Source organism: Ochotona curzoniae, unplaced genomic scaffold, assembly GCF_017591425.1.
Source record: "Ochotona curzoniae isolate NIBS_2020 unplaced genomic scaffold, NIBS_Ocur_1.0 contig_2754, whole genome shotgun sequence".
Lineage (NCBI taxonomy): Eukaryota > Metazoa > Chordata > Mammalia > Lagomorpha > Ochotonidae > Ochotona > Ochotona curzoniae.
The window spans coordinates 25,823,640-25,895,728 of NW_024465582.1; the positions used below are offsets into that span (position 1 = coordinate 25,823,640).

Consider the following 72,089-nt stretch of genomic DNA (forward strand, 5'->3'; position numbering starts at 1 on the left):
TTTGTCCTGGCCTCATTGTGTTGTTGAATTTCTGTATGTATCACCTGTTTGGTTTCACTACAGATGGTCCCTAGCTTAGGGGATTTTTCAACTTGATGATGATGAGGGAGCAAGATGCAATCAGCATGTGTAGTGGAGTCTGTCCTGCACATTGGCCATGGGGCGTGCTGGGCCCCTCTTACAGTGACAGCCCCTTTAGCTGCTCATCAGCCAGTCAGCCTTGCCATCGCCAGTGGGGGCCAGGCTGCCCTCCTGGGCTCTGTTGCCTACTTGGGGTGTTGGATAAGTGGTCAGCTCTGAGCTTTCCGCTTCAGATTCAGACTCTGCTGGAGTGGGCTTCTCTGACTTTGCCCTTCTATAAGTTTTGGTCATCTGCACCCCCTCTGTGCAGTGGGGGCCCCCAAGGACACCCTGTGACATCACTGTATCACGACCCTTCTGTGTCACTTGTGTACAGCCTCCTTGCTTGGGAATATCACATGATTGAACTGGATGGGATGGGATCTCCAGGCATGTCCCCTTAAGTGTAGGGAAAAGAAGTGGTGGATGACTCTCCTGAACTTCTTCAACTGAGACTAGAGTTCTAGGATTATGCTTTTTTTTTTTTTCTCGTTAGTTTCTTTTAATAATCTTAGTTGATTAGGGTACAAAGAGTCAAGGGCCACAGGGTGAAAGTGGGTAATATCATTATTTCCACACTAATATACTCATTTCCCCCTGTATCTGGGGTCAGGGGAGTAGCAAAGGGAAAAGCCCCACCCAACTTCCCACCCATCCCCTATCCCCAACATGAGGCGCGCTCCAAGGGTCCTGCTCAAACAGTCCTGATAGTTCATCAGTTCTGGATTGCTGCCAGTCTCACCCTCCCAACCGCAATGAAACCCATTCAGAGTCCACTGGCTGACAGTCTCTTGATGGTTGGAGTTCCAAGATCAGCAGTTCAGTTGGAGAGATATCCAAGGAAACTTCATCTGAGTTGATCCCAGATCTGATTCTTGCATGAGTTTGCTAGTACAGACTCCAACACTGTTCGTCACACCAATCAGCTTATGCACATGCTGGTCATTGCGATTGCTGGGTCCATTCGGTTTCCAGCCCCGTCTTCCTTGTGAACCAATGGGTGTTGTAGTCCAGCTCGATCCTACCCACTTCATACTCGGTCCTCATGCAAACCAGTGGGAGCTGCAGCCTAGTTGGGGCAACTCCCCAAAACCCCCACCAGTTCTGCTTCCTACCCTGGTCCCCATGCTTGCCAGTATGTACTGCAGGCTTGTCCAGTCTGTCCCACATCCCATTTAGCTCTCGCACATATCAGTGGGCATTGAAGGCTAGTTCAACTCAGCCAACCTATTATCCAGCCCATACACCTACTGTCAAGTGCCTTTCTGTCTAGCCACCCCTGCCCCATCCTGGTTTTCGTGCTCCCCAGTGGGAGTGGTAACCCACAAGGGAGGTGCCCACTATCGCCCTACTAGGCCACTCCAGTTTCTGCATTGTGCACTCTCCAGGTGGTTCTGGCATTTGACTTGACAGAATTGGCCCCCAGTGCCAGCCTCTGCCATCTGATGCTGCGGCAAAACCCAACCAAGCCTCACTCACTCTAATTTTTGCTTGCACCAGTCGGAACAGTTTACCCAATCTGGCCCCTCCTAATCCAGCTCACATGAGGCCCACAGGTGTTGTAGCCCTGCCTGGTCTGGTCTGCCCCCATCCCAACTCCTGCTCTCCAGTGGGAGTGGTTGTGCAGCAGGGGAGCCCACATTCCCCTGCCGGCTTTGCCTCCTCCCCCCAGTTCTCATGTGTGCCATTTGGGTACTGCAACCACATCTGGTATGGCTCACCTCACCTTGACATTCCTTAATGTGCACTGGTATGTGTTGTGACCGAAACTGGCCTGACCCACACTCTATGCTGGTGCTCGGATTCGCCAGCAGGTGATGTGAACTGGTTCAGCCTGGTCTGCCCCTCACCTATGCCATATGTATGATGGTGGGTATCTTCCTCTGGTCTGGTCTAGGTTGCTCTTTATCATGGTTCTTGTGCTCGCATGTAGGGACTGTGTTCTGACAGAAGAGTTTCACAAGCTCCTCCTTCAGAACCTCTCCCTATGCCAGGTCTTGAGCACTGGTGGTTCCATGGGCCAGCCCTCATTGTTGGCCTTCAATCCATTCCAGTTCTTGATATTGGCTGTTTCACCCCAGCCAAGGCTTGTCCATACCCAGACACAGCACACACATGGCTCAGTAGGGGCAGACCCAGCCTAGTTCATCCTACATCTACCCAGGTTCTCCAGAGCACCAGATGGCGCTGGCGTCTAGCCCAGCTTGGTGCACCAAGCCCCAGTCCACAATTGTGCCTAGGGAGATTGCAGACATATCCAGACCAGAATGCAGCCCCCACCTCTGGCCCCTGCACCTTCCCGTGGAAATCCCAACCCAGCAAGGGTATTCTCTCACAGCTCCCCAACTGAGTCTGTTCCCAACCCTACATTGCACGCGTGCCAGTGGGTGCTCTGACCCAGTTGGCTTAACCCCTCACCTGTCTCAGCCTTTGCCTTCAATACTGGGCTGTAGTATTCCTGCCTCATGCAGACCAGTTGGTGTAAGAGCCTAGGTCAGAATAACATGTGCTCCATCCTGATTTCTGTTCTTTTTTGTGAGTTGAAGTTTGCTTGGCCCTGCCCGGCCCGCCCCCTTCCAGTTGCAGCTCAGCCCACCCCACATTCTATTTTAGGATGCACTGTCGGGTGGTGCTGCCTTGACCTACCCAGATTGCCATCAATTCCTTTACCCGTTAGTGGTGGCAGGTGCCATGGTCATTCCTAGCTTAGCCCTTTGCAAGCTAACCTGCGGGACTTGTATTTCCACAGGGTTGGGCCCACACTTCCCCCACAGAATCTATCCCCGCATCTGGCTCTCTTGTGCTGGTTAGTGTCTTGCCCCTGCCAAAGGTGACCAGTCCACTATTCCACCACCCAGTCAAGTAATGGTACCTAGCCCTGCCAGACAGGCTCCCATCCACAGCTTTGGTGTGGACTGGTGTGTGGCAGTCAGTGATGCTCTATGCTAACAGTCCATCTCAGGATTCCTAATTGGGCTGGTGAATCAGTCTGGCCCAAATAGATCTTATGGACACTCCCCTCCATTCCATCAGGTCTCAGTCCCCATGCTTGCCCGAAAGTTTCATGACACTGTTACTGAGAATCACCCAGAATTAATCTCTCACCTACACTAAAGCTGGCCTTATTCATGGGTGTCCATAGGCAGCAATTACATATTCTAAAAATCCCAGAGTTTGCAGCCGGGTGGCCAGCAGGCAGAGCCTGGCACCATTTGGTGCACTGGCTGCCCAAAGCCAAGGACTCAGTCACTGCCTTTTGGCAGTGGCTTTGGCCTGAGTCCCCAGCATTGGGTCTGGCCGGGCAGGGGCATCCCCCACAGCCGCCACACTGCAGGGAGCGGCAAGCCACCCCAACCCCAAGACCTGAACCGATTATACTTTTTCAAATTGAAAAGCAGGCAGGCAGAGAGATCTCCAGGCTGCCGGTTCACTTCCCGAAGGCCTGCATCAGCCAGTCAGGGCTGGGCGAAGCTGAAGCCAGCAGCACAGAGTCCACGCTGGGTTTCCACACGGAGAGCAGGCACCCAACTACCTGAGCCATGACCTACTGCGTACTGGGGGTGCACTGGCCAGAAGGTGGGTGCAGATGACCATGCCATGGGACTTGAATCCGAGTCTCTGTATGGATGTGGTGTCCCGTGTGGCATCTGGCCCAGGTGTCTGCCCCAAAGGCAACAGTAGATCTCAATTTGGAATTTCTTTTCTCTGCCAGAAAAGTGGAGAAAAGTTTGGGGTTACCTGCCTAGCGACTGCACATGGCAGTGTAACCTGCCTGGTTCCTGCTGAGACTAGAGGACAGGTGACAACTGAGGGGTCCAGGATGAATTAACTTTTTTTTCTTTTAATAAAATTTATTTTGACATTCTTTACATAGTTAATTAGGGTAAGAAGGTTCAAGGGCTACAGGAAAGTGGATAATACTAGTATGTTTTCCATATTGTTACCTTCATGTTTAAAGGGGGGTATTAAGGGAGAAGGCCCACCCAATTTCCCACCCTCCCCAGGTCCCGGATGTAGGGCATGCTCTGAGATTCTTGCTCAAGTGGTTTTGATATTGCCACAGTTATGAATCGCTGTCAGTCTTGCCACTCCAAGCACTATGAGGTCTTTGAAAAATCCACTGATTGACATAGTCCATCATAGCTGAGATGGTTGGTTGACCTGTTCTTTCTTCTCTCTTTTCTTCATTAGGGTTCTGACTCCAGCATTTAGATTAGGAAGATCTCCAAAGAAACTTTTTATATGTGCTAACAAGTACAGGGCCTGGCACCGTCCATCGCTCCAATCAGCTGGTGGTTGCAATTGCTGGGTTGGTTCTGTTTTCACTCCCGACTTCCACTGGAACCAATGGGTGTTACAGTTCAGCCTGGTTCTGCCCAGCACATACTTGGCCCTCAGATAAACCAGTGGGAGCTGCAGCCTAGTTGGAGCGACCCACAATAACCCCCACCAGGCCCGCCCCCTACCCTGGTTTGCCAGTAAGTGTAGCAGTAATCCAGTCTGTCCCACACCCCATTCCACCCCAGCCGCTGTCTTAGTTTTATGTCCTCCTGTGGAAGTGGCAGCCCAAGAGGGATGAGCCCACTGTTTCCCTCCCAGGCCTCTCCCACTCCCAGATTCCAGTTGATGCTGCGTCTAAGCCCAAACAACCCTCGCCCACTTTAATTTTGTTTGCACCAGTAGGAATAATCCACCCAGCCCGGCTTTTCCCTGATCTAGTCCACATGGGGCGCACAGGTGTGGTAGCTCTGCCTAGTCTGGTCTGCCCCCATCCCAGCCTATGCTCTCCTGCGGAAGTAGCTGTCCAGCAAAGGAACCCTCCCTTATTCCCCTGCAGGCTCTGCCCACTTCCTTTCTTGTTCTCAGGCTGGTTGGGCACTGCGGTCCCTTCCGGTACAGGCAACCTCACCTCGGCATTCCATATTGTGCACTAGTCTTTGTTGCGACCGAACCTGGGTCGACCCACACTGGTGCCTGGATTTGCCAGTGGATGATGTGGACAGATTCAGCCTGGTCTTGCCCCCACGTCTGCCAATTGTATGCCAGTGGGTAGCTTTCCATGGCCTTTTCTGGGCTGTTCCCTATCATGTTTCTTGCGCTCACCTTCCGGGTCTGTGTCCTGTCAGAGGAGTTGCCCAGGCTCCTCCATCAGAACCTCTCCCAATGCCAGGTTTCACACTTACCAGTGGGTCCATGAGCCAGTCCTACTCAGTCCACCTCCTGTCATAGCAGGAACTGTGGCTTTTCCTGACTGGCCTTTAACCCAATCTGGTTCTTGCTGTTGGATGTTCCAGCCCAGCCATGGTTTGTCCATACCCATGTATGGCTAACACATGGCTCAGTAGGGGTTTGAGACCTTGCCTAGTCCATCCCACATCTGCCCTGGTCCTCCAGGACACCAGGGGGAGTTGGGGTCCGGCCCAGTTTGGTGCATCCAATCCCAGTCCACACTTGTGCCAAGGGAGACTACAACTGTATCCAGATCAGAACGCAGCCCCCCTTCCAGGCCACGTGCCTCTTGGTGGGAACCTCAGCCCAGCTAGGGTTGTCCCCTTTGCTCCCCAACCGGGTCTGTTCCCAGCCATAGATCACTTGCCTGTCAGTGGATGCTCTGACTCAGCTTGGCACAGCCCCTCCCTTGTCCCGAACTCTGCCTTAGACACTGTGGCTTAGCGTCCCTGGCTCCCACAGACCAGTAGGTTCAAGAGCCTAGCTTGGCAAAACTTTTGCTCCCTCCTGGTTTCTAGTTTTACTTGTGGGCTAAGGTTTGCTCAGTCGGGCCTGATCTACTCTGTCCCCTTACCAGTTGATACATTAGCCAGCTGTTGGAGCTACCTTTGCAGGACAAGCCCCAAGCCATAGCTTCTGCATGGACTGGTATTTGGTGCTCAGCATTATTAGTGAGTACATGTTTTACAAAGGAAGAGTTACTGCCTGTTTCAGGTCCAAGAAGCACAATGGGTTCAACCTAGAGCTAATTAAGCAGCGAATCAAAGAACCAAATCCCCAGAGCTTCCCGGCCGGGCGGCCAGCAGGTGGAGCCTAGCACCAAATGGCGCACTGGCCACCCGGGGAACGGCTCACCCTGTGCACATGGCGGCCGTCCAGGATCCAGGCATGAGACGCCCCATCCTGAGACCCACCCAGGATGAATTAAGACCCCACCTTTGGCAAGGAGCTGGGGGCAGTTACTTGGCGGGGTCAACAGAAGCCTTTGGCTGGTTGTGAAATTTAAGTATCACTTCAAGAAAAATTAAGAGTTGATAATGCTGTGCAAGCTGACCCTGATTGTGACCACAGAAGCATCAGGAGTCTGCTGGCATTGGCACCTGCAGGTCCTGCGGCTCTCCGCCACTGCATGCCCTCCCCTCCCCAGTTCCATAGAAACAGGGTTGCCTTTTCTGGGAAGGCCTGGCTGATGAACAGAGCCTTCTGCCTGGTTAGAAAAGAGACAGGTGTTTCCCCATAATTGGTTGGGCCTCCCTCTGCGATGCCAGCATCCCATAGGCATACATGTTGTAACTGCTCCCTGGCCCCCTTTTTTTAAGATTTATTTTTATTGGAAAGTCAGATACACAGAGAGGAGGGACAGAAAGCTCTTCTGTCCACCTATTACTCCCCAAATGCCTGCCATGGCTGGAGCTGAGCTGACCCGAAGCCAGGAGCTTCTTCCGGGTCTCTAGCATGGGTGCAGGGTCTGCTTTCTCAGGTCACAAGCAGGGAGCTGGATGGAAAGTGGAGCAATCGAGATTAGAACCGGTGCCCATATGGGATCTTGGTGTGTGTATGGCAAGGACTTTAGCCGCTAGGCTACCGCAATGGGCCCTACTCCCCTTCTGATCCAGTTCTCTGCTAATCTGCCTGGGGGAGATCACAGGAGGATGGCCTGTGTGCCTTGGTCCCCTGCATCCAGGTAGGAGACACAAGCTCCTGTTGAAACCTTTCAGGGAGTGGATAGAAGATTTTCTAATTCTTTAAAAAAAAAAAAAAAGTGGGTGGCTGGCCAGGAACCTGAAAAAGGCCACAGTGGGATTGAAAATCCTGGGATTGAAAATGTCCTGCTGGGACCGAAAGCGGCTGTGGGGAACGTGGCTCAATGCTGCCCCCCAGTGGAGCTGCTGGTGAGGAAAGGAATCGCGGTAAGCACTGAACTGGGGAGCGCTCAGGGCTGGACAGGCCTAGGGCAGCCTGGCCAGAGTCCTCCGGGCCCAGCCTACTGTGGTCTCAACCCTCAAGCCTGTCACCACCGGAATGAGCCAGGTTCCACCAATAGAGGGGCCTTTCCTTGGTGGAAATAGGGCACGGTGCTGCCAGCTCGGGTGAGAGAATGTGCCAGGCAGGGAGATGCAGCGCTGTGGTTAGGGTCTCGCTCCAGACAGCGGTGATGGCTCCAGGTGGGCATCTGTCACCCACACGGGAGACCCGCGCTGCCTTCCAGCCCAGCTGCAGCTGTGCCAGGCACTTGGGGCGTTTCCCCGTGCGTGGAGTCTCCTTATTGCTCTCTCTTGCTCTGCCTTTCAAAAAAAAAAAAAAAAAAAACTTGTAAAATAAAATACACAGCCCTGCTTGGGACCCAAGGCCCGGTTAGGGTTCCTTGAGGTGGGTGCTGAGGGCGTGGGATGTTGGCTGGGTTGGTAGGAAGGCAAACCGCACGGAGAAGACCTGGTGACATGTGCGTTCTCCACAAGCTGGCCGGGCGAGCAGGTCCTCGGAAAGCTTACTAAAAGCAGTTGGGTAGCTTGGCCCAAAATGTGCCCAAAAATATGGGCTAGCAGCTTAGATGCCCTGCTCCATAGGGAGCACCTGCTGGCAGGTGACAGGGGTAGCTGAGGGCTGGCTGGGAAGAGGAGCAGCCGGCAGCTTGTAGTGCCAGCTCTGACCGTGGGGCCGAGATGACCTCAGAAGTGTGCCAGGGCGTCACCTCGGTGTACGTCAGCACAGATGAAGGAGCCAGCCAGGTCCACGCAGCAGGCGTGAGGCAGAGCGGTTGCCCAAATCCCTGGGATTTCGAATGCCTTTTCGCTTAAATTAAGAACATGCTCCCTGTGTCCGCCCCTCCCCACAAGGCGTACAGCAGGATCCCGGAGATGTGCATCCACTCTGGAGCTGGCACTGCCCAGCAGGCCTTTCCTGGCACTCGGTGGAACTGCAGGGAAATTCTGTAGGGGCCGGGCTTGGTTGTGCACGGCTATCGCGCACACTGAGGACTGCGCCTAGCACGAGTCTTGGCTTGTTCTGGCTCCTCCACTTGTGAGCACTGTCGGGGTCAGCACGGGGCGTGCAGGGCGTGGCAGAGCCCCACTGTGAAAGTCAAAACCAGAAAGGACAGCTTAGTGCTACTTTCTGACAGACATTATGATCACAAGCAACACAATCAGGGTTGAATATGCATTTCTTTTTTAAAGATTGATTTATTTTTATTGCAAAGTCAGATATACAGAGAGGAGGAGAGACAGAGAGGGGAAGATCTTCCATCTGCTGGTTCACTCCCAAGGTGACACAACGGCTGGAGCTGCACCAATCTGAAGCCAAGAACTTCCTCCAGGTCTCCCACGTGGGTGCAGGGTCCCAAGACTTTGGACAATCCTGAACTGCTTTCCTGGGCCACAAGCAGGGAGCTGGATGGGAAGCGGGGCCACGGGATTAGAACCGGCGCCCATGTGGGATGCCGGTGCGTGTCAGGTAAGGATTTTAGCCACCAGGCTACGGCGCTGGACACACATGTACACACTTTTACAACCCTGCCTCAGCATTTCAAGCCTTTAGCAGTTGGAGGAAATAACCATAATTTATCAAAAAAAAGTTTAATGTGAATTTGAAGGTAGATTTTTTTTCCCTCAATGGCAACAGAATGATTTTTCAAATAAAATATTTTACTTGGATAGTCAAAGTTAGACCTTCCATCTGCTGATTTACTCCCCAAATGATGCAACAGCCAGACCTGGGAGCCAGGAGCTTCCTCCAGGTGTCTCCTGCGGGTGCAGGGGCCCAAGGACTTGGATCATCCTCTTCTGTTTTTCCAGTCCGTAGGTAAGGAACTGGACTGGGAGGTGGAGCATGCAGGACACAAACTGGTACTACCAGGAAGAGGACTGGCTCGTTAAGCTACTGCACCTGCCTTGACAGTAATTTTTAAGTAACTTTTGTTAATTTGAGAGTAAAACAGCGACCTCTGCTGGTTCACCCGCTAAACGCCTGCAACAGTTTGAGCTAATTCAGGTCAAAGCTAGGAATTTACCCTGCTGTCTTAAGTGGGTGGCCCACGGTCTGCTGCCTTGCCAGGTGTATTGGGGGAATGCTGGGTCAGGAGCAGCTGGGATCAGTCCAAGAGCGCGGTGTCACAGGCTCAGCTCTCTGTGCCCCAGTGACACAGAACCACGGTCACTTCTGAGAAACTAGGCGGCCTATCTGGGGTCTCCGGCCCACCTCAGGGAGCGGCAGCAGGAAGCTGAGCTTCTGGATGCTCGGTCCTCCCGACTCCCATCTGCTCTGTGCCTCTCTTCTCCTGTTCTCACACCGGATAGAGCATCGGTCTGAGTCCGTGGATAAGCAGTGTGTGCCGCAGGGAGTGTTTGCAAAGTGGGAGGGATGTTTAATTCTAAAAAATAGGACATGGGGACAAATGAGTCCCGAGGAGAGAGGCGCCTTGCTGCTGAGCTGGGCAAACAGGTAACTCGTGGGAGGCTGGCTGCAGTCTGTCATATGAACCAGAACAAGAGGGCCGTGCTGCGGGGAGGGCAGGTCCAACTGCAGTGCTCGGGGGCTCCAAGGCAAGGACCACATGGCCCCATGCCACGGTGCGCAGGAGCTTCAGGAAACGTAAGGCAGAGGTGTGCTATGAAAAGATGTCCACTGCACGGAAATCGGTGTCCTTCCATGGTGCAGTGTGCTCGTGTCCCGAGGGTTGATGGTCACTGGCCACGTGGACTTAACACGCCCTGTCCTTTCAGGTGAAATCACCCTGTGAGGACACGCCAACGTGAAGGCCGATGACTCCTCCTCCAGGTGGACTTGCCGAAGGCGCATCCAGGGACTCCGAGAGGAGGGCATGGGAGTCCAGCACCCAGCCAGGGTGAGGGTGGCAGCATGCAGGCCGTGTCACGCCACAAGGTGGTGCACCTCCGGCCGTGGTCCCTAGGCCCTTCAACCCAAAAAGAAGGCTGCACTAAGGAGGCAAGACGTGGTGACCCACTCACCGAGTGACTGGCTGAGCAGGTAAGTGTTCCCCATTGTTCAGGCCCAGTGTGTACCGATTTCCTTCTGGGTCTTACTCCACTGCCATAGCTAAGCATCCCAGAAGCCAGAGGACATACTGAGACCCGCATGTCCCAACACCAACCACTTCAAGATGTGTGACTTTTGTCAGATAGTGGTGACCACACACACAAAAAACTGAACAAAAACTTTATTAAACGGATAGACCCGACATATAGTAGAGCATTTATGGTAACAGAGTTTTGTCAACATAACAGTTAATAGCGTGGTTACAATTAGCACATGCTAACAAAGTGCAAAGGACAAGCCTTCCACATGGAGTTAAATGAGGTCGGCGAGGCAGCAAGGGGACAGCAAGGGTGAGTGAGGACAGACGACGCGTATAATGCTTTCTAACTGCATTGTCGTGCTAGCAAATTGCACATTTACTTAGAATATATTCAAAATACATGTTACAATAAGACCAAACCATTTCCAAATATCACCCAACATATCCCTTTGTCTGACACATCGGCTGGGATTCTTGCACCAGCATTTGAATCCGGTAGTTACCGTTCAAAGGTTGTGTTCAAAGTATTAAAAATGTGGAGCCTTTATCCCCGCTTTCCTTAACTGATTTCTCAGTCTGACCCATTAACTGTAATGCATACCTAACTGGTAAAAGCAGCTACCAAGTGGAAGGGAAATGCCGCCGGCAAAAACCCCTGGAATTTAGGGACAAATGAATGTTAGGCACACACCGTGAGCCACGCCCTTTCAATTCGGAATATGACATTGACCAGAGCATCATGCTAATGTATGTAGCAATGGCATTTATGATGAAAAATAACTCCTAAAATATAACCATGTTTGCCTTTGGACAGTTTTATTTGGATTTGCATATTAATCTTGTTTATAACCTCTAAACAGGAACTGGAGGCAAGGCTAATCCTAAGAAATCTGTTAACTGGCATCTTTACTGAAACCTAGCACAATGCCCAATTTTAGGTTAACGCTAAAAACCTTGGCCTCTTATGACTCCGTATTCTGTTTACCAAAAAGTACAATTGTTAGTTCTACCTGGGCACTGTACTAACCTGCACCTACAGTGTAATTATCCCAACAATGTCTCTGAACTCTTACAGTCGCTGATCACGGAGACGCAGCAGGTGCACAGCAGAGAGATCTGCTCTTCCTGCCAATGGAACAGGATCGGGGCAGGAGAACGACGTGGCACTGGGCAATACATGCCAAAGCACATTTTTGGGAATCGTAAGTATTACACATCTGTTTTTGTCAGTTTTAACTAGCTAAATGAATAGAAAAGATCTTTAAAATTCTTGTTTGATTTCTACCTCTAAAAATTACTTTAGGTATTGTACTTTCAATGAGTTTTAATAAATACATTTTTATAAGTGTACTTGAACTCTGCAGTAACGGCTACGGTCACTGGCTGGTTTCCTGGCCGCATCAGGTGAGTGAGCTGGCTAGCAGGGAGCTAGAATGTACATTTTTCTTACTCAAATGTCGGGTCTGATCCTAATGCGGATTCAACTGCAGATCTTGGCGACCAGGAAGCCGGACAATCTAGTTTCCTCGGGACTCGCGGGGGAGCGGACAGGTTCACAGGTGCCGAGTGATTTCTTTGTTTTCAATCCTGAAGGGAAACAGTGACTTGTTCCCGCACAGAGGCCATTTCTTGAAGTATTTAAAAACTAGTTTAAACATTTTTAGGCAATAAGAATTTAAAGAATTCCCTTTCTGCTACTAATGTTTTTCTGCCTATCTAAAATGCAACGCACATGCGTTAACAGAGTATTTCAAGACATGCTCTAGGGAAATTTTGTATTTGAAACAAATTGGACTGCTTTTCTCTTTCGCGCATAAATGCACATCACATATTAGTGCTCAAATTTCCTGAATGGATTTGTCAGTAATTACATCCACTTGTGTGTCTAAAGTGCTCTTGTGGCCGGGGGCATTCTATGGAAGCAATTCTCTACAGGTTTCAACATGCAAATCTGCTTTTTCTCATTCCCTCAGACCATGCGTTCACTTGCAGTGCCCTCCAACGTGTGCAAGCTTCATCCTACAGCCACCTTCCCAGCACTGCTGCTAGTTACAAGGAAGGCTACAGGTAAGCCTGACATTTTTTTCATTTTTTAAAAATAAGCAGTAAGTACAAACTTGCTCGGAGCCACACTTGGCAAGGCCAGTCTTAGAACAGTGTGGTCGCCTGGACTCCGCAGCCTCTAGGCCTGCTGCTACCTGAAGTAGAAACCAGTGGACGCGCCACTGTGTACAGCTGAAGGGGGCCGTGCAGGGGAAGAACCTGGCAAAGCAGGAGCCTTTTTATAAATGCAAGAATACAAAGGATAAAAATATACCCGGAAGCCAAGTATGAACATTCTTAGTATATGTTTATCAATTTCCCTTTAGTCTTAAATAACCTCTACCACACCTTAAGTCTGTTTTTCTGCTGTATGTGAGTTTCAAGAACCAAACCTCTTTCCTCTGAACTCACTTTGCTAACAGCAACTGACACAATGGTGGGTGGCCTTAGTGCTAGGCTTGGGGTGTCAGGGTGACCTCTTCCCTGGAGAACTGTCTGCAAGAAGCGGAAACACCCTCTCGTCCCAGAGCGGGGCCCGTGCACCCCCAGAACTGGCCGACGTGTGCACTCAGCAGAGAGCAAGGCTTCAGGTTCAGTTCTCTTCCGCCTGGTAAGTACTGCCAAAGATCCTGTAACTTAGTTCCTTCAAATCCATGCTAGGAAAAAGATGCAAATGTTGGTACACTTAGAACATAAACGTATACTCAATTAGAACAGTTTCAGCTGAGACACTGTCTGAAGTACTTTATCAAATTCTCTGAAGGATCAGTGATGTTCACGTGTACAGAGAAAGGCCAATAACTTTAAACATTCATTCCTAACTGTGAAATGAACCTTTAAAAAGGTTATCAATAATGCAAAAAATGATTTTTATTATGTAATAGAAAATAGATTAAATATTTAAACTATTTATAATCTTCCATGTTAAGGCTCTGGGATTTTTCCTGTTGCAACAGTGGGCGGCATCATTCCCAATGAAAGCACGACTTTTCCGGCAGTACCAACGGGCGCCCGGCGCTGGTGCTGGACTCCATGGGCCTCTGCTGAGGCTGGCGCCCAGGCCGTGCTGCTCGGGTTTCCGTATCAGCCATGTCTGTGCCACTTTGTCATAACCACTCTCACAAAGTCAGTAAAGCTGATCGCTGCTTACCGTTCAAATACTCTTCATGTAGCAAAAGAAACTTACTTTATAAATTTCAGACGGGCTCTTTTTCTTCAGTGCAACCATCCTGAAAAAGCACAGAATCAGTCAGCTCTGTGGAAGATGAAGTCAGTTCATGTAGTGCTTGACGTTGAATCCCAGATATTCTGGAATGGAAACAGCCCAAGGTAAGACTCGTCTTCAAGGGCAAACGGGCTCCAGGGAGTGAAGAGGATTTCTTCTCGGAAATCACAGCTTAGTTTTGCTTTGCAGGTCTGCGGCCGCCGTCCCAGGGAGGCTCACTGAGGCACGTAGCCGCCTTGCGGGACAGTCTGTGGCAAGTAGCTTTTAGGCATTCCTTCATCAATCACGGCTGCCACCCCAACTGTTTCCCCTTGTCCCTCAGTCCCCAGACCAAACACATCTGCTGAGACTTCCGGAAACATTTTCATGTGGCCTCCAGGGGAGGACTGTGAGAGACTGGAGAACTGCTGCTGTTGAAGTCTAATAAAAGCTTCCTCAGCCATCTCTGAAACAGGCTTTGACCTTTCAAACTGCAAAATCTCTGGACTGGCTTCCTGCTGGCTGCAGTGCTGTTTGAAATACTGCTGCCTGGGCAAAATGGTATCACTGCCTTCCATGTTCTCTATCAGCTGCAGGTCCTCTGGCCGCTCCTCGGAATCCAGCAGGGGCTGCGTGGACTCGGACCTGGAGAAGACCTGGACTGCGGGGACCTGGTGCCGGTAGCCGCTGTGTACCACCGTGGAGTACTGCACGGTGCTGGAGGTGTTCTGCGCAGACTCGTTGTCGTCGCTGCTGGAAATGCTGGGCCTGGATGACGACATGCACGAGGACCCCCCGATGCCGCTGCTGTGGCCCTCGGCGCTCATCTTCTCCTTCTTGAACAGGTCCAACGACTTGAGGTCCTCCGGAAAAGGCTTTTTGTCATTGGGTTCTATTTCCACAACACTTACGTCAGTGAAATTGCCATCCGCATACATCTGCTCTTTTGAACTGAAATTGTGCTAAGGAAAGGAGAATACAGATTGTCACATGAGACATTCCTGAATGTTCTTAACTTCCCGTGGCGCCCACAGCCTGCAGTTAGTGACGCAGCAGGGTGCTACCGAACCACTGCTTGCTAGTCAAACACTGAGTCTGAGATGCTTCGGATCAGGCTATACTTTCTCAGAACTCTAAAAGGCAGTATTTCTGGATTCATAGCTTATAAACCATGTAATCTGACAGTACCAGGCAGCCTTAGGGAAACCAGGTAGAAAAAATAACTGAAAGTTTTGTGGAATATAATTAAATATTGGATGATAAATACAGATGACGTCTCCTTTAGGGTAAAGAGCTTAGCATGATAAACTTGGCCATAAGCATCTGTTAATAGTTATAAAGCAGTTTTAGTATTCCAAGTTTAATCACATAGTCGTGTTTGTCGGAACAAATGTGCAGCTCTATTGACATCTGAGTCAGCCTGTCAATCTTCTGGAAAAACTCTTAAGTCTATCCTAACATGCCTATGTATTTAAAAGCATCTTACCCTTGGAGGTGTGGGAGGTGACCACTGGGCAATATGACTCTTAGAAGGATCTGGAACATTAGGCCAGATGTGTTTTTTAATTCTGAAGAGAAAAAAAAAATTGTATGTAGAGCCAGATGTAAAACAGTTCCTATTTATAAGCATATTCACTGATGCGTTTTAAGAACATTAGTTACATGAATAAAAACATTGTTATTTGACCCCAATTTTTTCCTTACAATATTTATGAACAGTTTTTAAAGAAACTGTTAAGGCTAATGATCAATATTCAATGTAATTAAAAACACACACATGGAAACTTGATCCAGAGCAAATTTGTGGTACACTCTTCCCAACAGCAAAAAAGCAAAAATGTTCATAATGATAAAGAATGCTTCAGATACCCAATTCATTCCACCAGTCTATTTCATTAAAATCCTACTTTATTGTATTTTTCTGAAGTGTATAGGAAGTTGAGCACTCAGAACAGTTAGCACAGACGGGGATCCAGCCGCCCTGCAAGCAGCACCTGTCGGAAAAAGCAGTGAGGCTGACCAAACAACCCACGGCCAAAGTCCTCAGAAGGTAAACTTTAAAAAATACTTATCTTTATTGCAAAGCCGGATATACGGTCAGGAGGAGATACAGAGAGGAAGATCTTTTGTCCAATGGTGCACTCCCCAAGTGGCCGCAACGGCTGGAGCTGAGCCAATCTGAAGCCACGAACCTGGAGTTTCTTCCAGGTCTCCCACGTGGGTGCAGGGTCCCAATGCTCTGGGCCGTCCTTGACTGCTTTCCCAGGCCACAGGCAGGGAGCTGCCAGGATTAGAACCGGTGCCCATATGCGCCGGGCCCAAGGTAAACTTTCATTAAAAACAAATTCTAGGGGCCGGCGCGGTGGCACAGTGGTTAAGGTCCTCGCCTTGCACGCCCGGGATCCCATATGGGTGCCGGTTCTATCCCGGCAGCCCAGCTTCCCTTCCAGCTCCCTGCCTGTGGCCCAGGAAAGCAGTCGAGGACGGCCCAAAGCTTTGGGACCCTGCACCCGCGTGGGAGACCCGGAAGAGGCTCCTGGCTTTGGATCGGCATAGCATCGGCCCGTTGTGCTCACTTGGGGAGTGAATCATCGGACAGAAGATCATCCTCTCTGTCTCCTCTGTATATCCGCCTTTCCAATTAAAAAAACAAACAAACACAAATTCTAATGCTCTTTCAGAAGAGACGATGCAAAACGCATTCCTACACATTTCAAGAGGTCAGCAACAATCTGATTTCATAGCCAAAGTTTTACTGGGAAAAAATACCATCTTCCAAGAGCATTTAAAATGCAAAAATTAAACTGAATCCAACAAAAATGTAGCAAACGTAAATTTACGAAAATCAAATTCATGCAAGAAGCTGGAAAAACTATGATTTCAATAATTCAGAAAAAGCATTTGTCAAAATTAACCCCTGCATTCCTAATACGAAGTTGAAAACAAACAAATGTCCCTGACTTAGATTAGAACTAACATCACACACAGTGATGAAAGACTGAATGCTTGCTTTCCTGATCGTGGGGACGGTGTCCGCTCCTATCGTCTCCAGTCAACGCTCTACTGCAGCTGGAGCCAGTCCGTCACTTCAGGCAGCAAAAGCATGGGGACAGTCTGCGGTAACCATAACTACCGGCAAACACCGTGACTGTACGGAGAACACTGGGACAGAGTCCTAAAAGGCACTAGCAATGAATTATGAATATTTTAGCATTAACAATGTATTTTTTAAAATTGCATTTCTACATCTTAATTAAAATTTTAAAGATTCTACTTAGGATAAGAAATAGGAATAAATTAGAGCAGATTTATTTTAAAAGTAAATCGACAAGTTGTTGTTAAAATTTATATAAAAAGGCAAAGAAGTCAAAATTTTGGAAACACAATGGAGGCAATTCTACCTATTTTCAATACTTACAACGCGTTATTTCAAAAAAGTTATTGAAAAGTGGTATTAAATGCTCAGGGCGGGCACCTAGCCTAGTGGTTAGCTGGCCTAGGCTATCCCCATTCCACATGTAGCACAGGGTTCAACTCCTGGGTCCAGCAGCTCGCATCCTCCCACCGACGTGGGAGTCTGAACTCTGCTCCTGCTTTGGGTCCCGCCCTCCTCTCTGCTACACTACGGGGTGGGAACCAGCAGACAGGAGAGCGCTTTCTCTCTCAAACAAACTTCTAAGAAGCTTCTCTTGGGAGTAACACAATTTTGCAATCCATGTTTTTTTTTTCCTAATACACATTTTCCATGAACTCTCTGGCTTTAAACAGGACCTCACTGGAGGAGAGCAAGTCCAGAAGCAGCTACAGACTAATAAGAAAAGAATTTGGTTTCTGGAAAAGTATCAAGAAATCCAATGGGAAAAAAAAAAAACTTCAAAATGCACGATACTAGAACTGGACATCCATTGGGAAAGAATATTGACTCTGGCCTCATACCATACAACATTCACTGGGAATGGATCCGAAACATGAGAGTTGAAACAACTCAATTTCAAGAAGAAACCAGGAGAAAAGATTTGACAGTTAGGTAGATGTTTTCAGATGAACACCAGATTCGGAACTACAGTGCAGAAAAACTGGTAAGTGGATTAAAGATTAAACTTCAAGATTAAACTTTCCTAAGTCACAGTTATGCTAACAATTGCATAGACTGAAAAATCCATCTACCTGTTAAATTTTGTAAACATAAAAAGAGAACTCTTATAGTTCAATAGTAACAAAACAACCCACTTTGAAAATGAGTAACTGACACATCACAAAAGAAGGTACACAGGAGACATGAATAGTTCCAACATTAGCAATCCAAAAAAAAAACAAACTATTCTTTCACTGGAAAGAATCACTAAAGTGAAGAATAGTATGAAGTGTTGATAATGAGATGGGACCTGTGCTCGTGGGAACACAATACGGCTTTTGAAAAACTGGCAGATTTTCACGAAGCTGAACACGCCAAGTCCTACTTATTCAAGACAAATGAAAATATGTGTCTAAAGTATTATAATGTTCTGAACTTCTACATATAAGCCAAACATGAGAAACAAGGCTCCATTAAAAACACACACACACACACACTAGATTCCGATCCATCTGTACTACAGAATACAGCAGTAAAGAGGACAAAGTTATGGGAAGTGAAAGACTTCACCCGCAAACAAACTCAAATCACGTTTATGGAAAGCAGATCCACCGAGTGCCTGCAGATGGGGGTTATGGGAGAAGACTACAAACAAAACCAGAAAACTTTGAGTTATACAAATTCCCATATTTGAGTGCGTTAATACCTACTTAGAAAAATTTATCACATGATAAAACGGATTTTATTGTATAAGAGTTACGGCTCACTGAAGTAGGGAAACATTCAAGCAGAGAAATGCAGGTACTTACAGATCTCTCTTATTGAAGCAGAACAGCACCCCCAGCAGAGTCGTCAACAGGAACGCCAAGCAAACAGGCACAACTATGGCTTCAATTTCTCCTTGGGCTTAAAGGGGAAAAAGAAGCATGAAGGGAAATATACTAATAAAAATGTAACTTTTCAACCAGATTACTGTGGAAAAGATGAACTATCATACTACTTTCTCCCACTCTCCCCATAAGTCACATCTTGCTTGGCTCTTTACGCCTTACACAGTCACCTGGCCCCCAGTGTGACATATACACTGACTGGTGGGTTTAGATAATTAGTTTGGCATACTGGGTAATCCACCTGGTAAACTAGAGATTTCAAAGCTCACCACTTAGTATTATTTATGATTGGCTCTCAGCAAAAATTTCAGCAAAAGCTAATCTTTGTATTTATTCTAATATTCAAAGAAATTATATCTAAACAAATACAAATGTTGGGCAAAATTGGGAAAGTTGTAAGACCACCTTAAACATAAATTTACCTTCAACAGAAACAAATTTGCAGACACAAATGTTTAATGGCTTTTCCCAAAGCTGATCTGATAGAGGGCTGAGACCTTTAGGAAAGGATCAGCAGGTTCAAGCTTTGGCATGGTAGGTATAAACAAGTAGACAAGGCAGACACAACTCCCCCTCTGCATGTGAAGAGGCCTGATCAATCAAATGCATCACTAGTCGGGACAGCTCAGAGAGGTTTTCAAATGACTGACTTTATGAGTTTTTGGATTACCTCTTCCTACTCCCTTTTACCTTTTGCAGTGAAAGTTATCAGAGGCATTTTACAATTCACTGACTTGTTTTTCTACCACTTCTGTGAGTGAGGACACATCCTACAAAGCCCAGCAGAAATAAAGCAGTCAGGTGAAGGGTGAGCGCATCCCACGGCCGGTGCAGCTGCACCTGGGATGCCTGCATTCCCCATCGCAGTGCTGGGTGCAAGGCTCGGGCTACTCTGCTTCACACCCGGCCTCCTGCCAACGAGGCTCAAGGACTCGAGTCCTGCCTGCCCCAGGAGACCCAGCTCGAGTTCCTGACTGTTGCTGTCATGTGGAAACTAAACCAGTAAGCACAAGATTTTTGTCTCTCCCTCTCTGTCAAGTCAGTCTTAAAACATAAAAGCAGGAAATTAAAATGACAAGTAATTCTGAAAAGCCTATTATGTAGTGATACCAATAAGTATGATAAATTTGGAAGGAAAAAGTCTGTTTAGAAAAGACTAGAAGGATAAGCAATTGTGCTACATTATATTTGGGTGCAGGATTAGAACTGGTTTTTCTTCTTTGGAATTTTATGTATAATACAATTTCCTATAATAAGCTTTCTGTAACAAAAAAATTCAAGGATGATGGTATAGTTCATTTGTTGCCTAGTAACCTGGTCCTTACCCAAACTTCAGGATATTTGGCCTATGTTATGTAGTCATTCACCCATTCATTCTCTCACTCAGTACTTACTCAACAAACAAGGAACATGGATGTTATTCATCAATTACTCTGATGACAACTGGGAATGTGGACTATAACTACAATAAAATAATTCCTATAATTATTCAAAATGTGAGAACAGGAAAGAGTACAGCATTAAGACTGCTGAGAGAATCCAGGAGGGCCAAACCAAGAGCAGGGCCTGAACTGCTGCACTGTACTGGGCTGAGAGAGAAGACGGTGAGGAGCGTGCAGCCCAAGCAGGAAATGATTCTGAAGGAGCAGGCACAAGCAGTGCTGAGGAGGAAGAGGCCCTGGCATTTAGTCTACCTGAGGGAAAAGATCTGAAAAATGTGTTGCGCTCATATCTAAATTCATGGCCTCAGCAGAGGGTGAGAGGGCTACAGAACGTATCAAAGGAAGAGATACATACTTGAGAAGGAAAATGCCAAAGTCATGGTCAAGGAAGTTTGAATACACAGAAAAGTAAGGCCAAGAGCAGAACTCTGAGAATGCAAATTAAAAGTAAAGCAAGAAAAGGGAACAGGAGGGAGGAACTTCAGGAGGGTAGGAGCTGAGCACAAGGCTGAGGCAAGGGAAGGGGCAACGTCAGGGATGGAGTAGCCAACAAGGTTAAACGCCAAAGAGGGTGGCAGAAAGACTACGCACACATGGCGGACCAGACCAGGCGGGCGCAGCAGGTGCCTCGGTGGTGTGGTGGGGCGGGAAGGCAGATTCCGGCAGGCAGGCATGGGGAACCTGTGAGGCCCGCCGACGGTAACTGACCTACAGAAAGACTGACCAGGAGAAGAGAAAAAGGAAAGGCACCACACACAAACCTCTAAAGGCCAGATGCTCTACCTGCGCCTGTACCTACAACGCCGTGCCACACTTGAACAGCAGAATGTTAAACTCCGAACCGTTACTAAAGGACTACGTTATTGGGAAGATGGCAGGAGAGGAAAATAGGGAGGGAAGGGGAGAGATCCCTGTGCCTCTGAACTAGTAGCATGGAATAAAAGAACCCTCTCAGGCAGATGTACGAGTTAAAGGGACAGGTGAATCCAGCCACGAACAGTTAAAAAAAAAGAAAAAGGTGACGAATAGTATTTTCTACAATTCAAAGTCATCAACACCAAGCATTATAAAATTAATTTATGAATACTTAGAGGAGTGCAAAGATATACTTCTAAACAAAATGCAGGCACAAAAATAATTTCTAGTCTGTTTAAAAAAAAAAAAAAAAAAAAAAAAGGCCGAATGTGATGATCTCTTACCGAACTTGGGTGTGGTGAAGGTGAACTCTGGCCCGTCCTTGCCCCCCTCGTCAGTGTAGGCCGCCATGCGCACCATGTACAGGGTGTCGCTCGCCAGGGAGGACAGGGTGTACTCTGTGTGGGAGGAGTCCACGTTCACGGCTGCAAGACACCCAGACGAGACCCAGGCTTCAGCGGGCGCCGGCCGTCAGCCCGCACGGGCCAGCATTGGAGAATAGCACGGCCGTAAACAGCTTTCGTAACCCACACAGTATTTTTCTTTGAGCACGCAACACAGCACAAACCAAAAACAACCAAAACAGAGTCGGGGAAGCAGCCACAAGTCATATCTTAGGGGTCTTTTCTGAGAATATCATGTTATAATACGCTGTCTAGCTTGAGGTGAGAAATTGGCATTTATAGAAATTTAAGAACAATCTTATCTTTAATAAGAAGACAGTTTTATTACCAGTTTCATTTCCAATGGTAGTTTTATAAAATATAGTATAATTTCTGATAAAGCCGTTCTGAACATCAACGGGAAGTTGGTCCCACTCCAGGACAGCTTCGTTTTTCCCCACTTTCTTTGTCCGAACAGTAGGGCCTTTGGACGGTGCTGCAAGAGAAGGCATTTGCTAAATGAAACCTGTTAGAATCTAGAGAATCATTCAAATTTATCACATTTTCTTACAATAAAATTATTTGAACGTAATGAGACACATCCATATTTCGTGTAAAGAAGCATCCGCTGCAGCTGCGCTCTCAACGCTTCCGCAGCCAGTGATGTGGACTTACGCGCTTGTTTGAGGTACGCCTTCACAGACTCGGGGACCCCAGCCCCGTCTGTGTAAACAGGGGTCACCGTGATCAAGTAGCACTTACTCTCTTCAAGGTTCCCTGAAGGAAGAAAGCAGAGGAAGCATTTTTTTCAAACTCTTATTATGTAGTCTGAATCATTATTTCAGGACCACTAGACTCTCTTCAAACTGTACTTTTCTAAGCAAGCAATATCTTCTGTGTAATCAAATCAACTTAATAGAGTAAAACTACTCATAAAAATTAAAGGCTACTTTTATTGCCACGGAGTAAAAAGTTTTCAATTTTTTTTAAAGATTTATTTATTTTTATTGGAAAGGCAGATAATATAGAGAGGAGCAGAGACAGAGAGGAAGATCTTCTGTCCGATGATTCACTCCCCAAGTGACAGTAACGCCCTAGCTGAGCCAATCTTAAGCCAGGAGCCAGGAGCCTCTTCCAAGTCTCCCACATGGGTGCAGGGTCCCAATGCTTTGAGTCGTCCTCGACTGCTTTCCCAGGCCACAAGCAGGGAGCTGGATGGGAAACGGGGCTGCCAGGATTAGAACCGGGGCCATATAAGATCCTGGCACGTCCAGGTGAGGACTTTAACCACTACACTATCGCAGCGGGCCCTTCAATATGTTAATTACAAGAGTAATGGCAACATGTATATTAATGATTCACAAAATACTAATCTCAAATCATTTTAGATCTTCCTTTAAGTTTGATGATTTTTGGTATCTCACCGAATTGTCAGAGATTTGCCGGCTGAGCAAAATAGAAAGGAAAGGTTGAAAAAATTGAAGTATTAGTCTTAACTCCTACCCAATTGTAAAAGAAAAGAATATTTAATATCCTCCTTCTATTTAGAATTACTCGAGTTTTCACAGTAATCCATTTTATAGCATGCAACTGTAAAATTTCTTTAGATAGCATAATATCCGTAACAGGATATTAATGTTTATACTGAATACAGCCCTTCAATAAGAATTTGTATTTTCCATAACTCTTATTCAGAAAGTTACATATCTATTTGCCTTCTTTAGTAATTTTTTCTGTTGTTGATGTGACATTATCAAAGAATAAACCATTTTTATATTCTGCTAACAGTGATATTTTCAGGGCTGTCCACCAAACTCTAGCAGGCTTCCTGCCCAACCTTCGTTTCTAAAGACTCTTGCCATGCTATTGTTTAACAAGTTCCTATCACTGGGCCCAGCATGGTAGCTTAGCAGCTAAAGTCCTCGCCTTGAAAGTGCCGGGATCCCATATGGGTGCTGGTTCTAATCCCAGAAGCGCCACTTCCCATCCAGCTCCCTGCTTGTGGCCTGGGAAAGCAGTCGAGGACGGCCCAGAACATTGGGACGCTGCACCCATGTGGAAGACCCGGAAGAAGCTCCTGGCTCCCGGCTTTCAATCAGCTCAGCTCCAGCCATTGCAGCCATTTGGGGAATGAATCAGAATACAGAAGATTTTCCTGTCTCTCCTCCTCTCTGTATGTTTGACTTTACAATAAAAATAAATAAATCTTAAACAAGTTCCTATCATCAAATTATTTCCAATCTGTTTTTTTTTTCCTAGTCCATCATGTTTTTTAATTTGATAAGGTTAACATGTTGGGCTAACAGGCTTATTAAAACTGTTTATTAGGGGTTGGTGTGGTGTAGTGGTTAAGTTGGCACCTGTCGCTTCCACATTCCATATGGTCCCTGGTTCAAGTCCTGGATGCTGCACTTCCAATCTGGCTTCCTGCTAAATGCATCTGGGGAAGCAACGGAGGATGGCTTGGGCCTCTGCGCCCACGGGGGAGGCTGCTGCCCTGGCCCGCGCATCCCTGGTGGATGCAGCCATTTGGGCAGTAAACCAGCAGATGAAGATTCTCCTCCTCTCTAACGCAGTCTTTCAAATAAATGAAACTTACAAAAAGCAAAAACACTTAAAACAAAAACCTGTATATTACCTAACAGGTTAGTTAATGAGAGCCAGTCTATTTTATGAACAAAGCCTCAAAACTTTATAGCTGGTATTCCTGTCATGGCTTTTCTTTTATTAGTTAATTATTCACAGCTAACTTCTAAAAATTCTTTCTGTACTAAAATCCTGAGTGGTTTGTCTCTGCTGAAAGCTGTTACATCACTTTACAGCCGCTTACTAAATGACACCTTCACAGAACAGTCCTCCCTGGAAATCTACCTCACCACCTCCTGTCCTCTGCTAGCACCAGCTGAGAGCACTAAGCTGAGCCCTTCAGACGCTCTAGGAGACTGCAGTGTCTCAGCAGGCGCAGATGGCACCGCACAGAGAACACGTCGCCTCGGCAGCCCCGGCAGGACCCTCCCCGCCGCCTCACAGATGTGTAAAGCAATGTTAGGACACAGAGAGACAGCACTGACTTCACTGCTGAAAAGGAACCCTTGTAGTTCCGAGGGGTCAGGTGAAATGTGCTTACAGTCACAACTGCTGTAACCAGAAGTCTTCTCAATGGGCTACAGAAACAAATACGCAAACACAAAACCGGAACCACTGTCTACTGTGACTGGCAAGGTTGTCACTTTCAATGCTTCCGGTCAGGCCTACCCCTTAAGTAGGTGCGATGCACGGTTCCGTCCTCTTGCTGCCAGTCCGGGACACAGGGCGATTTGGCCGACAGCACGCACCACTCCAGGATGTACTTCTTCACAGGCTCACCTGGAGCGGTCCATTCCACCCAGAGCCGGTTATCTTTGGGGTACGCCTTAAGATCCACCACGGGGCGAGTAGCTTTAAGACAAAGTTTGAATGCGGTTACAAAAATTTACATTAGAACATGACTCATTTATTTATAAACATATTTCCATAATTGGGTTTTTGAGATGAACATGAATAAAAGCACTCATATTATGGCTTACATGTAAGGCAGGCAGTTTTTTCTAAAATAATTTATTTTTATTGCAAAGTCAGATATACAGAGAGAAGGAGAGAGGAAGATCTTCCACTTGATGATTCACTCCCCAAGTGACTGCAACAGCTGGAGCTGAGCCTCTTCTGGGTCTCCCACACGGGTCGCAGGGTCCCGAGACCTTGGCTGTCCCCAGCTGCCTTCGTAGGCCACAAGCAGGGAGCTGGATGCGCAGCAGGGCCGCCAGGATTAGAACTGGCGCCCATATGGGATCCTGGCAAGTGCCAAGTGAGGACTTCAGCTGCTAGGCTACCATGCCAGGCCCAATAACGCATTTTTAAATTTGAATTCCCTTTACCATAATTCTTCAAGTGTTTTATATGTTTGTAATTACAATTTTTTCTTTGAAAGCATGAATAAACAATACAAAGGTACTTCAAAAAAAAAACATAACGAAATGTAATCAAAAGATATTTGTTTTGGTGCAAAATTTTTTAAAACATGTATTTTTTTCCTAATATGCATTTCCCTTGAACTTTTTGAAGACCTTTGCGCAGAGCAGCCTCGGCTCTTGTTTACAGGCTATGTCCCAAGACCCCCAGGGAATACCTCAGGCAGCAGAAGACCAAACTGCACATCAACTATAACTTTCCTACAAACCTAAAGTGCTCTACAGCCTCCCCGGCCCACGCGAGCTGCCAGCTCTGCTTTCGTGCACCGTGGCCACTATCAGCCCTGCACTGAAGGGTAGGAGCCGCGTGCACGCACTAGATGAGGGCGATTCACACCCCGGCTGGAACTGGTTAGGGGCAGGTAATGAGATGTAACTGCATTACTCAGAACGGTACACAATTTAAAATTTACGAACTTGGGCCTGGCACGGTGACCGAGCGGCTCAAGTCCTCGCCTTGAATGCACCGGGATCCCATATGGGCACTGGTTCTAATCCTGGCAGTCCCACTTCCCATCCAGCTCCCTGCTTGTGGCCTGGGAAAGCAGTTGAGGACAGCCTAAGGCCTTGGGATCCTGTATCCATGTGGGAGATCTGGAGGAAGTTCCTGGATCCTGGCATCGGATTGGCACAGCACCGGCCATTGTGGTCACTTGGGGAGTGAATCATCAAATGGAAGATCTTCCTCTCTCTCTCTTCCTCTGTCTATATCTGACTTTGTAATAGAAATGAATAAATCTTAAAAAAAACCAACCTTACAAACTTTTATTTCTGGAATTTTCCATTTACTTCCTTCAGATTACAGCTCACTATGGGTCGTTGAAACCATAGGTTTGCAATTAACTACTGTGTTTATGACGTATGCAAATAAGATCGTAAATGCTTCAAGAATCTCAAAGTAATTCGAAAGCGCTCAAATGAGCTCAATCTTAAGGTAAGGTTTAAGTGAGCCATGTGGTGAGAGCAGTATTCCATCCATTCTGATGAAATCTGCCCGTTGGCCAATTTCTAAAACCATGATCCATCCTGATACCACATGCCAGCTGATTTCTGAAAATCCTGTTGTCCCTGACACTGACGACCTAGCCCCGGACTACTTCTGTGTTTCCAGAGTCCTGGCCACACCCAAACACCCACGAGCCATTCTCCACCCCACAGACACAAACCTTTAAAGTCACAGGAGGGGATAATCAAAACAGACGGGTCTGACTTGCCAACCAGATTTCTTGCTGTCAGAGTTGCTTTGTAACGATCATTCGTAAGATTTACTGTCAGTTTTGTGTCATTAACTGTGTAACTTTGTAAATGTGATTTCCATCTTGTAAGGGTCACTTCATAATCCAAGATCTTCCCATTGGCTTCAAAAGGAAGCAATGTCTATAACAAAATTCAAAAAGAAAAATTTCATAAAAATGATCAGTTGAATTCATCAGTTTCTTCAGATTCACAATTTATGTAAAACCTCTAAATATTGCATTGGGAAGGACTAGCAACCTCATTTGACTTGGTACTAAAGTAACATTACTATATTCCAAAGGAAAAGTAAAAGTATTAACAGCAAGAGGGGAAAGTGGTTGTGTTCTATTAGTTTTTAGTTCTGTATACAATTCCCTACTATCTGGACCTAAACTATTTGTTATGTTTTAATTTTCTTTTAGTTATTTTTTGAACCTGTCATTGATACTGTCTCAACCCAGATGTTTCGAAGAAGGGAACTTGCATTATTTTTAACATATTGTTTACCCAATACTATGTCAATTAATTCCATAATGTTGTATATTGATACTGAGGCCTTGTTGGGGCTTTTAACTGACCGGATCTTTACTCTGTTAGACCTATCTTCAGACCATAGAAGGTCTCCCCAAGAGGCCACTGAACTTATCTGGACAATAAGACGCTGAACTTTATGCTAGGCATGTGTTTGCAAGCAATAAATCTCAACTGAACTTGAACTATGGTTATGCAACAAGGTGGAGGAATCCACCATGGGGGGAGGGGTATGGGAGGGGTGGGGGGAGTCCCCAGCGCCTATAAAACTGTACTACATAATACAATGTAAGCAACAATAAAAAAAAAAAATAAGACACACACACACACACAAAAAATTTTCTTTTAATACATGATATACTCATTATCAATTTATCAACATTTTTGATTATTCCAATTTCTATTAATTATATTAATTTTCTCTGGCAAATTCAATCAAGTGCAAAACAAGTCCCTTTCCTTAGAGAATTTATAATGTACAGAGCTGTGCTGAATTACCTGAGGTGCTTACTAGCTTCAGTTTTTGAAGCTGGCTCCTACACAGTATATATAAAGCTTTGTGTTTCTATTAAAAATGTTTTTCGAATGCTTTGCTGCTAAGATGATGAATACAAAGTGTTTAGGAGCTGCTTTCTCACCACAGAAAATGCATCTACACAAGAAAAAAGCTTCTTTTACCTTCCATATGAGTTGTACAGATCGATAGCCGTGATTATGAGATGTATGGGATGGATCCATCTTATACCAGAAACTTGGTGATTTGGATGGCCCTAAAGAAAACACACAAACATTCTAAAATAAAAAGCTTTAAAAATCAAATAAAATCCTGCCAATTCTTCTACCTTGTTCTTAAAATCCCAACCCTTCAGCTCCAGTCCTACTCCTTAGGCCAGTGTTCTCCCAGCCTAGCACAAGCCAGCTGTCTTCCTTGAGTCGCAGTGACGACTGCTGACTTACCTCATGCTGGGACTCTTTCTTCACTCTTACAATTTCAGGTAAATGTGGAAAGGCGTCCTCAGCGCTGAAGCCCTGAGCACTAGCCAAAGCAGCCTCACTTTGCTCTTTTCCAAATGCCCTGAGATTTCACATCCTCTACTGCTGGGGTCCTGACCTGCACCTGTCTGTGTATTTTAGTTTCCTCCTATATGGACAGTCTTCCCCAGCCCTTCCTCTGCTCTTAGGTGTTCTGACACCTGCAACTGGGTCTTCATGGTCAACAAATCACTTCTTAGATTTTATTCTTTTTACCTCTGTTGAGTTGATACTACTTGTTCTTCAAAGAAAATTTTTATCTGTGAAAAAAATTGTTACTGCTTTTTGCAAAGAATATTGAAAAATCACATTAAAATACATGCTTAGAACCTCTACACACACGCGAGAACACACGGGGTTGGCACTGCGGCACACCGAGGCAAAGTTGCCGCCTCTGATGCTGACATCACATGTCACAGCAACAGCACAAGTCCTGGCTGCTTTGCCCCTCACTGGGCTCCTTGCCCGCATGCTGGGAAAGCAGCAGATGGTGACAGACGGTGACCCTGGCTCCTGGCACTGACGTGGTCCAGGGGCCATTGCAGGCACTTAGAAAGTGAACCAGTGCATGGAATACCTTTCTCTTGCTCTTTTGAATAAATTATTTAAAAACGCTATGCAAATTTTGGTAAACAGATTAAATTTACATTGGGATGATTCAGAGTGATAAGGTTTAGTAAATGTCAAATACCAGTAAATATGTTTTTTTAAATGCCTCTATTGACTGATTAAAAAAAAAAAGTGTTTAAGGTAATTATAAGCATGGCATGGTAATCAACAGAATGAAAATCTGAATAAAATCCCCAGAGTGGTGTGTTGGTTGTGGAAAGGCAACCACAGGTGACAAAGCTGAGGACGGGGGTGGGCAGCCCAGGAAGGCTGCGGAAGAGGCGAAGATACACGCAGGAGTACTGTGCAGCACAAACACAGAATCGTGACCAACTTACAGGACAGAAATATTTCCCACCACAGATACAACCTAGAGGCTCCAGTCACTACAATGAAGAGATGCTCGGTACACTAGGTCTGAACCTTATGGGTGCCACACATCTCTTTGATTTGACGATGTTTAAGTACTTTCTCCCCAGAAAAGTACACACAAAAATTAACCACAACATTTTGCCTACATTTTAAATGTGTTATGATCTTTCCCAAACAAAATAGGAATCTGATACAGGACCCCCAAACCAGCCACAGCAGGACTGCTTTTCTTCCTGGCCTTTCTGAAAGTGATAGAATTCAGAGAAGAAAGGTACATCTCTTTTATACTTAATTCACAGGACTGAAACCTACAGTAGAGACAGAAGAGAAGAGAGAGGCAGAGGAGACTAAGCCATAGCTGCTACCCTGACATGGAAAGGGTAAGATTTCACCAGGTAACATTAGTTACTTTGGAAAGAGAATGTTACTTTAAACCATCTTACACCCTCTAGTGTCTTATCTTCCACACTATATGCAATAGATTACCTCTGAGAGGAAAAAGAACAAAAAGAAATCAACTAACCACAACTCCATTGTCAAAGCCTATTGCAGGATCTTATCAAGGACTATTAGAAAAAAAAGTAAAAGGTATAATACAATCCTTTTGATAATGAGGAGCTAAGGTGTATCTGCTAGGTAGTATGACTTCTAATGGTTTAGGAGAGGATTCTCTAGTTAGGGTTAGCATTGGATTACTCCCCTTGAGTAAAATATCCTAGACTTATTAACAGTTACAACAATGTATTTCTCATGGTATTTAATACACCTTTCCATAGGAATTTAGTTAGATACCAAACAGACTTCTCCTATATATAATACATATCAAAGTTTACATCTTCTCCATTTGTTTTAACTTTATTTGGAGATCTTAAGTCTGCTTGGACTACTCTCCAGAAGTCCAGTAGAGTAGACTGGGCCAGGCAAAGCAAGGAGCTAACAACTCAACCAGGAATCCAGCATGATGGCAGGGATTCTAAGAATGTGAGACACTACCTGCTGCCTCCCAGTGCACGGATCAGCAGGAAGCTGGAATCAGAAGCAGAGCTTGGACTCAAACCTAATTGTAATGCTGACATCCCAAGCAGCGCCTTAACAGCTATGTCCAATGACCACCCAAATTTTATAACCTGGCAACCTTAAAAATCAAGTTTAAATGATTTTGAATAAAATAATCACCAAACAACAAGCAATGAGGTCTATATATGTATTTTTAAAAGATTTGTTTATTTACTTGCAATCCATTTTTACAGAGATGGAGGGAATGGGGAGAGGGACAGAGATCTTCCATCTTCCATCCACTAGTTCACTCCCCATATGGCCGCAACAGCAACCAACAGCCAGGTTTGAGCCAGGCTGAAGCCAGGAGCCAGGAGCTTCTTCTGGGCCATCTTGTACTGCTTTGCCCAGGCCATTAGCAAGGAAGGGGATCAGAAGTAAAGCCACGTATGGGATGCTGACATCAATGGAATAGCTTCACCTGCTATGCCATAGTGCTGGACCAAGGTCTATTGTTAATATCAGAAATAAATCATGGGAAGAATTCCAAAATTATTTCTTCAAATTTATTTACTTACTATCTTCATATGTGATACCATTTGCTTCTTCACTCCAGTCACTCCAAAATCCCTTACCATCTTCCTTCATACAGCGCATCCTAAACACATACTCAGTATAAGGCTGAAGGTCCTGGACAGTGAATGAAGATCGGGTGGTCGATGTATCTTCAGGAGGAATCTGAAAACAAAGTAAATCAAGTAGCCAAAAAGGCCAATAAACATCTGTATTATGCAAGATTTTAATAACCAACTTAATGAGAAAAGACTATCAAAATAGACTCAATCTCTGAAGAATAAATATAACTGAAAAGCAGTTAAAAACACTGAAGTTGTAAAGTTTGAGAAGTACAGAAACATCTATTGCTGTTTTTCAATTTTATTTTTTGATTCCATGGGGCCTATTACACTCATTATCTTAGCAGGAAACACATGGCAAACTGCATGTAGAATTCGGAAGAATGTAAGCAAGGGATGAGGACAAGAAACGGAGCCCCTAGATGGGGCAGTTGGCACTTGGGGGCTCGTGGTTGTCATCACTCCTGAAGCCCAGTGAGGTAAGAGGCAGCACCGGGAGCCGAAGGAGGAGGGTCTCACAGGAGCCCTGGCCTTCCTAATCTTCCCATTAGATGCACACAGCCAGCCCCCGGAAGGAAGCCGGGGAAGTAAACAGAGAACTCACTTCTCTTTCCCTTCTCTGTTCTGCCAGTTAACCAAACTCAACTAGAGAGCTGAACAAGTAGGAACCCACACATAACTGCTACGATATTAGTGGAGCAGTTGAGGCTAGAGTGTAGATCCTGATAGTTGAAACAGGAAAGTCAAGGGAAAAAAAGCTATCATAGTACATTAACCTGGTTTCTTTCTTTCTTAACTATTTCATTCATAAAAACCTGGGCATCCAGAAGATAGAAGAGATTAAACACAGATTAAAAACACTCTGGCTCAATCTAGAACTGTGAGGTTTCAATGGAATACAAAGAGATGCCAAGTTTTGGCAACTCAATTCATATATTAATAAAACATTTGAAAGAATTTATGTATGTCTCTGTACAACCATTTTTTTTTCTAATTGTATTCTGAGCCCTTTAGGTAAATGTGGGTGGAGAACAGGAGCACGAAAGGTCACAGACTCAATTCACCTAGAAACTCATATGGCTAAAAGCGCAGCAACAATAAGGTTGAAGCCAACTGTTGGTGACAGAGAAGCACGGCAAAGGACAGCACAGCCAGCTCAGTGCTATCCCAAAGCTCCAGGTACCTCGGACAGCTTCACCTCTGACTACACTACGCTTTTTTCTTTCCAACCTTAGAAATCCCCTAGCAATCTCCTCTATCCCAAGGGTTGGAAAGCTTTTTATGAAGGGCAGATGGAAAATATTTTAGGCTTGTAAGCCATCCAGTTTTAGCTACTTAACTTCTCCACTGTAGCACAAAAATAGAGGTAAAATGTAAGCAAATGATTGTGGCTGTCTTCCAATAAAATAAATTACAAAAATAGGTGATATGTTGAACTTGGCCTGTGGACTATAGTATGCTAAAAATGTTTTGTCTTACTCTTTATTTTCATTCAAGTTAATTCTATTATGACTTGTGTTTCTTTCACTAAAGGACCATCCAAATGCTGTTCTATAAAGCTGCATCTCTAGCATGGTTTACTTCAAGGCTACATACACAGTAAAGTTATATATTCCAACTGGATGTCCGCCTGTCTCCCCTTGCTTTATGCAAGGAATGCAAAGAGATGTTAATACACATAACCAAAACGTAGTTAGTGGCTGCAAGAAAAATCTGAATAAATGGTAACTTTCAATTTACCTGGTTCCAAGTTGAGGCATTTTTGGTCCTATACTGAATGTTATACTTCAGTCTTATCACGTTCTTAATGCTTGGATTGACCCAGGATAACTTTAAGATACTGGACAGTTCCTCAGAATTGCTCACTGATAAATTGTGAGGTGGGTTGGGCTTCACTGAGGAATAAAAATAAATCTGAATGTTTATCATGTTTTGTAACTTTGTAAATAAATACTGTATATTTTTTTTTAGCTATCCTTACCAAATGAACCACATTCTCTGAAAGTGATATTATGCTACACCATGCAACAGAAAGAAAAGGCGTCTGAAGAAGCTAGTTTTGAAAACAGCTTAACTTTGCTAATCTTTTCAAGTTCAGGCACTAAATACTTAGGATATATCAAAAACTACAAAAAAACATGGAACAGATATACTGTGATTGTAAACAATATAAAATATTTGAGAACTGGGCAAACACAAGATCATATTCAAAGGAAAAACAGCTGTGAATGTTGGGATTAGGGATGGTTTTCTTTTTCCAAGTTATATTTAACACTGATGACAAAATGGCTTTATAAGAAAAATCAATTAAGTAAATGTTCATTTCTAAATTAAAATCTGAAAGCTTGTAAACCCTGTTTAAGCTAATAAACTCCCAAATTTAGAGTTATAATTACCTTTATCCACAGGATCAAAATTGATATGATCTGATGCAACAGTCCCAAAGGCATTCTGTGCTTCTACCCAGACTTCAATGTTCACAAAATACACAGGATTATAAACAACACACACAGTAGGGGCCTCACGTTTTGCTTTGCAATCAGCAAACTTCTCTGTTGCCCTACATATAAAATTGGAAAAGTTATTAAAAACAGATGCAAAAAATTAATTATTTGAAATGTGAGAATGTTGTAGTAAAGTTTGCAATACATTGTTGACTAAAAAAATTTTTTTCATGAATTAACCAGCCATTCTTTTTTTTTTAAAAGATTTATTTTTATTATTTTTTTATTGGAAAGGCAGATATACAGAGAGGAGAGACAGAGAGGAAGATCTCCCGTCCCATGATTCATTCCCCAAGTGAACGCAACGGCCGATGCTATGCCGATCCAAAGCCAGGAGCCTCTTCCTGTCTCCCACGCGGGTGCAGGGTCCCAAAGCTTTGGGCCGTCCTCGACTGCTTTCCCGGGCCACAGGCAGGGAGCTGGAAGGGAAGCGGGGCTGCCGGGATAGAACCGGCGCCCATATGGGATCCCGGGCGTGCAAGGCAAGGACCCTAACCACTGCGCCACCGCGCCGGGCCCAACAAGCCATTCCTTAAACTCAGTTTGATACAGTTGAAATCACAAAATTAGGTTCAAATTTTAAGTTTAATACTACTGTACTCCAGAATTTTAAGCTCCACTCTCACTGAATCATCTATCAAAACTACCTACTTCCTTGTGACACCTCTTACCTGCATTACTATGTTCCAAGACTCCCAATGGGAAGCTTGAACCCTACATGTACTGTGGTTTGGTCTATAGATGTAGTTAGGAGATACCATTAGGCCACCATGGACTTTTTGATGAGGTTACAGCAAGATCATCTACTTTGGGCTATCCAGGAACATTCAGTCATGATTGAGGTCTTTCACTATCGAAGTGCCTTGCTTAAATCTAGGAGAAATGTTATGAGGCTACTTCAAAAATGTCATGAATATTGAGTAATGTAGAAAAAAAAATAGCATGATTTCAATAAAGCTATCCTTTAACTTCATTTTTCCATAATTTTCAAAAAGTACTTGGTATAATCAATCAAAGGTTTTCATCTTTAACTCATGAAAGCACTGCTTGGAGGCAGTCGTTTTGCAATCATCTGAGTAATGTTAATGCTATGTTTCATCCCAGGATTATAATGCATATTTTGGTTGTTTGCTGTCTGTGAAACTTGAAACACTGACAGATTTTCGTAATAATCACATTACTAGTTTGGCGTCATTTTCTTCTCTTCACCTTCCTTTTCCTTATATAGATGATTTAACTGTCAATTCAGTTCCTTATTTGTGATCTTCTCAATGGCCTTCAACAGATTCTTTAAGTCTATTGGCAAATCCTTCTTGAGCTTGTCTTGCCACAGAGATTTTCCTAACTTCCCCTGGAATCTTTTAAGATCATTTGACACTTTACTCTCAGTCCCTCCAGTAGGCATTGATAGCTTGCTTTAATTCAAATGTGATGAATGTCACCCTGTGCTGACACACTGGAGGATTCCCAGCACTGTATCAGTATGTGCAAACCAGGTTATGCATCAACTGGTGATTGACAGTGATCAAACACCAGGCAGGTGTGTCACACCCTTAGTAGCCAAATGATGCCTCAAAATTTTAGTATTGGCATAGCACAGAGTCAGGACGGCCAGGTGTATTGTCTATTACTATCAGGACCTTACATTCCAACCCTTCCTCTCTGAAGTACTTGTTCTCCTCTTAGAAGCAGCACTGCTGGAGCCGCCCCATAAAAATACAACTCTCACCCATGCTTCCTGGTTATGCTGCCTGAGAACTGGCAGATCACTGTTTGAGACTGTGGGGGTCCTTCCTGCTGTGTGCTACCCCTGACTTTATTGTAGCTCCTACAGTGATGTCACATATTACTATAGCTTTTATCACAAGTTCATATATTTGTTCCTTTTTTTCTCATTTCTCCACCTTTTTATTTTTTATTTTATTTTTTAAAATTAATTACATTGCATTATGTGACACAGTAACCATGTCATTTTCTTTCCTATTAATTTAAGACCTTTTATTTTTTCACAAAAAGGTTTTTCTTCAAAGGGCCATTTGGTTTTTAGCATCATGTGTAGGCCAAACAAAATTACCTACTTAAAAAATTAGCTTGCTATTGGTTCACAGAGTTTTGAGCCCTGCCTACAGCTGTGTTGGCAGGGTCAGACCAAACGATTTCTCAGCCTCTGTAAGAGCCTGCAGGCCGGACATCCCCTGCCCCTGAAAAGGAAGCATTGCACAGCTTCTTTTCAGCATTTCAGAATCACCAGTCTTGTGTTTTAGTTACTTTATTAGGTAAATAACACAGAGAATATAAACCCGCGGGCAGTCGACCTGGCAACTGAGAAGGCCAATGATGCCCAATGTGCCCCCTGGTGGGCGAGGTAAGCAGCATCAACACTCCGGGCAAAGGGATGAGTCACATCAGGAAGGAGCTGAGCAGCACATGATGGCACCAGAGTGGCATGGGATTGAAAGCTTACAGATTGCTTATGTCAGGAATTTTCCACTTAATATTTTCAGATTGAAGTTGACAGCAGGCAACTAAAACGGAGGTAAAGGGGGACTACTTTGTTTTTCGCCATCACTGAAACAGCATCCTTATTTTACCAGCAGTCTACATCACTAAGCAGAAGACTAGAGAGTAGGGTCTCTTACTAGTTAACCCCAATTATAACTGTGATTTCTATCATATAAAGCTTTGTATTACTTTTTCATGTATATAATTTATAGACTATCTATCTATGGCAAACAATGTGTTCCCATCTGCTGGCTAATTCCCCAAATGCCTGTGACAGCCAGGACTGTAACATGCCAAAGCCAGGAGCCAGGAACACGCTCACATATCCCACATGGATGGGAGAGATTCAATCAGGTGAGCCATCACCTGCTACCTTCCAGAACCTACACCAGCAGGAAGCAGCAACTGACAGCCAGAATCAGGAACTGAATCCAGGCACTCCTAAATAAGGCCCAAACATCCCACTTTTTTTTTTTTTTTTAAGATTTGCATTGTTTTTATTGGAAAGGTATTTCAACAGAGAGAAGGACATACAGAGAAAAGGGTCTTCCACCTGCGGGTTCACTCCCCAAGTGGCTGCAATGGCTGGAGCTGAGCTGATCCAAACCCAGGAGGCAGGAGCTTCCAGATCACACGTGTGGATGCAGGGTCCCACTGCTTTCCAAGACTGTTCTCTACTGCTTTCCCAGGCCACAAGCCGGGGGCTGGATGGAAAATGGAGCAGCCAAGACATGAACCAGTGCCCATATGGGATCCTGGCGCATGCAAGATGAGGATCTGGCCACTAGGCCATCATGCCGGGTCCAAGCACCTCACATTTATGTGATGACTTTTATCTCAAACTAAACATTTCTTAGCTCTTTCTTCAAGTCTCAATGAATTCCCTCAGCATCCAGCTTATAGGTCCTAAATATTTTTTTCCACACAAAAAATGGAACCAATACTCCTTGGGAAATGACTAAGATGACGGTCAGGTGAGGAAAAACATGAGGAAATATATAACATGGACCTAGAAAATGACACACCAAAAATCATGTAACTATCAAGAACTAAGCAAGATTCACCAAAAGGATTCATGAGCCAACCTGAATAAACTTCCACTGACCAGAGATCGACAATTTAAGCAATGTTAAAGAAGAACAATAACCATAACTGGGTTAATACATACATTTTTTTTTTAAGATTTATTTACCTTTATTGGAAAGGCAGATCAGATTTATGGAGAGGAGAGACAAGGAAAAAGATCTTCCATCCACTGGCTCACTCCCTAAAATGCCACAACAACTGGAGTTGAACTGATCTGAAGCCAGGAGCCTCTTCTGGGTCTCTTACGTGGATGCAGGGTCCCAAGGCTTTGGGCCTTGGACCACATGACAGACCCAGCAAGAAATTCCAAGCTCCTGGTTTCACAGCAGCTCAGCAACGAGTAATGGCCAAAGAAACTGTAAGGACAAACAAGGAGGGAAGGAGCAGAACCTGCAGTCTGAGAAGCTTACAGACCCAGATCTGCAACATACAGAGCTCATCCAGACACTGGCGCAACTAACATGTGACACTGACAGGGACAGTGACACCAACCAAAAAGCAGATGATAGCAAAATATCAGAAATTACTTATGGCCGAAGTAGGTATGTGCGGCTATAGCATCTTTAACAAAAGAAAACAGTATCCTGGGTCCAGTGGCAGTGTGGCCTAGCAGCTAAGGTCTTCGCCTTGAATGCGCTGGGATCCCATATGGACACCAGTTCTAGCCCTGGCAGCTCCACTTCCCATCCAGCTCCCTGGTTGTGGCCTGGGAAAGCAGTTGAGAATAGCCCAAGGCCTTGGGACCCTGCACCCATGTGGGAGACCCGGAAGGAGGTTCCGGGCTCCTGGCTTTGGATCGGCACAGCACTGACCATTGTGCTCACTTGGGGAGTGAGTGAATCATGGGATGGAAGATCTTCCTCTCTATCTCTCCTCCTCTCTGTATATCTTTGTAATAAAAATAAATCTAAAAAAAAAAAAAAAGAAAACAGTATCCTTACCTTCTGATTACATATACTAAAATATTTATGGATGAGATAATATGAAATTTTCTTGAATATGGGGTGGATGTTAAGTATATTTAAAGGCAGACTATGAGCTGATCACTGCTGAAACTCAGTGTTGGGTGCCTGGGGATTTTTCTTTAACATTGTTTATTTTTGCATTTTTTATCATGTGACAAAATAAAAATCCCAATAAAAATGACCAACCAAATAAACCCAACAAAGAACATAGAAGTAACTTACCATTCAGACTTTAAAGTGAAGTTTGTGTCTAGGAATGTCTCCCTGCCAGGATTCCACTGACACACCATCACTTTCTTATCCTCATACACAATGCAGTTCAAGCCTGTTGGTTTTTCTGGAGGCACTAAAAGGAAAATCAACATTTAAAAACATTTTATATTCCCAAAATATGCAACCATCTAAAAAAATACCTAAATTAGAAAAACACAAATCCAGACTAGAAGTATGAACATAATGCTACAAACTAAACTTTTTATTCCAATCCTTGAATTCTATTTTAAGTAGTAACATACAGGTACTAATGAAATTGTCATTTGTTTTAAATTAATTTTCTATATAAAATCAACCTTACTTATAACTAGATTAAAATATCCTTTGATTTCTCCAGTAAGCATGTTTTTTATAAAGTAGTGCTTACATATACTGAGGAAATTAGCAGAATAATAACCCATTTATATTTCTCTTATTACTTTTCCAAACTCTACTAAAATAAAAGCAAATGCTGAAATAAAGTTTGGGTGGAGGTTGACGCAGTGGCTCAGTGAGCTAGCTACTCCTCCGTCTATAGTGCCAGCATCCCATATGGCCACCAGTTTCCAGTCCCAGCTGCCCTACTTTCCATCCAGCTCCCTGGCTTGTGGCCTGGGAAAGTAGTGGAGGACAGCCCAAAGCCTTGGGACCCTGCATCCACGTGGGGGACCTGGAAGAAGTTCCTGACTTTGGATCAGCTCAGTTCACCTGTTCTGGCCATTTGGGGAATGAGCCAGTGCACGGAAGATTTCTTTCTCTGTCTCTCCTCTCTGTAACTCTAAAAAAAAAACGAAGGAAAGGCCTAGGCGGCAGTGTACGTATTCAGTAACACACTTTTGGACTGCAGTAAATTCACTTTCTCTACTCTGGCCTTTCAGGACTTTCTCCATGATTTATTTTCTATCATCAGATAGATGCTTGGCCTGTGCATTTTATCAGTAATTAAAGGATATTAAAAGTCTGTATGGATATATTCAAAGATTTTTAATTCAAGACTACTTTTTTGAGGGGGTACCGTGTCGATATATTTTGCTAGAAAACTGTCTAGTGGTTTAGCTTCAGGAAATGAGTTTATTCTCTGGATTTTTTTTTTTATATGAACAATGCAAATACAGTTACTATTTCTAAGCTGCTTTTTTTTGTAATACATCCAAAAGTCCACAAATTACTGTTTTTCATAGAGATCAACAAACATTTAAAAATAAGTCATGACAAAGCTTGAAATAAGACAAAAACAAAACTTACATCCTGAAATCAGTGTAACTCCATAAACATTCTGTTCAATTTGTCCAAAGGTAAGAATGTTGCAAGTGAGCTGAGCATTTAATGCCGTTATATTTGTAAAGGTGACACTGCATGCTGTTCTGCTGATGACAGTATACTGTTCCTTGGGAATGGTGAAATGGTTTATTTTCCAGACAATATAACTAGCATTTACATGAAATTTTTTCATGCATTCTTCCTTTATTATACAAACTGCTGTGAAATTAGAACCAATTTGTACAAGCGGAGATTCTGGGGTGATGTGGCCACATGTATTTACAAGTACATCTGAAAAGAAACAACAGAAAACATAAAAATGGAATAAATTTTTCTGGTACAGCTCTCAACACAGAATCCTCAATCTGCAGTAGAGCACATCTAAAAACAGAAAAAATATATACAAACGAAAAGAGTTCAAATTTAATACGGTCAGAACTTATAAGGAAATGAACAAATAAGGCAAATATGAGCTAGCTTAAGCAGAACCTATTCCAATTTCAGCCCACGGGATAACATTCCACATAGGCTTCAACAGGATTCCTATTTGTCTATCAGCCATCCTGGCTCTTGATTCAGACAGAGGGTCTAGACTGAACTCTCCAGCAAAGGGGAGGTGCCAGGCTCCCCTCCTCTGCAGCCTGCAGCACTGCTGAGGCCTGGGGCGAGATGGGAGCACACACAGAAGGCACATCAGTCTAAGGACTAAAATGTCTGCTTTCCGCATCAAAGCTCCTGGCTCTGTCTCCTGGCTCCAGGTTCCCAACAACTGCAGTCCTGGGAGGCAGCAGAGATGGCCCGGGTTGTTCGCAAGGCGCCCACACGGAAGACCTAGACTGCATTCCTGCCTTCTGCTTCTGCTCTTGTCCTAGCCCTGTCCATTGTGGGTAGCAGTACTATCACTCTGTTTCTCAAATAAAAAATTCCGACAGCAAATGCAATTCCAAGGAAGTAGTAACAAAAAGTAAAACAGAAAAGGTTAGAATAATTCTCACAATAAACATATAGAACAAAATTCTGTGACAAAAACAAAGAATTGGGGCAGGAATGGTGGCTCAGAAGGCCAATCCGCTGTAAGTCCTGGCAGCCCATATGGACACCAGTGTAGTGTCTCAGCTGCTCCACTTTGGATCAAGCTCTCTCTCTCTCTGGGCCTGGAAAAGCAGCAGAGCATGCCGCAAGACCTTGGACCTGAACCCACGTGGGAGGCTGGGAAGAAGCTCCTGGCTCCCAGCTCTGAATCAGCTCAGCCCTGGCCAATTTGGCCACTTTGGGAGTGAACCAACAGATGGAAAATTTCTCTGTCTTTCCTTCTCTGTAAATCTTTTTTTTTTTAAGATTTATTTTTTATTATTTTTTTTTATCGGAAAGGCGGATATACAGAGAGGAGAGACAGAGAGGAAGATCTTCCGTCCGATGATTCACTCCCCAAGTGAGCGCAACGGCCCGATGCTATGCCGGTCCGAAGCCAGGAGCCTCTTCCGGGTCTCCCACGCGGGTGCAGGGTCCCAAAGCTTTTGGGCCGTCCTCGACTGCTTTCCCAGGCCACAGGCAGGGAGCTGGAAGGGAAGCGGGGCTGCCGGGATTAGAACCGGCGCCCATATGGGATCCCGGGCGTGCTAGGCGAGGACTTAGCCACTTGCGCCACCGCGCCGGGCCCTGTAAATCTTTCAAATGTAACACTGTGTGTCACTTGAAGCTAATTCCCGAATACAGAGAGTGTCTGATTTAAAGATGTGCTGCTCAAACTACCAGCAACGATAACTATTTCTTCCCCCAGAACTCTCTCATCAACTGCTTTCTTTCTATGTCATATTCACATGTCCACTAATCATGTGCTTAAATGTCAATGGGAAATAAAACTGCTGAGGGTTTTAACATTTATTCTTAGCTTCTGTTTCTATCCCATTACAACTAGATCTCACAGGACTACGAGGCTATGGACTAGAGATGAACGATACTGCCCAAGACACCTGTCCATTCTAGTATCATAATCACACTGAGGGAACACTTTTGTTACTTAAGGAGTAAAATACTAAGAGTTAACAGACTCTCTTATTAAAAAACAAAACTTTACTTTTCCTTCCTTACCTTAAAGTTATTGTTAGTATAGCTAAACATCATTTAGGATTACTGAATGACTGCTGTAACTCAAATTACACAAAACAGATTATCAAAAGTATGTTTACCTATTACAAGTATTTTAAGACAACATAATGATCCTAAAAACAATAATAACAATTACATAATTTATTAAAAATAAGCTTAATTGTATGAACATATATAAACTCAATTTATGCAGTGGGGAAACAGATGTCATAAACTTTACTTGTGGCCTCAGTGGTGAGAAAGATGAAGAAGGCTTGCATCAGACATGTCTGCCACCCCAGCATCTTGCATAGATATTTCTGTAAGACACATACAATATTAGCTTTAAAATTTTTATATGCAAATATGTAATCTTTTATTGCTATTTTCTAGAAGATGATAAAATCCTTATGAAAATGCAGGAAACAAGTTTAAGTTCTCAGGATGCTTTTTCTGTGTTGCCACCAAAAGTATGAATATGTAAATTATCTATTTTAAGGTTAATTAAAAGATTGATCCTGAATTTTTATATATGTAATATCTTACTATTAGTAAATAACTGACACTGAACTTCAGAGATAAATCATTGCATGGCAAAACCCAACGCAATTTATTGAAAGATACTTGACAAGGGAATATAAAGGTCTGTAACGCACAGCATGATCACAGCTTCTCCTGATAGAGGGAAAATATCTATAATTAACTCATAGGCAGTTTACATGAAAAGGTCATGTCAGTCTCAGAATGAGATGTAAATCAAAAGCTTCAAAATTATGCACTTAAAGTTGAATTTACTGTTTATACAACAGAAAAACCCCACACAGAAGAGGTGACTGAGCTGGTTCTGCAACATCAGTCAAAATTAAAACAGATTTGAATCTGATGATTCTACTTTTCATTTTTGAATCTGATTATTCTACTTGATTTTATTTCATTTTATCTTAGCAAAGCAAAACACATAAAGTCATTTATTGTAACACTTTTTAACAAAAAGGCTGAAGCAATCTAAATGACAGTATACTCAACATAATATATATGTAGTTAATTAACAAAAAAGGAGGAAGCGCTATGCATATAACTATCTAAAACACATTAAGGTACTGTACAGGGTATCTGCTAGCAGTTGAGAATTATATATATATATATAATATCTAATATATAATATGTATTAGATATATATATGCCTGGCATGAAGGCTCAGTGGCTAAATCCTTGATTTGCATGCACTGGGACCCCATAACGGCGCTGGTTTGTGTCCCAGCTGCTCCACTTCCCATCCAGCTCCTTGCTTGGGGAAACAGTTGAGGATGGCCCAAAGCCTTGGGAGCCTGCACCTGCATGGCAGACCAGGAAGAAGCTCCTGACTCCAGGCTTCAGATCAATTCAGCTCCAGCCATTGCAGCTGCTTGGGGAGTGAACCAGTGGATGAAAGATCTTTCAGTTTGTCTCTCCTCTCTGTAAACTTGCCTTTCCAATAAAAATAATTTTTTAAAAAGCATATGCATAAAACACCTCCAGAAGAATAAAATGTTCAAATACTAGGCCACCAGTCTGTTTGAGACAACACGGAGGGAGGGAGACTCTGCACCATTAAAAACTTTGTTTTATTCCAATGCTGTACCACTGTCCATAGCATTTACAGAAAAAGTAAATGTAATTTAAGTCTAAAGTATTTTATGCAAGCCACAGTTAGTTAAGGCACTGACTGCAATGCTGGCATCCCATGTGCCCAACAATTTGTGTTCTGGGCCTGGCGCAGTAGCCTAGTGGCTAAAGTCCTCACCTTGGGTGCCAGGATCCCATAAGGGCACCAGTTCTAAACCTGGTGACCCCACTTCCCATCCAGCTCCCTGCTTGTGGCCTGGGAAAGCAGTCGAGGACGGCCCAAAGCCTTGGGACTCTGTACCTGCATGGGAGACCCGGAAGAGGATCTGGGCTCCTGGCTTCAGATCGACTCAGCTCTAGCCGCTGCAGCTGCTTGGGGAGTGATTCAACAGAGGAAAGATCTTCCTCTCTGTTTATATGACTTTCAAATTAAAAAAATAAATCTTAAAAATAAAATTGTGTTCCAGCTATGCCACCATCCAGCTCCTTTGCTAACAGCTCCTGGCCTTGGCCTGGCCCACCTCTGGCTATTGTGCCATGGTGGACAGTGAAATGAGCCGAGAGAGGATTTCCAGCTCTTTCAGAAAACAGTGTTTTTTTTTTTTTTATCAAACATGCAAATCAAATTTGACTCTACATACTCACAAATCAAGCAATGGTCACTCTGCAATAAAATTACTTCATAAATGGACAATATCAGAAAAAAATATATAACATTGTACCTGCTTTTTGCATAAATACTAAAAGTCACTTGGTTTCATAGTCTAATCCCAAGAGATGAAAATAACAGCAGCACTAACTACCGTATTCTGTGCAATATCGTCAACTTCATTTTGAGGCTTGTCTTGCTTTAAAATGAACAGAACTGACACCACACTGCGTATTTCCCCCACTCCTTTCATTCACTGCTACCAACAGCCAGTTTAAAATTTTATTAAAAGTATCCTCTTCATATGACACATGTGATGGTTTTATAATGCATGTATTGATTTTGAAATATATTATCTGGAAAGCTCTATGAAATCAAAATAAGCCTAGTAAGCACAGACACAGGGCAGGCTGAGCCCAGAGCTCAGAGGCTCTCCCGCGACAGGAACTCTCCAACTGCAGTGCTCCACCAGGCAGGGCAAGCAGAGGGGCGCCGGTACACGCCAGAGGGGATCTGCTCTGCTCCCTGAGCAACAAAATGCATGAGCCACTTTCTTAGAACAAATTCAATATTATCTCTCTAGTTCTTCATTCTGATTTACTTAGATCTCCATAACTTTTCTCAAGTGGGGGAAAAGCTATGGAGTTATAATTAATATTTAATAGCTGTGCTCTCCAACTACAGACTTTTTGTAGGTTTAAAAATTCTTTTCTTTAAAATCTAACCCAAGGACAGAATGAAAATGCATAAATAATATATTCGGATATACACTGCATGTATAAAATTATTACTATAGTAATATTACTACTGTCATTGGAGAGCAGTACAGGAACTACAATTGTCAAATTAAAGGAAAGCAACAATTGTTAAACAATTATGCAGAGCAGCATCAGGATGAGGGAAATTTCTATGGCACCTTTATAGTACTGAACTATTGTTTTTTAATGCAGGACTACTTTTAATAAATCTTCAAAATGTCTGCCATACCTGTATTAAACTAATTATTAATCACTTTAAGAAGCATCCAGATTCAGCTCTTCCATTAGTAAAAGTTAGAGTTCATATTAACATGTATGTTACACAGAATGATTTCATGTAAATTACAGCAGTCCCCCCCCCCGATATACTAGAGAAGCTATAATTTTACAAAAGCACAAAGCTAAGATTCAGAAATGATAACTTACCCAAATCACACAATCCGTAAGTGAAGGAGCAGGGCCTTGATGCCAACTCGTCTGCCTCCAAATGTCATTCTCTCTCACACCGGTCCCCTGGAAGGCGAGGGGAAGCCTGCTCAAAGCCGGCTGCGATGCTGTTCGTTACATGCACACTTCGAAAATCCCTGCGACAGACTATCAGGTTTACACTAAGTCAATCTATTTTCAGATACCTTCTGAGCTTCAGAATACAGTAATTCCATAAACACTTAATGAGAGTATTAAACTACTCTAGTGTCATGCTCTGAAATGCATCTGCAAACATCATTGGCTCACCAATGTCTAACACCAACTTAGTGTGAATGTAACGTCTTAGAAATACGAAAGGTGCATTTTGCAGGTTTTGACAAAAGCAGTTAAAGCAGTTATTTAAAACAACATACCTTTATCTTGTACCAGTGCTAAATTAAGTTTGTTGACTACACAAAATAGTTTGTTACTTTTTTCAAACGATTATTATTATTAATTTTTACTACTTCTCATGATACAGTTCCATAGGCTCAGGGATTTCCCCTTCTACTCTTCCCATAACCCCCTCCCCAAGACTGTATATTTGAAGGGCAGAGTTAGAGACACAGAGCCACACCGCTTCATCTTCCACTGACTGCTTCATTCCCCAAACAGCTTCAACAGACGGAGCTGGGCTAGTGTGAAGCCAGGAGCTTCTTCCTAGTCTCCCAGGTGGGTACAGGGACCCGAGCGCTTGGACCACCTCCAGCTGCTTTCTTAGACACTTTAACTGGGACCTGGATTGGTACTTGGGCATCCAGGACTTGAATCAGCACTCATAAGGGCTGCCAGCACTGCAGACAGCAGCTTTACAAGCTATGCTACAGCATCAGCCCCAACATTTGTTCAGTACTACACTAACATCTAGCATCAGTGGCTCTGTTGTGACGTAAGGTAACTCCAGACACACAAGGAGATGAAGCCTCCACTGTTTCACACACATTAAACGCTGCATGGTTTTATAAGAAATTACATTTATAATAAATAATTTTGAAATTTCAAAAAAAAAAACCTGCTGAAAACAAAGTGAGAATCTCCCATAAGCCCACTAAGAGGTAATGATTTTGAGCATTTTGGTACTCTTGCAGACACACTTCCTAAAGACGCTCAACACTATGCAGCAGACCTCTTTTTAAATTAATACACAGAAAGTATATACTCCTTGCAAACTTTGCTCAAATCTACCTTCTCAGATATCTTACAACTAGCCCTCTTTGCTTATCCCACTCCCCTCCCCCCTTATTAGCTTCTAAAATATGCTGGCAAAATTCTCTATAAACAACAAACAATAAATAGTTTAGTGTCTGTGGTTGTCTGTCACAACCAACCATTTCTGCTTTTAAGCACAGAAGCAGCCACAGATAAACAAAAGCATACGGTTGTGCTCTAATGAAACTTTACTCACAAAAAGTTGTAGCGGCACTGGTTTTGTGGGGTCTGCAGTTTGTCAACTCTCTTCTAAAACACAACATTATTTTGTTTATTGCTGATTACGGGCTGAATCATGTCCCCACCCTGTCCCAATACATACAGACATCCTAACACTCACTACTGAAAACGTGGCCCTGTTGGGCCTGGTGCAATGGCCCTACTGGCTAAATCCTCCCCCTTCAAGTGCTGGGATCCCATACAGGCACTGGTTCATGTCCTGGCTGCTCCACTTCCCATCCAGCTCCCTGCTTTGGCCTGAAAAAGCAGTGGAGGACGGCCCAAAGCCTTGGGAACTGACACCCGTGTCAGAGACCTGAAAGAAGCTCCTGGCTCCCGGCTCTGGACTGGCCCAGTTCTGGCCATTGTAGCCATTTGAGGAATTAACCAGTTGATGGAAGACCTCTCCGTGTCTCCTTCACATGAATCAATCAATCTTTGTCTAATCTAAAAATCACAGGGGTTTGCTTCTAGGAGCTTTGTAGTTCCAGTGTTTACATTTCAGTTTCAGAATTATTTCAATTTATATATACTGTGAAGAATTAAAATTAATTTTGTCTATATGGGTAGCTAAATGTTCCTGAACCATTTGTTGGGAAAAAACTACCCTTTCTCCAGTGAACTACCTTTGCATTTTGACCAAAAATAATAAGTAAATAAATTAGTTATTCACAACAAACAATCTTCCTTATCTGCAGAGAATGCATTCCAAGACCCACAGAAGATCTTATAAATACTACCCTTTTCCAGGAATTCAAATTGGAAATGAGGAAGACAAATGATCCCTGTTTGCAGACTTGAGTCTACACAAAGGAGAACCAAAAGACTCACTAAAGAAACTACTGGAACTCCTGAGAGTTTGGCAAGGCAGCAGAGTACAAAAACCAATGAAAATAAATCGATGGCCATAGCACACATAAACCACTCCATGGCTGAGAAAGAACTTAAGAATATTCCTTTTCAAAATAATGCAAACCTTAAACACCTCGGAATAAACTTAACCAATGACATGGACAACCTCTATGATGAAAATTACAAAACACCAGAACCAGAACATGAAATACAAGACATGCAAATATGGAGAAATTATTGTTTCTGGGCTGGCATGATCAATATCACCAAAACGTCCATATTACTGAAATTCATATGCAGATGCAGTGTGATTCCAGGAAAACCCTAACAGCATTCTCAGAGTTGGAAAAGACACAAAAATTCATCTAGAAACACAAGAGACCACAAACAGCCAAAGTTATCTTGAAGGGTAACAATAAAGCAGGAGGAATCATGGTTCTAGATTAGGATATACTGAGGGGCAGTGATAACTCTAGAAACAAAATACTGATGGAACAGAGCAGAAGCTACAGGAGGAAGCCCACGCATGTACAGCCAATTAATCTTTGCCAAGAGAAATGAAAACAACCCAGGGAACAAAGGCTGGTCTCTTCAACAAATGCTGTTGGGACAACTGGATATCCATTTGCAGAAGTAACAAACAAGACCCCCATCTTCACCTCATAAAAAAAAAAATCAGCTCTAAATGGACCAACGACCTAAATCTGCACCCAGAAACCATCAAATGATTAGAGGAAAACATTAGAAAGCATTCTACAAGATATAGGTATAGGTAAAGACATCTTAGAAAGCCACCAAAAGCACAGGCAGTCAAAGGCAAAACAAAAAGTAGGACTACATCAAATCACTAATTGTCTTGCTGACTGCAGCTTTATATGTCTAGAAATGAGTATCTGTGCACTTTAAGTGTTGGTCCTCGTAGTTAAGGGCACTGGGTGGGATGCTTGGTTTTGACTGTAAGCTGTCTTTCCGAGTCCAACTTGCTGCTGCTGCACACCCTGGCAGGCTCCTGTGATGGCTCAAACACTTGGATCCCTGAGGTCCACCTGAGAGACTGGACTGCACTCTGGGCGCCTGGGTCCAGCCTGGCCTGCCTTGGCTGTTGTAGGTATTTAGAGAGTGAACCAGCAGATGGAATGTCCCTTCTGTACTTCTACCTCTGTCTTTAAGTAAACAACTGAGTGCTATTCTTGTTAAATGGAATGTTAGATAAATGTCCATCATGCCAGTTTAGTTGACAGTGTTGTTCCAATTTTCTATACCGTGATTTTTGTTTGTTCTACCAATTACTACTGAAATATCCTAATACAACTGTGATATATTTATTTATCTGTATAGTTATATCAGTTATTTCCCCATATATTTTGAAACTAATTTGGCAGGTAAGTATTAAGTCCTCTTGACAATCTCAACTATTATCATCATGAAATGATATTTTTTACTCTTGGCAATATTTGCTCTGAACTCCATTTCAATTTCTCTAGTTATCTACCCTTTTTTTTTTTAATTAGGGTTATCATAGTATGCATTTTCCTGTAACAAGTTCAATACTTTGTATCTAAAGGACTTCCCTTTTTAGACAGCATGTAATTGTATCTGACAATTTCTGCTTTTTAAAATAGTGTTTTAGAACACATACATTTAATCTGATTTCTGATATGGTTAACTTTAAAGTCATTTTTGTATTTTCTTCTTAGTTTTGCTTTTAATCTGTTGTTCATAATTAAATACAACATTTTAGGTCTTATTTTCCCCTGATTAACTTAGTAGTCCTTTTGTTGTTGTTGTTATTATTTTAGAGGCTGTCTCAAGGTTTAGGATATACAAGTCTGTAGTCTATCTTCAAGTGACATTATGCCGGCTAATGCATTTCTTCCTTCCCAACTTTTGTGATATTTATATATATATTAAAACTCAACAGCAAGCATTTATTATAAGCTGGGGCCAGGAGCAGGACTAACCATGTCTCTGATCTTCCAGTAACTGGTACATACTGCAGAATCAAGCTCAGGACTTCCTAGCAAGATTTCCTGGGAGACTCCACAGCTAGCTAGATCAATGGGCTCAAACCCTGGCCTCAGGGAAAATCATAAGGACAGGCGGTCCAACCTTGGAGCACATGTGGCAGGAATGGGCCACTTCAGTAGCTGACACCTGTGCAACAGATGCACACACAACACAAGCCAGCCAGCAGGTCCAAGCCAACAAGAGAGGTCAAGTACCTCAAAGACGGAAACCAGAACAGGCTGAACATCTCTCTAGGCAGTTTTGCAGCAAGTACCTAGGTCTGTGGATATGCTGAGTAGACATGGTCAGCCAACAGACCTGAGATTTTCTCACATCTGGTGCAGTGAAGCTGACAAGTTCTTGAACTATCAAGGCCAAGTAACACCCTTGGGAACATTCTTCCCCATATCAGGGTCTCTAAGAAGACATAAAAGCACCATCTCTACCCCTGGCCGTTGATGCAATTTGAGAGCAAGGAATGGGACTCCCGCTCCCCTACAGACACAGTAGAAAGGAAAAAAAAATCTTTTTGGAGACAGTTATCTCACCCACCTTTTCCCACACCTCAGTCCTCCCACCCTCAGAGGCTCACACGTGTATGAAACCTCTCACCTATATAATGAATGTTAAAATTATAAAGAGCTATAAGAAAAAGCCTTACCTAGTTATCTGTGTGGTTTCTATTTCCAGAGCTTTTAACTCCTCTACAGATTAAAGTGTGGCTCCAATATTTTCTTGCTTGCATTGTTTTGAAAAGTAGATTTATTCTTTGACTACTGCTCCTTTATATGAGAGTCCTCCTTATTGACGCTCTTGGAGTGTGTTGAACTCCTTTTCATCAATACTTTTGAGTAATTTGACTATGGTGCACCTTAATGCAATTCTCACTACATTCCTTGTGTCTAAAGTCTGCTGAGTTTCTTGCACATATCGATTTATAGCTTTTACCAAAAGCTATACTGTGTCTAAGATGAATAATTTTCCCTAGTATTGAGGCAGGACCCTTCTTAATGTCCTGTGAAACAAGATGCTTTGCTTCTGACTTATGAGAACAGGCTCTATTCTCCATTCTGTGGGAAGGCCAGGGATGGGAAATGGTACACTATGCTAACACAAACCCTTTCAGGAGGCTCTTCCCTTGCCTTTCCATAGTTTCTTTATATGCATGAGTACTTTGCTGAATAATTCAGAAGTCTTCTGAGACATTCCAGAGTTCTCTCTGTAGAGTCCCCTCTAGACTTCCCTTGTAATTCTATCCATGTAGCTCTTCCCAGCCATCTTGTCAACTCAAGAATGTCCACTGGACTCAATCTGAGCTTTTCCTGTCAAAGCCAAACCCTGAAAATTCAAGGCAGTGGGCTAATGCAAACATGCAGTGCACTTCATTTGTTTCTCATCTCTCCAGACAATCATCTGTTAACCCAGTATCTTGATTATTATTTCATACACTTTTTCTGGTTTCTGGTTACAGACCAGAAAGTAAATCTGGCCCTCATTACTCTGTCTTGGCCAAAATTACAATATGCACAGACGTCTGGATAGGAATTAAAGAAGGAATACATAATATACCTATTATTAACAGTGTCATAAAAAAGGCCAAGGAAGGGCAGGTGTTAGGGCTCGTCAATTAAGCTGGCACTTAGGCCACCTGCCCCTTCCATCAGAACACTGCTTCAAGTCCCGGCTGTTCGGCACTTCAGATCCAACGTTTGCTAAAGTATCTGGGAGGCAGTGCATAATGCCTCAAGTGCTTTGGCCCCTGGCAGAACCAGATCAAATTCCCAGCTCTCTGTTCAGAACCTACATGCTTCACAGTAACTGCTGAATAAAAGGCAAAAGCAGCTGCTATCAGGGTCATTCTTGTTGTTTATGTCTTGCTAATTCTATCCTAAGTAATACTACCAGGAATCTATAGTAAGTGCCTACAAAACCAAAGCAAAATTCAGAAGCATTCCTATTAAAGTGAGGATTCAAATAAGACACTTAAAGACATCACTTACTAAAAACTGTGAGGGAGTTTAACTCAGAATTTAATAAAAGTTTTAAAAGTAGAGGTAATGATCACCCAGCAGGGGATGGAAACACGATGACAGGCTATCCGGACTACCTAGATTGAAGCACAGGATTTCAACAGCTCTTCTGCACACCAGTCATAGCCAATCTGAAAATGGATCAGCAAAAATTCCACTCGCAAGAGGACCAAAAACCATAAAATGAGAAATTTTTTGAAATCTAAGCACAGTTCTTCCATGAACTTTGGGAAGATCCCCTTATATATACCAGCTCAAAATGCTTTATACAAAAAACACCTTTTAATTTCATTTTTCCATTAAGTATTTGAAAGACTATCATATCTGAGAAAAAAATCTAATCAGTACTATTAAAGAACTTTATGGAAAAAATTCATAAAATATAACTAAAAGTTGTATCAATAAAATCTAAGTATCATGGGAGAAAAATGTCAATATATCCTCACAAGTTAACATATAAATGATACAAATTTTAATCAAAACAGTTTATTATGAAACTTTGAAATCACTTAAAATTTAACTCATTAAGGAAGAAAAGCCAAAGGAAGCCCATTTTCCAAGATGAGGAATAAAGAAAGAGCAATTGCTATAGCATCTGCTAAGATACACTATAAGTGTTATTTGTACAGCATTTTAGGTCAGTGCAGAAATTAATTAATAACACCGGGAAAACTGATCCCACAAGCAGAAAACTGAAGCAGTAAACTATTTCATCACAGACACAATCTGTCTTCCAAGACTGATTAAGGAACTATATGGCAAAAGTAAACTCTGACGCATAAATTTGAAGAAAATACAGGAAAACTTGAGAGACCTTGTTACAAATTACTACTATTTCAGCCAAATGAAAAGGTTTGAAGAATACTTTCATGAGCATTCATACTCTGATCACTTAAGGAATAAAATAGTATAAGTAAGACTGAAATCCACTTTAGCCCTCACAAATTCAAAGCTTCGAGAGGCAGAATATGCACCAAATGCTGCAGAAGAGCACAGAGCACACCCAAGTCAGAGGGCCCAGAAACGCCTAGTGTAAAATAAGGGCATGGGTTTTCTGAACAAAGCTGCCAGCAGACTCACAAGCTACACCTTTTCTTGACTTTGCCAGTGGCAATCACAGATCACGCCAGTGTACCAACCAGAGCTATGTCATCTGATACAGTTCTTGGTGAGTTTATTTTGCATCAGGGAATGTGGGACCAGTCCAGAACATATGAAACAGAACATCTGAACAAAGACTGTGCAGGTATGAATCACACCAATAAAAACAAATGTTTAGGGGCCTGGTACAGTGGCTTAGCAGCTAAGGTCCTTGTCTTGAATGCTCCAGGATCTCATATGGGCACTGGTTCTAATCCCAGTGGCCCCACTTCCCATCCAGCTCCCTGCTTGTGGCCTGGGAAGGCAGTCGAGGACGGCCCAAAGCCTTGGGACTCTGCACCCATGTGAGGGACCTGAAAGAAGAAGCTCTTGGCTCTTGGTTTCAGACTGGCTCAGCTCTAGCCACAGTGGTCACTTGGAGAGTGAGCCATCAGATGGAAGATCATCCTGTGTCTCCTCCTCTCTGTATATCTGACTTTGCAATAAAAATAAATAAAGCTTCCAAAGAAATGAATGTTTAAAACCAATGTATAACATTAATCTATACTTTGGCCATATTTAAACAGATGAAGCTCTTATTCATAATTAGTTGACATTTCTTACTTAATCTCACTGTTAGACACATGACAAGAAATGGAGCCTAGTCACTGTGACAATTTCACAAGGTATCTAAGGCCTCTTACATGTTAATCAGTTTGCTTCCTGATTTTTTCATATCACATGGCTTTGGTGTAACCATATTATGCACTTCCCTGTCTCCTTTATTTCATTCTCTGATAGTATTCTTTCTCCAGGTTTTCTTTTTTTTTTTTTCTTTTTTTTAAGATTTATTTTATTTTCATTGGAAAGTCAGATATACAGAGAGGAGCAGAGACAGAGAGGAAGATCTTCCGCTCAATGGTTCACTCCAAGTGGCCACAATGGTTGGAGCTGAGCCAATCCGAAGTCATAAGCCAGGAGCCTCCTCCAGGTCACAGAGTCCCAAGGCCTTGGGCTGTCCTTTTGGCTTTCCCAGGCCACAAGCAGGGAGCTGGATGGGAAGCAAAGCCACCAGGATAGAACCAGCGACCATACGGGATCCTGGTGCGTGCAATGTGAGGACTTTAGCCACTAGACCACTGTGCCAGGCCCTCTCTTGGTTCTCAATGTAGCTAAATAAAAGCTACTTGGCATCTACCAACTTCTCTAAAGACCTATGTCTTCAAGTACCAGCTTCATGCAAAATAATTTCATGAATTCTGACTTGGATCTTAAATACAAGATACATATTTTCTTAGATCTTCTGTCACTTAAATCAATTTAAGATGTCTGAAAACAGATATGCACACATTTATGTGAACATAAATACATAAATGCATATTTTAACAAACCACAGGGATTATCTTTTTCTCCATCTGTAATCAACCCATCCTTTTCAATTTTCCAAGTCAGCTTGGACTCCACAGATCACCTATCAATCACACGTTAGCTTTTCTTAGTTATAAACCGTAACCAATCTTCTAAAATGTTTTTTTCCACTGTCTTTTCTTAGTATCCTTTACCATGACAACTTAATTTGGGCACTGGCCATCCATTTCATCACTTAAAATAACCTTTCAGCTTCTAGTCTTTTTCCTTCTTTCCAAGAATTCTGAACACTACTGGTGGATGAAGCTCTAAAACGCTGCTTTAACCCATCACTCCTCCTCTCACAAGTCTGTTTAATAATGACAAATATTTTAGTTACTTAAGATTCTAAAACTGTGGCTTCAGAATGCTGTCCAATCTGTCTTTTTCCAATAACAAAGGCTCTCTAGTCAAAAAACAATTCTTTCCTTGGACTTCTCCCGGAAGCCAACCTACCACTACACTTCCAGAGTATTGCCTGCAATCCAGCTTTTACTCCAATCATGCTAAAATTATTTCTGCAGTTTCCCAATTGCAAAGCAAATATTTAAAGTCCTTCCTTTGCCTGACTTCATCATTCCATTCACAAGTTGTTCTTACCTTTCACAATTTCTTATCCCAATTGCACCTGCCCTCTGAAGCCACAGCCATGACCACACTTCCCTAACATCTTGGGTTTTTTTTTTTTGTTTTTTTCAGTCTGTGTTCCAGACTGAACACTGATCTCTGGTAAATATACTTTTACAATACCTTTACTAACACTGCTTTGCAGCACTGTTTACACACCAGATGAAACATTTTTTCTTCTGTGGAATTTTCCCCTGCTGTAACAAGCACTTATTCCTAGTGTACTCTCTCCCAGTTCCCAAACAAGAATCACAGCTCTGTGCCGTAACTATTTACCATGTTTTAACACTGTCAGCTAATTCTGTGAGGCACCTACCTACTGGACAATCAGAAGCAGGTTTTAAAAGACCTTCTAGTATGGTCTGATTTTATTCACTGTTACATATACATACTATACAAAGAGACATATACATACTACACATACCATTATTAGTAGTTCATATTCTGAAGCCAGGCTATCTACGTACAGTTTTTGGATATATCAAATCAATCTTTGAATGGGTTCCCTACAAATAAAATGAGGATGGAGGTGTGCATTTGGCAAGCTGTTAAGAAGTTCACATATTGGGATTTGGATCCTTGCTTGGGTTCTCGGTTGCAATTTCCTAATACAGACCCTGGGAGGCACAAAAAATTGGATCCCTGCGGACTTTGGGAGACCTGGCTTGTGTTCATGGTCTTGGCTTAAGTCTGGGCCAGGCCTGGCCTTCATAGTCATTTGGGGACTGAACCAGCAGATGGGGGCTCTATGACAATACTAACTTTAAAAATTTATACACCGGGGCCCAGTCTGGCACCTTAGCAAGTCAATCCTTCACTTGTGGTGCCGGCATCCTCTATGAGCATTTCTGATTTGAGCACAGTCTGGACTGGGAGAGTGGCAGAGAATGGCCCAAGTCCTTGAGCTCCTGGACCCATGTGAGAGACTTGGAAGAAGCTCCCGGCTTCTGATCAACTCAGTTCTGGCTGTTGTAGCCATATGGGGAGTGAACCAATGGATAAAGATCTCTCCCGCCCTTGCTCCTTCCCTTTAAGTTAACAATTTAATAAGTTAAATATATATATATTAAAATGTATTTAAAAAACAGTAGAAGCCAATTCTCAAGACTGTAAGGATTAAATGCATTAACATGTGCAAAGTGCTCAAAATAGTCACTGGCAGGAAATAAACATTAAATAGGTGTTAACTTTAATAATTAATATACCTTGCTTATTCCTGAACCTTTCCCACAGGCTGGTTTTCGGCCATACTGTGTCCTTAACTCCTTATCATGAATGGGCTCTTCGCATTTTTCCCTTTATGCAAATCTCAGCCATGTTTCAAAGCTGATCTCTGGTAAACCCATGAACAAACCTTCTCTTACTTAAACACTCAGAGTGTGGTTGGTATCATCATCTAATTAAAACTGCCTTGAGTGCTTATAACTTTTCACCTCTATCGGCCAATTTCCCTGCACATTTTGTGAAGAGCTGAAGACATTTCCTGTGTCCCGGGGAGTTCCTGAAGTGCGCAGTACGCGTTCAGAGTTCACTGTGAACAATAAAACCAGCAGAAAGGCCAACTTCGATCCTGCTGCTTGGCAATCACAGAAATGCAGAAGCCCACGACAGCATTCCAGACTTGTCCAGCAGCCAAGCCGCAAGGTAGTAAGGCCAGGGAACTCTAACCCCTTAAAGTGAGCAGCTCTGGAACAGCTGGGGGGATTGGGGAGGCCCCCCAAGCTGAGGGAGAGGAATTAAGGGGAGCTGCCTGGAACCCCCAAGAGAAATCTGTCAGCCTAACAAAGGGACTGAAAATATGAGCTAGCCATTTGTTTCAGAGGCATCCTGAACCTGCTGTGACACAAACTTCAGAGTTGTACAACACTCAACGTTCACCCTAAGATTAAACTGGGATGCAGATTCTATTGGGGGGTGGGGAGAAGTAAGTAATTCCTGACTGACAACACTAGTCACTGTGTACAAATACGGCGCAATAAATGAGCTGGCAGCAGTTATCAAATCCCAAATTACCTGTAAGAAAATTAAACTAGTACTGTCAACAACAGACGTCAAAGAAAACTCGGGTTACAGCATCTGACATTCCTCCTCACCTTTCCCGGTGATTAAAACCAAATGCTCAAGCTTATCACCAAAGAGCAACACCTGAACGTACAATTGACCTTAGTATCAACTTGGTTCCGTAAATGAGCATTTCGGCTCGCACCTCCCCCCTCGGTATTCACAGAAGTTTAAGAAGACGCGGCTGAACAGCTCAGAGGGATTACCTGAGCCAACAATTTCGAATTAAAAGTTATCCCACCTCGAAGCTGGCCATCCCACACAGTCTAAAGGGCTTGTTTACAGCGCGCGGACTAAACCAAATACCCCCCCAAATCCTTCTAGAAGCTTCACACTGGCACGCTAATAACTTATCTTAAAGCGCTAGAACTGATGAATTGCCCAATACCACAACCATCGATTTCTTTCTTTTTGGGGGGGGGGGGAAAGGTGGTCGATCTCATTTTTTATCTGTGACTTTTGGGGAGGGGAGGCAGGGGATTTTAAGCAAATGCAGTTCACCCACCGACGAGCAGAGCTCTTTACTTCTAAGGGATCAGGAGAAACGCTAAGATGACCGACCGGCGGGTCTATGGTCCTTGCGATCGAGCGCTACGTGGGGTTTGTAAGGAATGGCTGGATGTAAGAGATTCAAGCAGGAGAGAACGTTCGCTAACGTGTTTACAGGCTGTGTGAACTTGCAAACAGCGTGCAAACCTACTACAGCTGTAGCGTGGAAAGCGCGGCTCCGAGGAAGAGGAATCAACCCCCGGCTGGAGAATCGGCGTCAAGTGCGGGGGCTGACGGAATTTAAAGGACGCCGGAGACAACGTGGGCTCTGGGGTCGCCAAAAATAATACCAAAGGGGGCGGGGGTACCACTCATGACAGGGAGCTCGGGGTGGGGGGGCGGCAAGGGATGTGCGTGTGCCAGAAGGAGGCGGAGGGTTTGAACTCGGGGTGCGGGGAATCGAGGGGATGAAAGTTGTCCAAGTCGAAATCAGAGGTGGAAGCCGCACAGAGAGGAAGGAATGTGGGGATTTCCAGGGTCGGGACCGACACAAGTCAAGGTGCGCGCGCGGGGCCCGGCGCCGCTCGCTCGGCCAGGGCACAGGCCCGCTCCCAGGCCCGCCCGCACCCAGCCCGCTCCTCGGCCGGCCCCGGCCCCTCCTCACCTCAGGCCGCGGCGCCTCGCTCCTCCGCGACTCCACCAGCGGACGCCTGCCTCGGCGTCAGCCCGGGTCGGGTCCGAAGCCGTCAGCGGGGGAGACGACTCGGAAGCCCCTGCCCTCAGCGCTGGGCGCTGGGCAAACTTGCCCGGCCGCTGGCCGCTTCCCCGACCCGGCGCCGGGTCGCTCGCAGCTCCGTCCACTCTGGATGCGACGCGCGGACCTTCTACCGCGACGGGGTGCTGCGTCCATCTAGCCCCGCCCCCGCGGCGCTCCCTGGATGCAACCTGAGTGCTGATTGGTTTTAGCGAGTCCTGGGGCCTCCGGGCATTGGCCCAGCGGCTTGCTCCACGACGAGGGGGCGGGACTTGAGGCGGCTACGATTCCCGTAACGCAGCTCCCGGCGTCCCGGATTCTGGCGGCTGCGCCCGCGTCGTCTCTCCCAGAGATCGAAGGGTTCCCCCCACCTCCCCTTTGCGGGCGGAAGGAGCGGAATGTTCCATTTTTCCGTGGAATAACGGGTCATGAACCGAAGCCCGGGTGCTTGCCTGCGCCTGCCGTCCTCATTTCTCACCCAGGCGCTTTCGGCCTCCGTTTGCGGCGCTCCTTTGGGGCCTTCCCCGAGGGACTCAAAGCCGCGAGGGACCTGCAAGGCTCCCCTTAGGGACTTGGGGAGACCTCAGAGAGGCCCGTGGGGAGAAAGGGAAGGACTCGGTGGCCGAGAGTGTGGTGGTGGCTTCCTTCCAAGTTTTATATAAATCAATCTTGCCAAAGGATTTTAAGTTAGTGAATTTGGGTGTGCCTGATAAGTGAACCCCAAGAGGATACCTGCCAAGAAACTAGTCTGTTCTCCCCAATCGAATTTTTTAAGAAAGTGAAAATCAATGTAGCTATAATTCAGCTTCATACTGTGTGTGTTGTGTGTGTGTGTGTAAAACACTATAGTCTCCTTGAAGGCAATGATGGTTTCATGAATAAGTGATACCTATGAATTAACAAAGTATGAGGGTCATTACATTGAGGATTCAGCTGGAATAGAAGAGATCAACTTGACATCTCTTAGCTGTTGCTCAGGTAGTTTAAAGCCAGAGCGAAGCAGCCCTGAGCAAAGGGGTCAGCCCTTGTGGGTGTTGCCGCACCTGCCGTCGCATTCCGGGCTTGCTGCTGCCTAGGTTTAACCTACACCATGTGACCGGATTGCTTTGCCCTTCACGGAAGCTCTTATTTTTTTTTTTTTAAAGAAACTTTTAGGAGACTTCATTAAATTAAAAAAATAATAAACCTAACACGTTTATTTAGGGGCAACATCATGTAGTTAAATGAGCCCTGATCCCAAATACCTGGGTTTGGATGCAGGTGCGGCTACTTCTATCTCTGCTCTTGCGCAAAACTTAAGTGTTAACAACTGCAAAATGAGAATAATTGTAGCCCCCTCATACGGCTGTTGCTGATATGGACTGAATTCGATACACAGTAGGTGTTCAATAAATAGCAGCCATCATCATCATCATCATCGATTGTCTACTTGGTCAGTGTTTCCCCCAGCTTCTTTATACTACAGAATATATTGAAAATGATGAGACTTCCTCGGGCGTGGGGAGGAAAGGAAATCAGTATCTCTCAACACGCTAGTCAGCTTTGGCACACTGCTCAGGAAAGCCAAGATCTGAGTTTGCCCTCTTATGTTTTTGTATTGACTCAGCTCAGGTCCTGCCCCCAAGAAACCCGCACCAGGGCTGAAAAGGTGAATTCGTTTTGGATAAAGATTTTTCAGAAGAGCCTAACGCGAGGAGATCTGTGTTCTGTTGGAATGACATGACTCTGCAGACACATCTCTGGAGGACTGGCCCTGAAATAGTCACTTCCCTGTTAAGGATTTGTCACCAGAGAGCCCTGTCAAAATGCAAAGGTGGACAGAGGAAAGTGGCATAGCTGTGCGGCAGTCTCCACTGGGCACCTGGGATCCTTTGGAATTTTCAATCATGAAAAGCAGGGCGAGAGAGAGAGAAAGGCCGATGTAGAGCAAGAGGGTGGATTAACAGCACTGCAGTCACCCAGGAGCTGGTGAATAAAGTTAGGGGAAAAGGGTACAGAACAAAGGTGAAGGCTGCTCGCAGTGTGGCACAGTGGGTTAAATCTCTGCCTGTAGCATCAGCATATGATATAGGCGTTGATTTCAGCCCTGTTTACCCCACTTCTTATCCAGCTCCCTGCTAATGGCCTGGGCAAAGCAGCCAAAGCTGGCCTCTGACAGCAAACATAGGAGAAGTAGCCTGGATGTAGCTTCTGACTTCTGTCTTGAGCTTGACCCAGCCATAGCGGCTGTGGTCCAGCAAAAGGAAGTGCTGGGGAGTGGAGCAGCAAAAAGAAGATCTTAAAGGAAGCTCTTTCCCTTTCGCTCCTCCTCTAACTCTATCAAATGAATGAACTACTTAAAAGAGAGAAGCACAAAGGTAAAGAAGATGTCTCTGTGTCTGTATTTGCCTAAATCTGGCCCTGATCGTGCTTCCCATTGATTTCCTGGTCTCTGCTGTTTCTGAAATCCGGTGTTAACCTTAGCACTACGTCACAGCCTGCAGCAGTGGGATGGTTCCAGCACCCATATTCACTCAACACTCCAGCTCCATGATTTCTCGTCCTCCTCTCCCAGTGATTGTCCACTGTACTCAATCCTTGGAAGCCACAGTGGAGCCACTCCTTTACCTAGTCATCAGGTGAGACAACTCCATTTCCAAAACTGCGGATTGGGAGTCTTCCTTTCTGTACCCACTGTGACCTATCTTCCTCCTTCCGTTTCAGGCTCACTCTGTTGGGCTCTGCAGTTTGTCCTCAGTGTGACCTCCATTCTTTGTTCCCAAAAGCTTATCTGTTATTTCCTGCTCTTATCTTCCTAAGGAATAAGGACCTTTTCAGCAACCATTTTAAATGCCAGCTCACTAGCATCCTCAATTCCTTTGACCTTCAGCCCTGTTTATGTTGTCAGTCTTATTTCCTATTTTCCTTTTCTTGGAACTACCAGCTCCCCTTCCACGTGTATTCTTAATATAGAACCCTATTTTGCTACTTCCCAGAAAAATCAGTACTATCATTTGTCAGTATCCTTTTCTCCAATTTAGGATTCAACATCCCACCCTGCTCTCCTCAGAGGAGGAAAAGTTTTCTGCTCTTTTGAAAGGTTAACTCTTCTTCCTTGATCTTGGTGCTACTTCTATTAAGTTAACTCTTAGGGTTTGTTTTTCACTATTAGCATTACACATCTTTGACATTTAAAAAAAAATTCAGTGTTGGGGTGGCTCTTTGGTGTCATGTGGTAAGCCCCTGCAACATAGTCATCCATATGAGCTCCACTTCTGAGCCAGCTCTCTGCTAGTGCACCTGGGAAAGCAGCACAAGATGGCCCAAGTGCTTGGGCCCCTGCCACCCGTGTGGGAGACTGGGATTAGTTCCTGGCTTCTGCCTGACTCCACCCTGGCCATTCTAACCATTCAGAAAGTAAATCAGCAGAAGGTAGATCAAGCTTTCTCTCCTTTCTTCCCTCCATAACTCTATATTTTGAATAAATAAAATACATTTTTGAAAAAAGTTAAATGTTAATTCAGTGTTATATTGGGGATAGCCTTTCTGCAAATTAAAGGCTTTGTAATCTAACGGCCTTGAATTCACAACCAACTTTAAAATCATGAATTGAATACAAGTATCAGAATGAAGTAGGTCAAGTTACATTACAATCCATTTAACAAAATGAGTTCGAGATGAAATGTGAGTATAAATCATGTAGTAACTTAATTTCCAAGCTACAAAAAAAAAAGCAATTTCATAGCTACAAAACTCAGCAACGTAACTTCCATTTCAAAAATCTTACCAAGAATCTTAAAACAAAGCAACAAATATACCATAGGAGTACAACGTGAAAAAAAAATTTCCACAAACGAAACACACTTACATAACTCAAATCTTGATCCAGAGCAAAACTTGGGTCTCAAAAGGACCCCCCTTCTTCCCCAATTACTGGGAGATTGTGGATGACCAACTTCTGACTTCATAGTTGCCTATTATTCTAAAATGCAGAAGTTAGCAGAAATTTCTTAATACTAATAGTTGCTGATTTTACTTCACTTAATGAGTATCAAGAACAGAGCAAGAGGGTTTGGAAGGAAACAAGTACCCTTTTGCATAAAGGCTAAACACAGATGCGGCCTGGAAAGGAAGAGGTCTAGTTAGAGCCTCTCCAAATGGCCGTGAGTTGCTCACTGCTTTTGTGTTACCTGGTTCGTAAAGCTCAGCAAAGGAAAGGCCTGTGTAACCGTGCTAGTAGCAGTTAGGTGCATCCTATTTCCAGAAACTCACTCGAGATAAAGACATTAAGGATTTGGGAGTGTAGCTTTAGAACAGCCAAGGTTTGCTCCAAAATACCATGCCAGGGGGACTGAGAAGCAAAGACTTTTCTTTGTTGATTCTTGTTTTATCAGTCTTCCTCAGAGAAAAATATTCTGAGTTACCAAAGGGGTGCCTTGGCTCTAAGCCTGACCATATGCTAATTATCAGATAGGTGAAAAAGTACGAGCGTACATCTTTTAAAAAGTCATTTGGGGGGCCAGCTTATGGCACTGTGGGGTAAGTCTCCCCTTGTGTTGACAGCATCCTAATAGGAGTGTTATTTCAAGTCCCAGCTGTTCCACTTCTGACCCAGCTTGCAACCTCCAGCCTTGCATTTAGAATTTAGACAGAATACTAACTGCAAAATAATGGCTTAGGTGAATGTTCGTCTGTCCTCTTTAGGGAAAATGGCAGTGCCTATTGGAAAAGTGAGAACAAGATTAGCACACTTTCTGAGAGGGAATTTTCTGAATATTATACTGGCCGATTTTATTAGGATTTTAAGGAGGATGACCCACTTTCCATGATCAACAAATGAAGAATGAAGTTTAGTCAGAGTCAAATGGGACTGGAGATAAAGCAAAGCTAACTCATGTCCAGTTACAAGAATCATTATTTTGCTGTGAGGGTTCATGAGAGACAGGTCCTCAGGGTCAACACCATGCCCTCTTGCCTTCTGGTCGTGCTCATGTGATTTCTTCCCCTTGACTGTGAGGAGACTTACATGATCAGGTGACAACAGGATTACGGTGGTCCTCTTGGCATTTCCTCTCACTCCCTGAGACTAAAAAGTCAAATGGCAATGTTGTAGGCTCTGTTGTTATGTTAGATTGCAACGTCTAGCTCATCCACGCAGGACTGGATGAAATAACCTACCAGGTTGTGAACTTGCATAGACACTCTTGTATTAAAGACCTGAGAGCAGGGGTGGGTGCCCTGAGGCAGCGGGTTAAGATGCTGCCTGGGAGGTAGTGTCAGCACCTATCTCTGCTTCCTATGCTAATATGAACCTGGGAGGCAGAAGATGGTGGCTTAAGTGCATTGGGCCCTTGCCAACCTATGTGGGATGTCTGTGTACAGTTCTGAGCTCATGGCTTCAACCTGGCCTGGCCGGCTGTTAAGGGCATTGGGAGAGTAAACTAGCAGACGTAAGATTTCTCTCCTACCCTGCAACTTGCCTTTCAGGTAGATGAAAAATAAATACGTTAAAAGATAGATAGATAAGGAAACCGAGGGCCACCTCAACAAGAGCTAGCACGTTCTTAGTTCTTTATTAAGATTTACTTACTTATTTTTATTTGAAAGGCAAATTTATAGAGAGAATGAGGTAGAGGGAGATCTTTCATCTGCTGGCTCACCTCCTAAATGGAGCTGACCTAATCTGGAGATTAGAGCCAGAAGCTTCTTCTGGATCTCCTAAGTGAATACAGGGGCCCAAGGACAAGGACTTGAGCCATCCTCTGCCATAAGCAGGGAGTTGGATTGAAAGTGGAACAGCTGGGTCTAGAACTAACACCCATATGGGATGCCAGCACTGTAGGCAGTAGATTAGCTTATTGAGCCACTGCATCAGCTCTATAACTTCTTACTTCTACAAACTCAAGGAACCAAATTCTGCCACCAAAAATAGATCCTTCCCCAGTCAAGCCTCAGGAGATACAGCATCCTCTATTGATTGTAGCCATGTGAGAGACTGAGAGCAGGGAGCCTAGCTGAGCTACTGATCTTATGCCAACTTGGGTTCTGGTCTTTAAGAGGATCATTTTTCTTGGTCTCTTGGTGTCTTGAGCCACTATGTAAAATGTCCAACTCACTTGTTAGATCACCTGGAGAGGCTGACTACGGTGGTCTGGTTGATCACAGCCCTCCTTGTTGTCCCTGCATGTGCCCAGGCATGTGGGTAGAGCCACGTTAAAGCTTCCAGGCAAGACCAACCACTTGGAGAAGCTCTTGGTGTCTGAGCTAAGCAACCTCACCATAACACAACAGAAGAATCACCTAGCAGAACTCTGTTCAATTGTTGACTTGAAATGCTCATTATACTAAAATGTGAAATCATTGTTTTGTTTGGAGCAATAAATAAACCACAACAGAACCATCAAAATATTCATTCACAATGCTGAAAATGTGACTGTTGCTCTCTCTTTGAAGCTAAGCCCTCTTTGTGTGTCTTAAAAGTCCTCCGTTGTCTGACCTTTACCTACTTCTCCAATTCTATCTCCTAACATGACCTCCAACTCTAGGCTCTCATATTACCTATTTGCTAATGGTTCCTGGGCCAGCATCCAACACACTGCTTCTTACTTCCGTGCCAAGAAGAAACAGCTTATGCTGTTGTTCTCTTAGCCCATCATTGACTCCTTCATCGTTTTACCCAACTTGCTTACTTTCTCCAATGCTCATCTGAATAGTTATTTCCTCCCAGAATTCTGCTCAAGACCTTGAGAAGTCCATGAAAGAGGTGGTGGTGGGGGGGAAAGATTATTACAGATGACTTTTTATCCTTTCACTTTGGAATTTGGAGATCTTTGGAGCTTGGAGGAAAAAGGGAATAGAGAAGACCAGGAGTTCTGGTTTGGATATGGCTTGAGTGTGTGCCTTAGCGCTCCATGCACTGGAAACTTGGTTGCTAGTGTGGCAATGTTGAGAGCTAGTGGAAGCTTGAAGAGGCAGAGAATGGTAGAAGGTACATATGCCATGGTGGCACTACCTTTGCAGGAATTAATGTTGGTCTCACAGGGTGTTAGTTCTCATGAGAGCAGGTTGTTAACAAGTAAGGCTGTGTCTTTGTGTGTTCTGTATAAGGCTGCTTCGCTTTCCACTTCTCCACTGAGTCATATAGAGGCAGAGCAGATGGGGCCAACCAATCTTGGCCTTTTGAGCTTCCAAAAACTATAAGCTAAATAAGCCAGGTTTCTCCACGAAGCACCCAACATCAGGTATTGTTATAACAACACAGAATGGAAAACATTCTTTGCTCTTTAAATGGGTCTTTCACAGCCTATACAATGTCCTGAGTGCTGTAATCACTGTGTGAGCAAAGTGCCCTGGTCTCTCAGAAGACAGAGCAGTTACTTTCTGCTGGAGACATTAGAAGAACCTTTCTGTGGGGAATGTGCATTGAAGTTGGTTCTTGAAAGATGAGTGTGAGCTCACATATTGACAAAGAGGTGGCAGAGGCACCAGAGGGATTAGGAAAGGACAAAGTGGGATGCAGAGGTCTGGTGAGAATAGTGCAAGGGTGTGAAATGAAACAGAACAGAAAGGTGGAGCTCTTTCTCAGAAGCCACACTGCATGGGGAGTATGGGCTTTCTTTTGTGGGGGAGGAATTGAAGGTTTTAAGCAGCAAACAGTTGCAAACAGATTGAAAGCAAATCTGCTGACACCGTGGAGGATAACTGAAGGAACAAGAGTCTGGAAGTGCTGAGTCGAGCTCATAGAGTATTTTAGAAATCTACATTTGGGGCATGGCATTGTAGTATAGCCTACTAAGGTGCTCTCTTCAGCACTGGCATCAAGTCCTGGCTGCTCTACTCCCAATCTAGCTTCTTGCTAATGCACCTGGGCAAACAGCCTAGGTGCTTGGGTGCCTGTACCCACATAGGACACCCAGAAGAAACTCCCGATTCCTGGCTTCATCACAGCCCAGCCCACTCTGGCCATTGTGGTCATTTGAGGAGCAAACCAGCAGATGAAAGAAGTCTCCTCTCCCCCATAACTCTTGCCTTATAAATAAAATAAACCTTTTGAAAAAATGTAAAACAATAAGAAACAAAACCCAAGAACTCTATGTTAAAGCCAATGAAGATTTGAACTGGAGCAATTGCTGCTTTTGGCATGGAAGCAAGAGGCTACTTTGAGTGACGTTGGGGAGATAGAATGGGCAGAATGTGACAGATTGATAGAATGGGCAATCAGTGAACAGAACTGTGACCCGCTTGAGTGTCATCACCTCACATGAGGCACCTGCAGACATGTCCTTGGCCCTGGCTCTGGATGTACATTCCATACCACTTGCCACTTGTGTGTCTCATGGTCATGACAATAACATCTCCTATGCCTTTGTCTGTTGAATGCTGTACCCTTCATTGGAGCCTTGGGAGATTTATGTCTATTTCTGAGCCTCTACAAGGCTACTGGAGACTCAGGGGGCTCCTTCAGGTCTCCCCATCTCCATGGCCATCTTTATGTGGTCTGTGAGGTTAACAGATCCCTGATGAGCCTTCATCTTCTCATGCCACCTGGGAGCTAACCCTAGTTAAGGAGAAATGCACAGTACCCTTCCTTAGATCATCTCTGTCATTGTCTCCTTTATACCTCTCTGCATTTGCACTCTCCCACCTGCAACATCTTTATTTAGTCTGGGGGTGGGAGGTCAATATTAAATGGGAAGGGTAAGTCACACGGGTCAGTAATTACTCTTTCAAAATCCTTCTCAAACCTGAACCATGCTTTTGGCCTTCAAAGTTGAGTTTGGGACTTTGTTCTCAACCTGTCACTTTTTTTTTTTTTTTAACTAAAGCAAAAATGGGTGTGTCTGGGAGAGTCAGTAAGTGAAGAGTACAGATTAAAAAAAAAAAAGCATTCTGAAACAAATACTAGACTGAAACACCTTGACATACTGGAACAGAAGCTTTACCTTATCCAAATCTATGCAACCTGTTCTCATATCCGCCAAGAGAATCATGAAGAAGAAAGCCCAGGCTTGGAGAAAGAGGGTCTGTTGGTTTCATGTGACTCTTGCTGTGTGAGGAATGAGAAGAGACAAAGGCTCAACCAGAGTCTGAAAACTTGTTTTCAAACACCTGGGATCAGAGCATAAACTAGATAATTTCCCGAGGCTGACGGGCTTGGGAGCTTAGCCTCAGAGGCCACGCAGAAAATTTCCCAGTAACACTCAGGGTAGCCTTTCCTCTCTTTTATGTAAATAAAAGGAAACGGGGAAACAAAGCAAAACCCCCGCCAGACACTGCACTTATCTGTGTTCAGCTCTGGGTCTGCCCAGGGAGCGTTGGGAGAGGGTCACCCACATCTGGATGTGCAGCTGCACCCTTCCTTTCCTTGGGTCTTTGTGTATTCCTTTCTCTCTCACCTGACCTCTCCACATCATAAGTGTTTTTTCATAGGCACCTTACCCTTTTATGCAGAAATGAAGGCAGAAATGAAAGAATGAATCATAGTTCTTGAGTGTGCTTATTTGTAGTAACAGGAGATAGAAGAGAATTAGTATCTAATAACAAAAGGACATGATGATTCAACTCCAATGCAGAAAACAAGTCTAAACCATTTAGACTGTCATGACGACTTCATGCTTTTTCCTAAGTAGAAATAAGATATGCTGCTTAACTGATCAGGGACAAATATATACATTTTTTTATCCATTTTAATTGAAATAATTAGAGAAGGAGAGGGAGAGAGAAAGAGAATCTTTCATCAAATGGTTTACTTCCCAAATGTCCACAATGACCAGGGCTAGGTGAGGCTAAAGGCAGGAGCCTAGAGTTGCATCTTGGTCTCCCATGTTGATTCACAGGCCCAAGCATTTTGGCCATCTTCTGCTGCTTCCCTAGGAGCACTAGCATAGAGTTGAAACTAAAGTGTAGCAGCCAGGACTCCAGCCGGTACTCATATGGGATGTTAGACTCACAGGCAGCATCTTGATTGGATGAGTCGCAATACCAGGCCCTCAAAACAAATCTTCAATGTCTAAATTTCAAGAATAATAATTGCTACCCTTTCTGTCACAGAGTGGTAAAATAAGTTTGCCAAGGTCTCACCTCTATTAAATGGAGACTCTGAGTATGAACTCTGAGCTGTATACTTGAAACATTATGGAACTAGTTATCAATGGATTACAGAATAGAGTTACTTTTAGAGGATAGCATTATGGCTAAAAGCCACTTCCTGCTAAGTCTGCATCCCATATAGGTGCTGGTGTATATCCCAGCTGCTTCATTTTTTGATCCAGCTCCCTGCTGCTGACCTGGGAAAAGCAATAGAAGATAGCCCAAGTTTTTGAGTCCCTGACACTCACATGAGAGACCCAGCTGAAAATCTTGGCCCTGGTTTAGGCCTGGTCCAGTCCTGACTCTAGTGACCATCAGGGGAATAAACCAGCAAATGGAAAACAGATGGAATCTCCCTCTTTCTCTCCCTATTCCCCTTCCCTTGCAATGCTCTTTCGATTAGGTTACATTTACATGCCTGTACATGAACCAATGAAAAGGCGATAAGATGTTCCAGTTGATTGGGTTCCAATTCTTACATAAGATTGATTTATTTCAAAGGCTGAGTTACAGAGAGACAGATGGGAGTTTGGGGGGTGGGTGATGAGAGAGGGAGGGAGGGAAGGAGAAAGGAAGGTAGAAAAGGAAGAAAGGAGAGAGAGAGAGAGACTGGGTCTTGCATCAATGTGTCTACTCCTCAAATGCCTGCAATAGCTGCGGCCAGGCCAGGCTGAAAGCAGAAGCCAGAAACTCCATCTGTGTCTCCCATGTAGCGGCAGGAACCCAAGCACTTGATCTTCAAGCAGAACCTCCAAGGCACATTAGCAGGAAGCTGGGTGTGAAGAGTGGAGCAGTAGGACTTAAACCGCTTTTCTGATGTGGAATGCAGTTATCCCAAGTGGTGCCTTAACTATCTCACAATGCCCATCTGTAGGTTTCACCTTTGTAGCTAGCCCAGGCCACACATCTGGGAATGAAAGGAGGATGGTTCCCCAAAGTAAAATACAGGGCTTGTTTTCTGGAAGCGGAATGCATACTGGGCAGGAAATGGCAGTTGTCCACTGTGCAAACATGATGATCACCTTGACGTGTTAATTCATTGGTGTGTTTCCTTTAAACATTTTCTAACACTATTTTTACATGCATATATTTCTTTCCTCCAAATATTAAGTGCTAAGCAGCTTCTCATGTTGTTAAAAGCTTGTTTTACTGACTACACTCAGGAAGCATTTATTAGCTCAAGGAAATCTTCCAGTGGATTTCATAACTGCAGGCATCAGCAGTAGACACAGCCAGAAGGTATGGGGACTTAGGATTAGCATGGGTAAAGCCTTGGCAGAGCTGACTACCTGGACGCTCTCCACTGCCCTTGCCCCTCTCCAGCAGTCAAGTCTCTGGTTCATGTCTTACCCTCTCTCTCCCTCCAAGGATTCTGGCATTGGTTTGTGAGGGAAGAAGAGGAGGAAGAGGTCAACTCAAACATCATGTCTGCCTGGTGCCCACTCTCCCTGGTCACCATTATCCCCCTTAGAGCAATTCTATACACCAACACGTACTCCTTCACAGCGGGAGAAACTTTCTATCTTGGATAAAAATAAAACTGGCAAACGGGAAAAAATTAATTTGAAGTATGGGTGGGTCATGGTGGAAGCAGTTACCATGACATGACCCTGAAAACCCACAGCTGGCACTGGCCATCAGCCTCAGAGGAAATAACAGTGTTGCCTCTGTGTGAGGTGTTTTTCATTTTGGGTTGAATTTTCATTGGTAAGGAGGCCAATTTCTTTAGACTTTGGCCAGAATGTTTCAGATCCTAAATTTGTGGGTCTACATGCATTTATTTGGACTTATTCTAAGTAGAATAGTCAGGCTGAACCTTTGAGTTAATAGTTGACAGTGTGCCCACCAAAACATTTCACTTCGTTGAGGCAGCTAATGAGTTCCCAGCTTGTCTTCAAGCCTTTCTCACTGAAGAGGCAGGGCCCATGTTTTACACTGCTCTGGAGGAAACCACAGCCTACGTGAAACCAACGTTCTAGAAGAGTGGGGAACTGCACCAACACAGACAATTCCTGATTGCTATTTTGTGCTTTCAGATGGCTTTATGTTTCACATGTATGAAGTTCTCAGTGATTGCATTGTGTGGAAGGGGACAAGACTTTGGTCAAAGATCTGAGTTCCGTTCCACTGGGACTTGATGAAAGCAACCACTTAGGCAAATAGAGCTGGGGACGGTGTGTTTTCTAGCAGGGACAATTGGCAAGGTTTGTGGCCTCTCGTGAGGTGTCTGGAACAAAGCTCTGCATGCGGAACGAAAAGACCAGGGATCTCTACCATTTAGTAGTCCTGTAACTTCACACAGATTGCTTGCTTCCTCTGAACTTCCTTTTCATTCCCTAGAAAATGGGAATACACTCACAAGTTAATAGGAAATCTAGATAATATATGCAAAAGTCCTTTACAATGGAAGCTAGTTGATAATGTTAAGGTATTCTGTTGTTATTCATACAATTATTACTATTGTTCAGTTCAATCATGAAGATTTGCAGGATGATGAGTAACCTGTGATTGTCTAGTGGGGATCCATAATACAGGGTTTCAGAATGACAATAAAGAACTGATATTGTGGCCCAGCATGTTAAGCTACAGCTTGCTATACACTCATTTTCTGTGTTGTAGTACAGGTTTGAGTCCCGATTGCCTTGTATCCTCTCGGCCTTTTGACCAAGATCAAGCATGTATCCTGTCCAGTTTCCTGGTAATTGGTCTGGGAAAGGCAATGGAAGATGGCCCAAGGACTTAGCTTCCTGCTTCTCAGGTGGGAGACCAAAATGGATTCTCAATTCCAGGACTGCTATTTACTTACTTTACAAAAATATTTATTTATTTGTTTGTTTGTTTGTTTTGGAAAAGTAGATTTACAGAGAGAAGGAGAAATAGAAAGATCCTCCATCTGTTGGCTTACTCTCCAAGTGGCCACAGTGACTCGAGCTGAGTTGGTCTAAATCTAGAAGCCAGGAGATTTTTCTAAGTCTCCCACAGGAGTGCAGGGTCCCAAGGCTTTGGACCATTCTTTGCTGCTTTCCTAGGCCACATGCAGGGTGCTGAAAGGGAAATGGAGCAGCTGGGACATAAACCAGTGCCCACATAGGATATTGGCACGTGCAGGGTAGGGATTTAGTCATCGCACAGGCCTCCCAGCCTTGTTATTGTGACCATTTGGGAGTGAATCAGTGGATGGAAAATTGAGAGAAAATGAAAGATAAAAAGAGATCTTCTATTGGCTATTTACTCCTCAAATCATAGCAACAACTGCGGCTGGGCCAGGCTGAAGCCAGGAATTCCATCTGGGTCTTCCTTTTGTGCCATCTTCTGCTGTCTTCCCAGGCACATTAGCAGGAAACACGATTTGGAAATGGAGCAGTCAGGACTGGAATTAGGGTTCTGATAGAAAGCTATTATTACAGGTGACAGCTTAGATCACTGTGCCACAAAGCCAGTCCTAGATAATTTTTTTTTTTAATGACAAAGGGGCCTGTTGCAATGGCTCAATGCCTAAATCTTTACTTTGCAAGTGTCGGGATTCCATATGTTCACTGGTTCCTGTCCTGGCTGCTCCGTTTACCATCCAACTCCCTGCTTGTGACCTCAGAAAGCAATCAAGGATGGCTCAAGTCCTTAGGAAACCCACACCCATGTGGAAGACCCAAAGAAACCTCTGGCTTTTGGGTTAGCTCTGGCTGTTGTGGCTGATTGAGGAGTGAACCAGCAGACAGAAGATATTTCTCTCTCTCTGTACATCTGACTGCTTTTCTAATACAAACAAATAAATCTTTTTTTTTAAGATTTATTTTTATTATTTTTTTATTGGAAAGGCAGATATACAGAGAGGAGAGACAGAGAGGAAGATCTTCCGTCCCATGATTCACTCCCCAAGTGAGCGCAACGGCCGATGCTATGCCGATCCGAAGCCAGGAGACTCTTCTGGCTTTGGGCCGTCCTCAACTGCTTTCCCGGGCCACAGGCAGGGAGCTGGAAGGGAAGCGGGGCTGCTGGGACAGAACTGGCACCCACATGGGATCCCGGGCGTGCAAGGCGAGGACCTTAACCACTTGCGCCACTGTGCCGGGCCCACAAACAAATAAATCTTAAAAAAATAATAAAAATATAAATATTAGATCTTGGTTTTTCTTTCTCTCTCCCTTTCAAATATCTCTTTGCTGCTGCTATGGTTGGTTTGTTTAGGTGGTGTCCTTAGTGATGGAGGGTATTTTTCACCTTTCTGGTTCTTGCTTCCTGTTTCCAAGTACTCAGGGTGGAATTCTTTCCTGCTCCAGAATCATGTGTTCGTGAGAACTGGTATGCCCAACCTTTGTTTTACTGATGTAAATATTGGGACTTGCCCCAGTTCCAATTAGTGTCTTGGTTGAAACCACCCCTTAATGGCACAATTAT

At 44.1% G+C, this 72,089-nt stretch overlaps 1 protein-coding gene and 1 long non-coding RNA gene across 4 annotated transcripts; one reads left to right on the forward strand and one right to left on the reverse strand.

Moving 5' to 3' along the window:
* Positions 1-12,784: 12,784 nt before the first annotated feature.
* LOC121154541 lies at positions 12,785-28,276 on the forward strand. The gene is made up of 3 exons (XR_005883548.1): positions 12,785-12,867; positions 18,010-18,018; positions 28,264-28,276. It is a non-coding gene; the product is annotated as an uncharacterized LOC121154541 (long non-coding RNA).
* Positions 13,534-57,742, reverse strand: IL6ST (interleukin 6 cytokine family signal transducer). Of its 3 annotated transcripts, none has more exons than XM_040977547.1 (17): positions 57,537-57,742; positions 44,850-44,936; positions 41,653-41,731; positions 39,309-39,614; positions 38,034-38,157; positions 33,151-33,314; positions 32,495-32,649; positions 30,698-30,857; positions 27,789-27,880; positions 26,510-26,720; positions 24,592-24,774; positions 22,012-22,113; positions 21,686-21,832; positions 21,238-21,378; positions 18,516-18,612; positions 15,118-15,199; positions 13,534-14,593 (listed from the first exon to the last, which is right to left on the reverse strand). In XM_040977547.1, the coding sequence occupies exons 3-17, from the start codon at positions 41,714-41,716 to the stop codon at positions 13,868-13,870; spliced, it is 2,754 nt and encodes a 917-aa protein (XP_040833481.1). In that variant the 5' UTR covers positions 41,717-41,731; positions 44,850-44,936; positions 57,537-57,742; the 3' UTR covers positions 13,534-13,867. The 3 variants fall into 3 exon arrangements, with proteins under 3 accessions (XP_040833481.1, XP_040833480.1, XP_040833482.1); XM_040977546.1 differs by having other exon boundaries at positions 44,850-45,017; XM_040977548.1 differs by lacking the exons at positions 13,534-14,593; positions 15,118-15,199; positions 18,516-18,612; ... (4 more) ...; positions 26,510-26,720; positions 27,789-27,880 and adding an exon at positions 30,584-30,616 and having other exon boundaries at positions 44,850-45,017.
* Positions 57,743-72,089: the final 14,347 nt, after the last annotated feature.

Coding starts and splice junctions, on each gene's coding strand:
- IL6ST (XM_040977547.1), bottom strand. CDS start 41,716: ATGCTGGGGTGGCAGACATGTCTGATGCAAGCCTTCTTCATCTTTCTC. Junction 32,650..33,150: donor TTTTGATCCTGTGGATAAAG/GTAATTATAACT, acceptor TTTATTCCTCAG/TGAAGCCCAACCCACCTCAC. Junction 21,833..22,011: donor GGCGTACCTCAAACAAGCGC/GTAAGTCCACAT, acceptor CTTCTCTTGCAG/CACCGTCCAAAGGCCCTACT.